Source organism: Capsicum annuum, chromosome 5 (genome assembly GCF_002878395.1).
Source record: "Capsicum annuum cultivar UCD-10X-F1 chromosome 5, UCD10Xv1.1, whole genome shotgun sequence".
NCBI classification, from domain to species: domain Eukaryota; kingdom Viridiplantae; phylum Streptophyta; class Magnoliopsida; order Solanales; family Solanaceae; genus Capsicum; species Capsicum annuum.
In genome coordinates, this window is record NC_061115.1 from 70,124,009 (window position 1) to 70,196,097 (window position 72,089).

Here is a 72,089-nt window from a genome sequence, read left to right on the forward strand (position 1 = left end):
GTGCATGAGTCATGAGCTGCATGAATTGAGTCTGGAATTTTTGATTTCGTGGAACATGATCCGCAACATTGGATGAACTTGGACTCTTAATACAATGAACTTAAAACACACACTATTCTATGAAGAATGAATGGATATAAGTTATATTCGTGGGACTAAAATGTAAAGCATGCGTAAGTATCGGGAGGGTTAAAATGAAAAACCTTTCACTGAGGTAGAAATTGGTTGGGAATCATCTTCCTTTATTGATTTTCTACACATACTAGCATTACTAAAAGAATTTAAAGGCCTGACTTTCTGAGATATCATAACCGAACAGTTACTTAATACCTATCTGGCTGTGTTAGACTGACTCACTGGGGTAGAGACTGGAAAAGGTCCTATTAATATTTGGTCTAACCTTAAAGTTTATTGTTATGAAAGGAGTTACAAAAGAACCAGGAAGATCCTGAATTTAAAGAAACGTTAATATGTAAATAAGGGACCTGTACATACCAGTGGCTGCACCAGGAGGGCTTTCCTGATCCTGTCAGGACTGAAGTACATAGAGTCTGTTTGGGCATTGCCCACTGATAGTGCTGGGACTGGCACCTTACTAATTTGGGCGATTAGACTGAGGGTTTTACTAGAGCTCATGCTCACTTGCATGACATAAATACTGAACGAAGGGAAACTGTTCCTAAAACATCTCATAGCCTCCTGCACATAAGTGTGGTGCACAACATACCTATGTACAGTACTCTACTAGATACGACTTTTCAGACTTCCTAGGACACTTTTAAACCTTAGGCTCTGATACCAAGTTTGTAATACCACGAATCTGGTGCCTGGATCGCTACACAGTGCTCATGACCTCAAAGACGACAAGCTAACCCATGAGTGATATTTGTAATAGAGCACCGAACAATATAATGTAAATATGAAGAATATAAGTTGTAAGGCTATAAGGTTCAAAACTGAACAAATACTGAATATAAAACAATGTCTGTAATGGGGTATCATAATACCCAGAACTAAAATAAACTATCTGAAACATGTTGTTGTCTTAAAGCATCTAAAACTAAACTTTATGAATAAAGAGTTGATGGAACAATCCCCCAACTAACTCCATCTATTGAAATGAGTCACTAAATTTCTGTTGACTGATGGAATACTACTTAGATCTGATAACTGACTAAGATTACTGAGATTACTGAGGGTACTGAGATTACTGAGTTCTCCTGAGTCATGTAACTAACTGAATTCTAATGATCATGGCTTGACTGAGAGTATCGTTAAAACTGACACTGGCTCTAGGCACACAGCTAAATTTTTAGGTACAAGTACCCTCAGGACTCGATAGCATGAAACTGATAAGAATTGACACTTTTTAAACACGTGACCAATATCAACAATTCATAATACAATAAGTTAGGGATTTCATGAAGCACATGATTATCATAATTTTTATATGGTTGGAATGCATATAAACATGGCATGATTTTATCATTCTAACCTTATGGACATTCCATCAAGCAATTACATGGCATAACAATAACATGAGAGTCATTTGAACATACGGGTAAAATATGTATTTATCATTTGGGTCATAATTAAGTTATAATGCATAATTTCTAATTTCTTAGGCATTTTATCAAACACCTTACATGCACCACTTAGGGCATCGGCAGAATCATCAAATTTACACATCATAACCAACTAAGTTTATAGTTTTGAACTTGCATGCTAACATAGTTTTATAAAAATAAATAAAGATTCCAACTTGGGAATCACATAATCATAATCTTATGAACATAATCAACCCACAACAAAATATTTATAATACATGATTTAAAAACTTGATTCTTGGGCTTCATGGATGAAAGGAATCCATAAATGAATACTATGCATACATTAGTTCTTGATTTTACAAAGATTGATGGAGAGATTTTTGAAATTGAATCCTCAATTGAAAACCCTAACTTGTTCTTGAGAGAAATACTATACTTTGGGTGAAATATGGCTGAATCACGTGTTATTGGGATTATATAAGGAAGGTAAATTAACCCTTTTGCCTCATAAAGATGCGGACATTTAATGACTAAAAACCTGGGTTCCGACGCTAAAAGCAACGCGGTGCATTGATGGCTGTGATGCGATACTCGACGCGTCACACCATAATCGCGTCCAGCCTCAGAATTTTTGGCTCTGGCATCCTGCATAAATGTTGACCAACACGATTGGAAACACAGCGCTCCTTGATCGCATTGGTCCACTATTTTGGGACTCTGAACATGATCTAAACGTGTTTCGAAAAATCTAAAACTTGTTCGAGAACACCTATTGAACTTTCTGATAATGAATTAATAAAAATATGGACCATTAAAGGATATTAAGGTGGGAAAATGAGATTTCCAACTTTTGAAGGCCAAAAATAAACTAAGTCTGGGAACTTAGCTAAAATTTTCTAAGTATAGGACTCCCTTAGCAAGCATAAAGGACTGAATTAAGCTTAGAAATTTTGTAGGGTCTTATAGTAGATCTCCCATTGGTTGGTTTGAAGTGGGTGAGGCTGCAGCGGTAGGGCCTAACTTGGTATTTGATTCCTTAGAAAAAGTTTAGTTAATCAGGGAAAGGCTTAAGACAGCTCAGAGCCGGCAAAAATCATACACTGATATGCGAAGGAAGGATCTTGATATTAATATTGGGGATTTTATTTATTTTAAAATATCTCCTATGAAAGGAGTGAAGAGGTTTGGCAAGAAGGGGAAGCTCAGTCCCTGGTGTGTCAATCCTTACTGAATTATCAGCTATTTTGGCAAGGTAGCTTACGAGCTTGAGTTTCCTTCATATTTAGCTTCAGTCCATCTAGTGTTTTATGTATCCTTGCTAAATAAATGCATAGGTTACGTAGCAGCCGTAGTCCCTATAGAGAGCATAGATGTTTATAACAACCTCTCTTATAAAGAGATCCTAATAGGAATCCTTGATCGGCAGATTGCAGACTGAGGAACAAAGAAGTCCCTCTAGTAAAAGTTCTTTGGCAGAATTAGTCTGTTGAGGGAGATACTTGGGAAGCAGTAGAAGTTATGCGGACCAAGAATCCTCACCTCTTCTCCGCAAACTCAGATTCAGCTTAAGGTAATAGTTTTTTTTCAATTTACTCAGTTCTATATTAAGATTTTCTATATCAGTTAGACATTAGTTAAGTTGCATAGCATTCTCATATCATGCATACCCTCACGAAATAGCTCAGTCATATATCATGTCCTCAAAATTCAGTCATGTTTCAGTCATGCATGTTTAATATGAAAATTTAGTGTATCAGTAGTTTCAGACATAAAATCATGCTTCAATTATGCATACTTAGTAAACAAGTTCAGTTTATCAGTATTCTCAGCTTAGTCAATCTCATTCGAGGATGAATGTTCCAAAGGGGGAGAATTATTTTAGTGGTCAATGTAAGACCCCGTAAAAATTCTAAGCTTAACTCAGCCCTTAGAGCTTGATAAGAGGTTCCATAATTAGAAATTTTAGCTAAGTGTTTACACTTAGAATTATTTTAGTGTCATAAGTTTGTGATAATATTTCCCGACCTTAAAGTATCAATTTTTTGGTTAATTCATGATCAAGTATGCCAGTAGGTGTTCTCGGGTAAGTTTTGTATTTTTCGAACATCATTTGAATCATGTTTGAAAGTCCAAACCAGTGGATCAAAAAGATTGCAATGAGCCATATCTCCTATCGCATTGATAAATGTTTTTCCCAGCTCCCAGTGTCAATTTCTTGTGAGCCGACGTGGACTCGATGCGGCACTTTAGCCATCACATCGACTCTGTAGATGTGGATCTTTGAGATACACATCACTGGACCCATTTTTAGTCATTAAAAATCCGTGTCCATGAGGGTATTTGGGACATTTTCCCACCCCTTATTCAGCCCAAAAATACAAAATTAATCACTCCTAGGGAAAAAACATTCTTTATTTCTCTCAAATTACTCAAGAGAAAAACCCTAGGAGATATAATTTCAATTCAAGCTTTAAGAAATTCACCATCAATCTTTATTAATTGAAGTATCAAGGTATGTGAAGTGTTTATCCAAGGGTTTCCTTCCACCGTTGGAGTTCAAGAAACTCTTTTTAATTACAAGCTAAATGATTTCATCTATTTCATGTTGTATTTGAATGTAATCTTGATTATGATGTTAAATGGGTTTTCAATTTCATGATTTATCACAAATTCCTTCAAAACTAGTAAATTGTGGATTGAATTATGTGAACTACATGTTGAACTCTTGAATACAAGTTGAATGTAGTATCCATGATAGTGTTACATGTTTATTGATATGTGAAATACCCATGCTCCCCAAGTGTTTGTCAAAATGCTTATGTGAATTGACTAGTACAAGCATGACATGTTATTATGTAATTTAATTCATGCATAAGCTGATGTATATCAAGTTTTTGACAAAAATGTCTAAATGAATGCATTATTAGTAAGCAAGTACTATTATGCTACTAAAGTCATGCAATATGTCACTTTTCATATTATTAAGTCCTGGGGGTATTCAATACTCGAAAAACTAGTTGTTTACCTAAAGCTACAGTAGTTACAAAATAGTCTCAATAGTGTCATGAATAGTAAGACTAAGTAATCAGTCCTAGTATCACTTCAATAGTTAGCTCAAACTCAGTGAACTTAGTTCAGTTCAGTATGACAGTACGATCAGTAATAGTTTATTCAAGCCTAGTACAGTTTAGAAATCATTTCAATGTCTATTCAGTTAGGAGTAGGAATCAGCACCGAGCGAACCCAAGGATGGGGGCATTCCTGCCACCATAGGGTTTGACCCTTAGTAGCAAAGGTTAAGATATCTTTCTTCCAGACTAACGTTGATACATTTGACATGAGTTTTCCTACCAGCGAGGGTTGACGATAGTGCTTCCTATCAGAAAGGGTTAACTCATACTTGTCTTTACCCGTGGCATGATATTGACACCCTTCTAACTAGGGTTACAAGTTGTACCCCAATCCATTTAGATAGGGGTATGTCGGTTAGATTACTACCTCCTACAGTTTTAGTTTCAGTCTTAGCATAAACCTCAGTTCAGTTTTACAAATTCAAAACTTTTAGACACAATCATCCAACTCAGTATAGAACTCAGTTCTATTCTACAAAATCAGGAAAATAAAAAATAGTCACTCAGTTATCAGTACTGCGGCATCAGTAAACTCAGATATCAGTTAATCAGTATTCAAAACTTAGTATTCAATGTTAACATGATCTCAGTTACAATTTATGTATTCATGCATGCACTCTCATTCAGTTATGTCCATGTTACTCAGCTAGCTTTTTTCCATGCGCTCAGTTACCATACTAGTACATTCAAAGTACTGATACATACTTTTCTTTTGCACTATGTCCTATATCATAGGTTAAGACGTATGGGCTCATGACTGTAGCAGCCCAGATTAGCAGCATCAGATTTAGTGGTGAGTCCCATAGTTCAAGAATGATGTTATCTTTCAGTTTTTAAGTAGTTCAGCATTCAGTAGATGAAGTTAGTTGGGGATTTTTCCCATCAACTTCATATTCAGACAGTTAGAGGATTTCAGAATAGAGTATTTCATACAGATATTTATTTTTCAATATTCACTTATTAGTATTAAGTATTTGTTTTCAGTTGTGAACCTTATGGTGACTTCAGCCTAATTTTAATATTTATTTTAGTATTTATATTATTACCGTATGATTATTCAATGCCCACAGCAGATATCAGTTATGGGTTAGATTGTGGTTCTTTAGGGTTGCAAGCACTGTGTAGCATTTAGGGTATAGACTCAGGGTGTTACAATTTGTTTAGACGTGGCTCAAATGACTTATTTTATAGGTTTCTCTAATTATTCTTCTCAAGGAACATTTGGCACCATTACCTCATGGAAAGTTTACTAAGTATGATACCATATCCCTTTCCAAATTTTCATTCTGATTATTTTTGGCCATGAACTCTCTTGGCAAAGTTAGAATTATCTTTAAATCCACCTTTTCTTGTAAGATACCTAATAAAATTTTGGCTCATTTTATTTATTCCTTAACCTAGGTCTGACTGTTTCACTCAACAACCTTCAAGTCTTTCTCTATCAGGTCATCTTTCAAAACCAAGACCCACTAGGAGACATGCCGCCTTCTTTGGAACTATCTTACACACCTTATTTATTGTATCTACCTCTCTTGAAAGAGGATAGTAAAATGACAAACATTAAGTTACAAGGTCTGTGACTGCTATTCACTATTTAGTCAACACCACAAAAAGGGTACCATAGTAAAGGTTAAACCATATAGAATAAAATAAAGATAAGGTAGTCTAGGAAAAAATTTTGATTCAAGTTAATATAGATTGTTGATTACAAATACAATAACCAATAAAGGAAAATAATAAGTTCCTTCAATAGCATAGTACTAGATAATCTTAAACATAAATCTGACTAACAACCCCCAAATCAATGCTATCATTCCTTTTTCGTATGAAATTTTGTTCTATTGGGAGTATATGAACATTTTACCATGATTTCCACAAATATGCATATATTTATGCTTCCTTGCCAATTAGGTTCACTCAAAATTGATAACTCTACCTAGCTTTTTCTGCATATAATTGGCTATCTTAATAAATGTTTTTCCACCAGCCTTGCAAGTTATCTCCCTTCGCAATAGTCAGTAATCAGTAAAATAGTTATCTCACTGAAGAAATATCTGATAAAAAATAACAATTTATATTACTGCTAAAATCTTTTACAATACATCAAATTATTTGTTCCTAAAAAATTTGTGCTTACTATCACATAGAATAAAAGCAATAGTAAATATTCTTAAATATAAAACTTCAGAGGTCTAGAATATTTCTTGCCTTCTAGGTTGCATAGAACATAAGGGGTTATGTCATGAAATAAAAAAGAGTGAAATTCTAACTACAAATACGTCAATCTTTTGGTTCTTTCACGATCCTAATATAGATAAGCCATTAGTTTCTTTGACACAATCTGGTGAAAAGCCTCTTCTTCTTTACCTCATCCTTCTTTTTTCATGCATCTTGATCAGCAAAGTGCAATTCTCATTCAAAATGCATACTATATAATGTAAAAAAGCATAATTAAGATAATCATATCATAGTCCCACTAGCCTAGCCCTATAACTATAGTTTCTTAAATCCAAGTTGTGTTATTTTGATTTGATACAAATGCATTGTGACTACCAAAGGTGATCAGGAAATTATGGAGCAGAGTAAACTAATTGAACAAGAAGTAAAATATCAAAATATTTTCACAGAGTAGAACTAAACTTTTGTTTCCATTTCAGGGAAAATAATAGAAAGTACAATGGTTAAATACAATAATTTAAGAACTTATTGGTACTTTCTACTTGCTAACATTAGAATCTTAAGTTCTCTGTGACATTCAACCAAGTAACAAGGTTAAAACAAACCTAGAAATCTTGTACCTAATTTGGAAATTGGGGTCCAAGATGGTTGTCATACATCCTCATCATACTTCACAATCTCAAATTCACTGTCAATATTCTCAAATTTTATCTGGTTCACCATGTGATATGGTATTTCAAAATTTTTTTGGCATACTTAATAGCTCTTCATTGATCCATGATCTTATGCCATTCTCAATGCTTTGACTACCTATACATTTTAGAGGGATTTGAGAATATTTTTCGCATTTCTAAGTTGCACTGCTAAATAGGTACCCCATTATTATGTTCTGATGTTTCGAATTTTAACGGAACATTTTTCATCTTTTTCTTGATAAAATTGCATGTTTTAAAGAAACCAAGGTTGCATTTAATACTGGTTTTAAGTGTTTCAGGGTAAGGAGCTAGCTGAAGGAAAAGACTCAAAAAATTAGCAGAAAAACACTTCTGATGGTCAAAATGGTGGACTGTCAATCTTGTGATGGACCACCAACTCAACCGTCAGGACCAAACAGAATCCATCACTTCAGATGACCCAGCGACGGCCCATGTGGTGGACCTTCAGTCTTGTGACAGACCACCACTTTGGCCGTCAGTGCTAAACAGAACAAGGCATCCTGAAATGCTCAGCGACGGCCAACATGGTAGACCATCGGTCTTGCAATGGAACACCACTTTGGCCGTCAGGACTAACCAGTACTTGACTCTCAAGGATCATTAGCGATGATTAAAATGGTGGACCGTCAGTCTTACGACAGACTACCACTTTGATCATCAGTCTTATCTGGAAAGTGACTCTCCAGTATCATTAACGACGGACCAAATGGAGGACCGTCATCCTTGTCATAGACCACCACTTTGGTCATCACTTTGGATGCAGGTTTTTTAAGTTCAAATTTTAAATCCCTTTTGGATGAAAATATATAAATACCTAGTTTTAGGTTTTATTAGGTATCTCTTATCTTTTATTGGGGTTTTCCATACTGAATATACATTGTTACATAGTTTTTCTCAAAGATTCATTGGAGATTTGTGGATATAGATTCCTTTATAATATTTTCTATTGAAGATTGAAGAACAACAATTGTGACTTTTGTAAGTAAACTTTGAATTAATTTATGAATAACACAATAGTTTCTTCTCTTTCTTGGGTGGAAATGTGTGGCTAAGCTCCCATAACTAGGGCTTTGGGATCCTTGATGTGAAAAGCTAATTTTGGGTTGTGAATATAGTAGATTCCCATGAGTAATTGATATTGCATACACTCTTCTTCACTTTAATAACTTTGCTTGATTGTAAACTTGAAAATTGAGCCCAAGAACAATACTTGTTAAAATAGAAAAGTACTTATTGGGAAATAAAAGGTTTACATAAATCTAAAGGCTTTAGCCTTTGGATAAAGGGTAGATTCCTTAACCGGATCAACCCATGTGAGATTATAATTGAATTAATACTATGTTCCTTAAGTTTGACTGAATTAAGGGATAAGGTACTCATTTAGGTTGAGAAACTAATGGGTAAACCATAGAATTCAATTACTCTTGCAATTAGAATTGTTCATTGGGAATCCAAAATAGTTCACAATCCAAGCTACTTAAGCATCTTGGTAACCATAACTCTAGTTTGACTGCTCTTACTAAATTACTATTTGTAAGACAATCGACAGTTGGATTACTTGCTGTGAAAAGCATTTGAATACAACTGATAAATCAAAACTCCTACTTTATTCTTGAACCCTTGATCAATAGTCTAATAATAACCACAATACTTAGTGAACACAACATTCCCTGTGTGATTCGACACCCAACCCAGTTTGGTTCTATATTTGACAAACCCACCTATGCAAGAGGTGGTGAAGAAAGTAATCATCAAATGGCTAGATGCAGGAGTGGTATAGCTAATTTCAGATAGTAAGTGGGTGAGTCTTGTATAGTTCTTGCCCAAGAAAAGAGGCATAACATTTGTGGCTAACGAGAAGAATGATTTGATCCCACTCAAGCCAGTTACTGGGTGAAAGGTGTGTATGGATTTCAGAAAACTCAACTCATGGACACTGAATGACCACTTCTCAATACCTTTCATGGATCAGATACTTGATCAGCTTGAGGGAAGGGATTGGTACTGTTTCTTAGATGGGTATTCTAGTTACAACCAGATTTCTATTACTCCTGAAGATCAAGAGAAGATGATATTTACGTGCCCATATGACACATTTTCTTTTGAGAGGATGCCTTTAAGGTTGTGTAATTCACCTGTAACTTTTCAGCGGTGTATGAGGTTGATATTCTCTAATATGGTTGAAGACACCTTGGACGTGTTTATGGATGATTTCTCAATTGTCAGTGATTCTTTTGAGCTCTGCTTTCTGAATCTTAGTTGGGCATTACAGTAGTGTGAAGAGTTCAACCTTGTCCTTAACTGGAAAAAATGCCACTTTATAGTGAAGGAAGGCATTGTTCTCGACCACAAAATTTTAGTGAAAGGAATTGAAGTAGATAAGGAAAAGGTCTAAGTTATTAAGAAACTACCTCCCCCTATCTTATTTAAAGGCATCCGTAACTTTCTCGGTCATGCGGGGTTTTACCGCAAATTCATAAAGGACTTCTCAAAGATTGCATACCCACTTTTCAAAATTCTAGAAAAGGAGGCTAATTTCACTTTCGGTGATGGCAGTAAAAAGGCATTTGAATGTCTAAAGTTGAAACTAGTGGAGGCTCCAGTTATTGTTGCCCCTGATTTGGCAAAACCATTCGAGATTATGTGCGATGCCAGTGGAGTGGTACTTGGTGTTGTTCTTGGCCAAAAGAAAGAGAATTTGTTCCATCCAATATATTATGCAAGCAAGTCCTTGAATGGGTCCTAAAAGAATTATACCATGACTGAGCAGGAACTTCTAGCAGTTGTGTATGCTCTTGAGAAGTTCAGAGCATATTTGTTAGGTACCAAGGTGATGGTCCACACTGACCACGCAGCCTTGATATATTTGATGGTGAAAAAGGATTCAAAACCAAGGTTAATTAGATAGGTGCTACTGCTTTAAGAATTTGACTTTGAATTCAAAGATAGTAAGGGTTGCGAAAACTAAGTTGCGGATTATCTGTCTAGGCTGGAAAGTGAAAAAGTAGTTAGAGAATAATTTAAGATCAATGATGCATTTCCAGATGAGGAAATCTTGGCTACTTTTATGGATAAAATACCTTGGTATGCAGATTTCGCAACCTATGTAGTGAGTGTGGTGATTTCAAAAAATCTTTCTTTTCATCAAAGGAAGAAATTTCTTCATGATGTGACACATTATTTCTGGGATGAGCAATAATTTTTTGGTAGTGTGCGGATGGTATTGTTAGATGGTTCATCCTATATGTAGATATGTTAAATGTACTAGACGCGAGTCATGCTTCCCTAGTTGGAGGTCACCATGCAGGTGATCAGACAGCAAGGAAAGTGCTTCAGTGGCTACTATTGGCCCTCTTGGTTCAAAGATGCCTACGAGTTTGTGAAGAGGTGTGACCAATTTCAAAGGAAAGGGTCTATCTCAAAGCACCATGAGATGCCAATATCTAAATTGTTGGAGGTAGAATTATTTAATGTTTGGAGCACTGATTTCATGGGGCCCTTTATGAGATCATTTTTGATAAAGTACATATTAGTTGCCGTTGACTACGTGTTAAAATGGGTTGAGGTAGTGGCTCTAATAGATAATGAAGGGAAGAGAGCTGTTGTATTCTTGAGGAAAAACATCTTCTCTAGCTTCAGGGTATCACATACCATCATTAACGATGGAGGATCACACTTTTGCAATAAGATGTTCGAAGCTGTCTTGGCAAAATATAGAGTTAAGCAACATAAATTGGCTACACCATACCACCTGCAAACTAGTGGGTAGGTAGAAATCTCTAATCAAGAAATCAAAGCTATCTGTGCCAAGACTATAAATGCTAGCAAGAAGGATTGGTCTAGGAAGTTAGACAATGCCTTATGGGCTTATTGAACGGCTTTTAAGACACCTATTGGCATGTTGCTATACCAATAGGTTTATGGCAAAGCATGTTATTTTTCAATTGAACTAGAGCACAAAGTGTTGTGGGCATTGAAGTGGCTTAACTTGAATTGGAATGAGGTAGTTAATATGAGACTGGGGCAACTGAATAAGATGGATGAGCTCTATCTTAGAGTTTATGATCGGGCTGATCTATACAAGGAAATAATGAAGAAGTACCATGACCAAAGGATTGAAAAGCAATATTTCCAAAAAGGTGACTTGGTGCTTCTGTTCAACTCAAGACTCAAACTGTTTCCATGTAAGCTCAAATCCAAATGGTCCATCCCATTTAAAGTGAGTCAAGTCTACTCATCTGGAGTAGTGGAACTTGAAAATGAAGACTAAAGTGTCTTCAAGGTAAATAGGCAGCGTGTGAAACTGTATATCAGTCCGATGGACTCGATAAAGAGTATTAATACTATCTATCTCGATTAAGTCTGAGTATTTGAGATAACTGAGTAATGTCATGATGATAAATTAGGTATTGGTGGGAGGAAACCCACAGTGTGTTATTGTAAAGAATTAGTTAAAATATTTTGTTTTTTTGGTGCATTTTTTATGTGTTAGTAACGTGCTCAAGATTTAAAATGCAGAAAAAACAAGGAGTATCAAAATCGGAAAAGGGGTTGAAAATATGAGCTACTGGAATAAAAATTACGGCCGAATTGGTGGACCACCAGTCACCTGATGGACCACCATTTCAACCATCGCAAAGAAGCTGAAAAAATCATTCACTGGAGAAAGTTGACAGCCAAAGTGGTGGAACATCACTAAATTGGTGGACCACCTACTGATTGTCAAAATCAAGTTGAGTTGCCTAGGTTCTAGTAAGGTGAGATGGTCAAAGTGGTGGACCATCACAAATTTGGTGCACCGCTACTTGGACCATCAAAATTAAACTGAAGTGACCATGTTCTGGTAAGAAGCAATGGCCCAAATAGTAGTCTGTCGTATTTTCGATGGACCATCATGGCAACCATCACTGTTACCCTAACACTGGGTCGGGTTGGGTTAAAATTAATATTTATTTAAGTGACCCGTATTTGGCTAATTTATTAAAGAGGTAAAAGAGTGATTACATATGTTGTACTATTTTCAACTTCTTCAATTGACCAAATTCTATTGGATTCAAAGAATCTGAGGGCATTTGATCTTCCTAGGACTCTTCATCTACTTTTTTTTCTCTATTTAAGCAAACCCTTTTCTTTTCTTTATCTTCATCTCAAACATTCTTGAAAGCAATTATGGATTTTTAAGTATTTGCAAGCAAGTAAAAGAGAAACTTCTACAAAACCAAGGTATGAGCACCTCCATGTCTTATCTTTTTGAACTACTACAATATGAAATGAATAATTGGTTAGTTGATAAAAGTTCATCTTGTTTTTATTCTTTTTCTTTAACTTATTTTGAGTTCGGAGCAATAATATACACTATGTGGGTGAAGTCTAGTAACCCGTATCCTCAAAAGTGTGAAATTATGTGAATAAATATGAAGTTGGTGTCAGTTTTTATAAAAAATTGGGATTATATGCTAAATGTTCGACAAAATGTCGAATTGAATCCTGAATCTCAAGAAGGGAGTGCGACGATTGAAATTGTGGACCATCAATTATGCAACGGACCACCAAATAGACCATCACAAGAACCCTAGAAATGACACCCACTAGTTAAGATGCAAAGACCAAAGTGGTGGACCGTCAACTTTGCGACGGACCACCATATGGACCAATGCATCTCTCTAAAATTTCAGGTATTCTGGAAAGGACCTGATGGCCCACCTGGTGGACCACCAATTACTGGACAGACCACCAGTATGGTCGTCAAGTCTACGTTTTCACTGTTAGGATGTTTTTATGTTGTGAACTAATTCCTTACTTCCTTATCAGGCGTTAAGGCTCGTAAACTTCCACCAAATATAAGAGGAAGATCCTAAGCGGTAGAGACAAATTTGCACTCGCGCAGAGCACCAGGAAACGTGAAAGGGAAAATCCCACACTCTTCCAGTCTAAAGTGGAGAGCAATAGTACTACAAGCAATACCAGCTCAAGCCCAGATGAGGCAATGGTTGCTACAAATCAACCCAAGCCTGTTGAGGGTGGAACTGAGGCTGCTAGCGTGGGAGAACAAATGGAAGCAACTGACGTGGATACTAAAATTGAGGATGCTAATGTTATCAAGCGTAAGGATCCTCAAGTTTGATAGGTGATTAGATTAAAAATAGAGAGAGAAAGAGAGAAATCCTATGACGGATTGACACCTACAGTAAGAGGGATAAAAAGGCCATTTACAGAGAAACATCAGATTGGTTACATAAATATCTTGAGTTGGAATGTCATTTTAACGAGTATGTACTATCATGGATGAGTAGTCCACCAGGATCGTATCAAACAAATTTGGTAAGAGAATTCTTTGAGAATTATATAGCATTAGTAGAGAAGGACTATCCAAAGGGGACATCAGTTGCAAGCCTGCCAAATAGAGAGTCAGTACCTATCCAAGGGACCATTATCGATATTTTAGCCCTAACAATTAATAGGATATTATTTTGGCCTGAGTAGGAAGCTCCGCCTGCTATACCTGATCTTGAGTATAGGCTGAGAACTGCATCTAATCAGAGGCCTTGGGTGGCTTCATTATTGACTAATGATGTTAACTTCTCTTGGTTGACCAATCCTTGGGAGCGTCTTGCAAAATTTTTCGTTAGCTTTAAGGCTAAGTTCTGGTGGGCCGTTGTTCGCTTAAGGCTAATGCCAACAAAAAGTGATGGAAACCTAGATAAACACAGAGTTGTATAGGTGGCAAGCTTGGTTTCAGACCTGCAGATTGACTTCGGCCAGATTATTACAGATGAGATGTTCGTAAAGGCATATAAAATCGCTAATGCATTTCCGTTCCCATGCTTGATCACAGAGTTGTGTAGGCAAGCAGGTCTACCTCTGATTCATGGAGTTGACAACGTAGTTTAGGCTACATATAGACAAGATATTTAGAACTTGAAAGATGACTTAAAATTCAAGATGTGGGTCACCAAGTCTCCTACTTACCAAACTCAATCTGTACCAACTCTCGATGCTACCAAAATTCCTGTAGGTATGCCTTTTCCCATCACCACTTATGTGACACCTAAATATATACCTCTAAGTATATCTAGAGGGTTAGGTTCTTCACCATCTATGTGTGGATCAGACTATTCTAAATATAGGTTAATGCAGGAAAATTTTGCAAAATCAGTGAAGCTGCAAAAGAGGTTTCAGAAACACTTAGATAAATAGGCATCATAATTCAAGCCATTTGTTGACGGAATTATTGCTAAGGCATTCCTTCCATTCTAAAATATTCAAGCTAGGATGGACAACATGGAACACCGCATCAATAAAAGTCTAGATGCACTGTCTCTTCCTGATCTTACCAACCTCATGGTAGAATTTGAGCAGGCAAAGGCTAATATAGCAGAGTTAAAGAGAAAGCAGCCATAGTAGACTATTTTTTACCCAGCCTTAGTGGTAAGTGACGATGATGAAGGCATTATGGACCTAATAGAAAGACTTGTGAAAGACAAAAGAAAGTAACACATGGATTAATGAGCTGCAATGAAAGCTAAAAAGAGGAAAAAAAGAGTAGAAATGATACCAGAGCAACATAAATATCATGATCTAAAGATAGCTTAAAAGAAATCAAAGAAAATTTAAGAAAAAGGATAGAAGAAAAAGAAAGATGAAGCAGCAGAAGTATCTAGTAGTGCTACCCCAACAAGGGGCAAAGTTCAGCATCAGTCTGAGAGATGATTCCTCCGATCTAGGAGGGTGAGGTATTGAGTGCCCCTACCATCATAGGGGCAAACATTACACCAAGTGAGGACATAGGAGCCTCACCACACTTCACATATGCCTCGGATGAATAAGAGGCAAAACAAGTATAGCCATTCCTTTATACTTCAATTTAATACTTTGAGGATAATGCATATATTTTTATGTGGGGGTGGTGTACTTGTATCATGGGGGGTTGTTTCCAATATTCTGAACCCTACCATGCGCTATCTAGGAGAATTGGTATGTCTAGGATCATGTTAAGTTTGCATTTTTCTTTTCTAGGTTTAACTTTAGATTAACATTTTTCTTCTTTTTAAGTCTTATTACGTTGTCAATGTAGGTCCATGGAATAAAAGTGTTGTTTGTGTTAGTATCTTGTTGTAAATATGGATAATGAATGATTTTGGCACAAAGCTAGGACTATTTCCATATGACTGTTTATTTATCCCCTAGGATATATGCTCAATTATTCGTGAATCTGTAGTTGGCATTAACCTATAAATATACATGACATGTGATGCAAATCTTAAGAACAGCAAAATGAGTGTAACTCAGTTACCACTGTGTGTGCGAGTATTTGTATTAGTTCTTACATAGTATAGTACCTAGAACTTGCCTGGTTTACTTAATGTTGTTTTGTAGTTGATGAGATGAGAAGGGATGGCAGGACACCTTGTGCTTTTAGTACACTTATCCAAAGTAATTAACCCTACCAAAAATAATTTTCCATTTTCGAACCCTTATTTGAGCCTTTGTTAATTTTTCTCCATCACCAAGCATTCTAGTTTACTTTTTTTAGCTTTTGCGCTAGCCTAATAATGGGCAATGTGTACCTAAACTTAGGCAAAACACCTAAGTTGAGGGTGGTTATCGTAAGACTATTTATTGCCTAAGGGAAAGTTGGTCTAGAATTTGAATTTGAGCATTTGGCCCTGGTCTAGTTAAGACAATGTGCACCTTGACTTATGGCATCAGCCTAAGTTGAGGGTGGATGATGCTTGTGTGTATATATATATATATATATATATATATATATATAAGGTTTATTGTGGTAAAGTATGAATTAATGAGAAAAGGGTAAGTGAGCTAGCAAAGCAATGGCCTTGGTAAGAAGAATTTGAAGGCAAAGAGAGTTAACGCCTAGTTCTTAGTCACTTGTTCCCTAAATTTTTTCCTAACCTAGCCTGATACCTCATTACTAACCTATAAAAGACTTGCTTGATCTTGGAACTCAGCTATAAGGGGGATGTTGTATGATAAAAGCAAGATTATGGGTGCATGTTGTATGTTAGTTACTTCTTTGAAGAGTGAGAGGTTTTTGATTTGTATCCATAAAATATACTAAGTGGTGGGTCTCCTTGTCTATGAGGGCAACCTGAGTCATACATAATTTGACTGATCTCTATAGATTCTTGTATCCATGTTGTGTAGATGAATTGAATTTAAAACAATGTTGGGTATAGACTCTGACGTGTTAAACCATATGATTTGGATGCCAAGTGAATGGTTATGTGAGAATTAGTTCAGTAGTAAATGCCCGTCATTGTATTATCCATATTTGTAATTCGGTGCTGAGTTTCTTAAGGATAAGCAATTATCTTAAGTTGAGGGTGTTGATGTTCGGGCTTTTGATGGAACATTTTTTAATTTTTTCTTGGAAAAATTGCATGTTTTCAAGCAACTAAGGATGCATTTAATACTGGTTTTAAGTATTTTAGTGTAAGGATCTAGCTGAAGGAAAAGACTTAGAAACTTAGCAGAAAACACTTTTGACGGTCAAAATGGCGGACCATCAGTCTTACGATGGACCACCAACTCAACCGTCAGGTCCAAACAGAATCCATGACTTCAGAAGACCCAGCGACGGCCCATGTGGTGGACCATCAGTCTCGCGACAGACCACAACTTTGGCCGTCGGTGCTAAATAGAACCAGGCATCTTAAAATCCTCAGTGACGACCAACATGGTGGACCACTGGTCTTGCAACGGACCATCACTTTGGCCATCAGGACTATCCAGAACTTGACTCTCAAGGATTATCAGCTATGGTAAAAATGGTAGACCATCAGTCTTACGACGGACCACCACTTGTACCGTCAATCTTATCCAGAAAGTGACTCTCCAAGATCAGCAGTGACGGACCAAATAGAGGACCATCAACCTTGTGATGGACCACCACTTTGGCCGTCACTTTGGATGTGGGAATTTTAAGTTCAAATTTTAAATCCTTTTTGGCTGGGAACATATAAATACCCAGTTTTAGGTTTTATTAGATATCTCTTATCATTTATTGGGGTTTTCCATACTGAATATAGATTGTCACATAGTTTTTCTCTAAGATTCATTGGAGATTTATGGATCTAGATTCCTTTATCATATTTTCTATTGAAGATTGAAGAAAAACAATTGTGACTTTTGTAAGTAAACTGTGAATTAATTTATGAATAACACAATGGTTTCTTCTCTTTCTTGGGTGGAAATATGTGGTTATGTTCCCATAACTAGGGTTATGGGAGCCTTGATGTGATAATATGATTTTGGATTGTGAATCTAATAGATTCCCAAAAGCAATTTATATTGCATAAACTCTTATTCACTTTAATGACTTTTCTTGATTTCAAACTTGAAAAGTGAGCCCAAGAACAACACTTGTTCAAATAGAAAAGTGCTTGTTGGGAAAAGAAAAGGTTTACATAAATCTAAAGGCGTTAACCTTTGGATAGAGGGTAGATACCTTAACCGGATCAACCCATGTGAGATTATAGTCGAATTAATACTATGTTCCTCAAGTTTTAAAGAATTAAGGGATAAGTTACTCATTTAGGTTGATAAAATAATGGGTAAACCATATAATTCAATTACTCTTGAAATTAGAATTGTTCATTGGGAATTCAAAATAGTTCACAACCCTAGATGCTTAAGCATCTTGGTGACCATAACTCTAGTTTGACTACTCTTACTGAATTACTATTTGCAATACAATTGACAGTTGAATTACTTTTTGTGACAAGCATTTGAATACAATTGATAAATCAAAACCCCCACTTTACTCTAGAACCCTTGATCAACAGTCTAATAACAACCACAATACTTAGTGAACACATTATTCCCTGTGGTATTTGACACCCAACGTTGGGTTCTATATTTGACAGCGACCAATTACACTTTCTAATGAGAGTTGTAATTTAGACATATCATGTTCTACATGAACTGTATTGTTCCTAAAGTTCAAGAGAGTAGCATTAACTCATTTCTATTTATCTTGACATGTTAGATCATAAATTTTTGTATGTGGCACCAAGTAATATTATTTACGTCTTTATTAAGCTGAATATACATAAAACAGAAGAAAACAAAGTGACCTCTACACTTTTTGATTTTTCTCTGAACAAATGCATGCTTTTTAAGAAATATAATAACTCCTTTATCAAAGGTTTTGAGAGAATTAGGTCAAGATTATTACAAATATAAACATGAAGTAAACATATATGATATACCAAAAATATTAGGACTTTGTAACTTATATTTTGCATTCGTGCATGACAAAATCCCAACATATGTATCGTCACATAAACTCCAACTAAAGATTTATATTTGTGCATCATGTACATGACAAAAACAATAATAATACGTTTACTCAAAAAAAAGTCATTTCTCAAATCCACATCAAAATTCAAGAAATATTGGAACAAATAATAAATACAATGTGATTGTAATTCCACAAGATGTGTGATTAACTTCTAAAATAATATGCCTGTCAAAATAGATCTTAAACCACCACTTTCATCAACCATTGCTCAAGTGCACCACGAAAGATCATTTTTTCTTCCTTGTAATTAAACAGAATTGAAATTTTTAGGGCTAGACTTTCTTAATTAAGGCATTAAGTGAATGGCATAAGATATTAATACGACATCTACAAACTTCACAATGTTAACTTCAACTAAAATATAAATAAGTCACATCCCCAACTTTTTACACAACAGGATAAGTCAAAATAGTAATAGTAAATACACATGTACATATCATAAACATTAATTTTTATCTATTAAGACAAACACACATGTCCACGATACATTCTTTATCCATATGCATAGTTGAACTACTTATGCTAGCTAATAGAGCCGATTGTTGAATTTTATTGCTATAGTTCAATGGTTCTTTTAAGATTGTCATTCTCTTACCTACATACTATAAGACAAAATCATCTTTTCATAAACACTTTCATAAAGCATGAATAACATCTTTCTAAAGGAAATTTTCCTTAATTGGTACACGCGGATTAGTTCCTACCATCATCTAGTACTAAATATTTAATATTTCAAAATTGAAAGTGGAAAAACTACAGCTTTTAAAAACATTCTAAAACTTAAAATATGCACAAAATTGGTTGCAAAATATATCAGAACGGCTGAAAATTTACGAAAAAATAACAAAATATTATTAGTGGTATTAGGGATATCATCAAATAACTGAAGTGTGCAGTACCAGAAGTACTGAGAATCATTACGTTGGCACTTTCTATCTATGGTAATATTGTCCACTCTATATATTCTCCCCTTTACTTTTCTCTTTTATTTTCTTAAATAATTTTGCTACATGAAAAGGAAGATCAAGAAATGGCAAGTCACTTAACACTAAATAGGGGGTCAATAAATTAAAAATCAAATGAAAGGAAAAATAGTAACCAAACCGATTAATAAGAAATAAAAACTTCACTAAATTTGATCAATCATCAAAAGAATTATCAACATGCAATAATTGAGAAATCGAAAAGAAATCTTAAATGACTAAAGAGTATATTAACATGTTTTAGAACAAAATAAGGAAGAAGAAGCACTGAAAATTAGGAGAAAGTGGGAGTGGGAAGCAATTTTGGGAAGAGAACACATGTTAATTATCAATGAGATGGGTCTTAAAATAACTTACAACTTACATTATATTTTGCACGACTGAGGATTGTAATGTTAGTACACTTTAAATACAACTTATATTGTATTTTTGTACAACTCAGCATTGTAGTGTTAGTACATTCAAACTCCCACTTCTAATTTAGGAAAAATAAAGAGTTGAAGTAGCTTAATCAGGCAGGAGATCAACATGTCTGGCTGGCATAAATAAGGGAAAAATCATCTTTTTAGTTTCAAAATAAATACTAAGAGATATAAGACTTTTCAATGTGTGTTTCTCCATTCATTTCATCTCTCTTGATTATTCCACTTTTGCACACTTTCATTGGCTTTCTTACTCATCCATTACTTCCATATCTCTACTTCATCGACTAATTTTAGGTAATGTTTCCTCATTTCAACCATCTTTCTGAGTTAATTTAACTCTAAAAGTTAAGTGTCTATTAAGATACCTAGGCATATGAGAAAATTCCTCAAATAGATAGTCTTTCCATTAATCACTTTGTTGTGGTTTTAATTCATGGTTTTTTTTTCATATTTCCCTTTTTCCCATTCTTTATTGTCTTTGATTTTTGCTATTCCTAATTTTTATCATTAATAATTTGTTCTTGCTATTTCCGACTAAAATTATTTGCTCTTACGACAATCTGAGTTTTCTGAGTTTTGTTAGTTTAGTGCCCTTTTATTCATTAAGTAATTTTAGCAGAAAGTATTGAAGATAGCTTTGTTCCTTTTTAAATTTCCATTATGAAATTGAACTGTAAATACCTACACGTAAAAAAGGAATGAAACTTTAACTTCCATAGATAATGAATTTAAATGAACTAAAAAAATGTTCGTACATTGTAAAATAAAGGTTATGGCACAACTCAAGCATTGTGATACATATAGCCGCATATCTACTGATAGAAGAGAAGAGTTGTTGCTAGCTCGACATATGAAAAAACAATATTATTCTAGGCATACCCTTCTTTAAAATCCACCCATCATTGCTCCTTAGCTATCAGCATCATCTTGGTACAAAACTGTCCTTACCATATGAGAATCATCTCGCCTTCTGAAAAAGGTTATATTATGATGGCCAAATTTATTGTGTTTTCTTGTGTCTTTCTCTCACCTACTAACACATAATTTGTACCTCTAAATACCACATATATTCTTTGTTACATCTGTATAGCCTTAATCATGTGTAACTACATTGCATAATAATCTAGAGAAAGAAAAGCATAAATGTGATCCCTTTGTAATTCATCAAAATAGGTAACTCCACCTTTACATTACATTCCTCAATTCACATATTATGTAGACTTTATTGTGATGGATGACTATTTACACATAGGTAGTACATCGAGCCAACAAAATCATCTTGGTACAAGCCAATGCTTAGGAAATAAACTGCTCATACCATACGAGAACCATCTCCACTTCATAAAAGAGATGATATTATTATATCTGCATTTATATACCATACATTTTTAATGTGACATATTATTAATTTGTATATTACTTTAGTTTTGTAATCATAGCAAAACTGACGTCTGTTATATACATCTTGGCTATTCTTTCTACCTACTTTCTGCCCTCAACCATTTTTTAATACACAGCATGCTAATCTAGAAAAAGGAAAATATATATGCAACCCCTTTGTGATTCACAAAATAGGTAAGTTTGCCTTTACACTATATTCCCTTATGAAATATTTTCTGTGCTTAATTATTTTCGATGTATGCTTGTTGATGTTCCGGTAGATTACGGAACAATTAGCATAATTTTCTTAGGGAAAGTGTATATTTTCAGGCAACCAAAGTGTTACTTAATAAAGTTTTTAGTGTTTTCAGTGAAAGGAGATAACCATAGAAGAAAAGTGGAAAAAGTAGCAGAAAAGTGAGTTTGATGGTCAAAATAGTAGACCGTCAGTCTTTCGACGGACCACCAAGGTGACCGTCAAGGCGATACAGAACCTACCATACAAATGCCTTGAGTGACAGAAAACATGGCGGGCAATCAGACATGTGATGGACCACCATATGGACCATCAACTCTTATCTAGAAATCACCTTTCAGAGGAACTCAATGATGATTAACAAAGTGGACCGTCATTCATGAGACGGACCACCAGATGGACCATCAACCCTTATCCAGAAATCACCTTTCAGAGGAACTCAGTGACGATCAACATGGTGGACCATAAGTCATGCAACGGACCACCAGATGGACCGTCAATGCTTATCCAGAAACCACCTTCCAGAGAAACTCAGTGACGATTAATGTGGTAGATCCCCAGTCATGCGACAGACCACCAGGTGGACCATTAGGTCTTATCCAGAAACTACTATTTGGAAGAAACGAGTGACGAACAAGATAGTGGACCGTCAACTTTTTGATAGGTCCACCATATGGACCGTCAACTGGGACACAACTTTTCTGTTTTTAAATTTTAAATTCTTTTTTTAGCTGGGAATATATAAATACAAAATTTTAGGGTTAAGAAGGCATCTTTTTTTCTTTCTTTTACAATTTTTATCATCTATTAAAACTCTTCGTAACCCAGTACTTGGGGATTCTTTAGATCTGGGAGTACTTTAGCATCGAACAATTGATTATTGAAGATTGAAGAATTGATTATTAGGATTCTTTTTAAGTAAACTCTTAATCTATTTATGAATAATACAAGAATGACTTCTTCTTTTATAGAGTATTGTGGCTAAGATCTCATAACTAGGGTTATGGGATCGTTAATGTGAATCATATCTACGGGTTGGGAATCAATTTGAGTTTCATAATTCAATGACATTGCATAAATCTTTCTTCAATTTCATGACTTTTCTTGGTTGCAACTTGAAGAGTGAGCCCTTGAACAACACTTGTCTGAAAGGAAAGTGTTTGTTGGGAAAAGAAAGTGTTTACATAAATTCTAAGGGCTTTAACCTTTAGTGTAATAGCAAATGCCCTAACAGGATTGGCTTACATAAGAAATGGGTTGAAAGAACAATGCATCCTTCGAGTTTGAGAGAATTAGAGGATAATCTATCCACTTAGGTTGAGAAAATAAGGGATAAAGAATAGGACTTAACCTTTCTTCCAATTGAATTTGCTAACCGAAACTCATAAACGATTCATAACCCAAATGGTGCTAGCATTTTGGTGAAAATAACCCTAGTTTGTTTAATCTCATAAAGTTACGAAATACAAAGAGAATCATTAGTTGGAATACTCTTGTTACAAGTAATTATTTTACAAATTATAACCCCAAAACCCCCTTTTTTGGTTAGGAACCTCTGATCAACAGTCTAATAAGGATTACAACACTTAGTGAGCATAGTATTCCTTGTGGAATTCAACAACCAACCTAGTTGGATTCTATATTTGACAGCAACCGCTTATACTTTCTACCGAGAGTCGTAATTTGGGCGTATTAAATTTTGGCATTGTTGCCGAGGAATACGATTGTCAACTAAGTTTGTGATATTTAATAGACCCTTTGATCAAAGATTCTCAAAATTTACTTTTGGTTTGTTGTTTTTGTTTTGAATAGGTTGACTATTATGCATGCTAAGTACACAAAGATTGGGTTAGCCATTATTACCTATAAATCCTGAACCACATCTCATTGGCCGAATGGATGCGCAATGAGACCCTTAAAGGATAGCTGCTCAACAGGAGCAAGATAGATTAGTTGCATTGACAGCAGCATAAGTAAATTAGTAGAATGCTGATAACCCAGGTCGGGTTCCAAATCCTGATAATGAGGACCTGGGTGATGATGAGCTATTAAATCCAAGGCGTTCAGATGATATGGCTACACCAGTAAATAGAAATGTCAATAGAGATCATCAGGCTACAATAAGACCCGAACGCAAAGCTGTGCAAGTTTCTTTTAATAATGATGATGACGAATTAGATGGGGCTGGTGCCACAGGGGCTATTATTCCTCCGTCTTTAGCACCCAGAGCTAAGTTCAATATTACTAGCACAATGATCAAGCTATTGCAACTCAAAAGGTTATTTGGTCGACTTACAGGCGACGATCCGAATATGCATTTGATTAATTTTATCTCAACATGCAAGTCATTTGACAATCCAGGGGTTGGACAAAATATGACCCAACTATGCTTATTCCCATTATCTCTATCTAGAGAGGCAACTCTATGGTTAAATGGGCTAACTCCTGACTCTATTACCAATTAGAGGCAACTGAAAGACGCTTTCCTAGAAAGATTCTTTCCTCCATCTAAGAGAGCACAATTGAGATATGAGATAAGCAATTTCAGACAGCTTCCAACTGAAGCTCTCTACGATACTTGGGAGAGGTTCAACAAGAAGCTTATGCAGTGCCCAAATCATCAGATGACCAATTTCCACTTGATGGAGATATTATATAGGGCCTTAAATTCAGTGACTAAGCTAGTGGTAAATAATGCTGCGGGTGGGTCATTCATAGACCTCACTTTTCTTGAGGTATCTAAAATTCTTGATCGTATGACAAATCAGAGTAGAGCTTGTCATACCAGGGATTCTGAGGTAGCGAGATCTACTGTATCTATCGGCATAACTGTAGAATAGAGGCGAAGGGAAGAGAAATGTGACCAAGATATGGCTCACATGAAAATTCAAATGGACCTTCTTACTAAGAATTTATTATCAAGAAAGATTGAGAAGGTTAAAGTTGTTGTATCACAGGGAAAAGCTAACTTCGATTCTGGGAAGGAAGTAAATTACTTGAATAATCAGGTGGGTTTTTGAGGCAGTGTCCAACGAGACCAAGGTCCGAAATACTATGAAAAATCTAGGTACAAGGACCGAGACCAAGGGAATTAGAAGAATAAGAATGACAGAAGTGGTTTGTATATCCCTCCTAGAAATCGTAAAGCTGTTGTATCTAACTCTGGGAAGATATCCATGGAGGACATGATGGCTAAGATATTGAAAGGAGTTGAGGCAACCAACACGGGAGTAGCTGAGATAAAAAATGATTTGTCTTTAATAAATCAATTGGTTGACTCGCATTCCACTTTAATAAAATAGTTGGAGCAGCAAATGAGTCAATTGTCAGTGGCATTTAATCAAAGGAAGGATGGCACTCTACCAAGTGACATAGTGCAAAACCTAAGAAAAAATGGGTCATGTTTGGCAATTACTACTAGGAGTGGTAAGGTGTTGGAAAACCCATCCGTGGGTAAGCCTGTGGTTGACAGTACGGAGGAGAGTATTCTTGAAGTAGATTGTGATCATCCTGTAGAATTTAAAAACCAGGTTGAGATCATTCATAATACTACACCTAGCTATTAGCAGTCTGAAAAGATTAAAGATAAGAAGAACAAAGAAAAGGAAGTGGTGGAGAAAACTCTCCCAAAACCACCACCCCCTCTTTCTCAGACTGAAGAAGAAGGTTGATGATAACAAGTTTAGTAAATTCATGACCATACTGAAGCAGTTGACTATAAATGTCCCTTTGGTAGAGGCACTGAAGCAGATGCCATGGTATGCCAAATTCATGAAGGACCTTTTGACAAAGAAAAGGGCATAAAGCTATGAACCGGCAGATAATTTCCATCATTGTAGTGTGATTTCCACAAGGTCCATAGTATAGAATAAGGCAGATTCGGGAGCTTTCACTATTCCTTACACAGTCGGATCTTTGGATTTTGCTAAGGCTTTGTGTGATTTGGGGGCTAGCATTAATTTGATGCTGCTAGCCATTTATAAAAAGTTGGGGTTGGGAGATCCAAATCCAACCAATATCCGACTTGTGATAGCAGATAGGTCGGTAAAAAGGCCTGTCGGTATTCTGTATGATATATTAGTGAAGGTGGCTACCTTCATTTTCCCTGTGGATTTTGTTATTTTGGATTATGAGGTAGAATTCGAGTTGCCCATAATCTTTGGTCGACTTTCCTTACAATCGAAAGTGTGCTGATTGATATGCGAGTGAATGAACTTTTATTTTGAATGAATGACAAAGTGGTATGTTTCGATGTATACAAATCAATGAAGCAGCACAAAAAATGAATGTGTTCTCTATAGTTGGTGTTTATTATGTGGATGAGTAGAGATTATCTTTGGAGGAGCAGCTTACTGTTGGGCCATTGGCTGTTGTGCTTATAAACTTTGATCGTGAGGATATTGAGAAGTACGAAGAAACTATCTATTCTTTGATAGGAATGGGTTTGTATTCTTATGCCCCCAAGAAGCTTGATCTTGACCTTAAGAATCGACCTTCACCACCGGCGAAGCCATCCATTGAAGAGCCACCAGTGTTAGACTTGAAAGATCTACCTAGTCATCTAAGGTATGTATTCTTGGGTAGTGGAAATACACTGCCGGTTATTATTGTTTCTAATTTAGAAAAACAATAGGTGGAAGCTCTCATCTCTATTCTTAAGAGATAAAAGAGAGTTATTGGTTGGACTATTGTAGATATCATTGGTATCCCTCCTGGTATATGTACGCACAAAATTCAGCTAGAGGAAGATTGTGTACCCACTATTGAGCATCAGCATTTCCTGAATCCACCTATACAAGAGGTGGTGAAGAAAGAAATCATCAAGTGGATAGATGCAGGGGTGGTGTACCCAATTTGAGACAGTAAATGGGTGAGTCCTGTACAGTGTGTGCCCAAGAAAGAGGGCATGACGGTAGTGGCCAACGATAAGAATGAGTTAATTCCACTCAGGTCTGTCACAGGGTGGAGGGTATGTATGTACTACTAAAAGCTCAACTCGTGGACACTAAAAGATCACTTTTCAATGCCATTCAGGGATCAGATGCTCGATCGATTGGCAGGTAGAGTTTGGTACTATTTCTTGGATGGTTATTCCGGGTATAACTAGATCTCCATTGCTCCTGAAGATTAGGAGAAGACGATGTTCACGTGCTCATATAGCACATTTTCTTTTAAAAGGATGCCCTTTGGTTTATGTAATGCATAGGCCACATTTTTAGGTGCATGATGTCAATCTTCTCTGATATGGTTGAAGACACCTTGGAGGTGTTTATGGATTATTTTTCTATTGTTGGAGATTCTTTTGACTTGTGTTTGCTGAACTTAAGTCAAGCATTACAACGGTGTGAAGAGTTTAACCTGGTACTTAACAAGGAAAAATGTTGCTTCATGGTGAAGGAAGGCATTATTCTCGGTCATAAAATTTCTATGAAAGGTATTGAGATAGATAGGGCCAAGGTTGATGTTATCGAGAAAATACCTCCCCCCATCTCTGTAAAAGGGGTGCATAACTTTCTTGGTTATGCAGGATTTTATCGTAGATTTATAAAAGATTTCTCAAAGGTTGCAAACCCATTATGCAAACTTCTTGAAAAAGAGGCCAAGTTCTCTTTTAATGATGACTGCAGGCAGGCGTTCGAATGCATTAAGCTGAAATTAGTAAAGGCTCTAGTTATTATTACTTCGAACTGGACAAAGTCGTTTGAACTAATGTGTGATGCTAGAGGGGTGGCGCTTGGAGCTATGTTGGGCCAGAAAAAGGATAAGTTGTTTCATCCAATCTACTATGCCAGCAAATCCCTGAATGGGGCTCAAAAGAACTACACTGTCACTGAACAAGAGCTCCTGGCTGTAGCTTATGCCTTTGAGAAATTCAGAGCATATTTCCTAGGGACCAAGGTGATGGTCCACACAGATCATGCAGCTCTGAGGTAATTAATGGCTAAGAAAGATGTGAATCCAAGATTGATCCGGTGGGTATTGTTGCTTCAATAATTAAACTTTGAGATAAAGGATCGTAAGGGATGTGAAAACTAGGTGGCTGATCACTTATCCAAACTTGAATGTGAACAAGCAATCAAAGACAAGTTAGATATTAATGATTCTTTTCTGAATGAGAAGATACTAGCTACGAAGCTCCAGCAGATTCTGTGGTATGCTGATTTTGCTAACTACGTGGTAAGTGAGGTGATGCCAAATAAACTTTCCTTTCACTAAAGGCAAAAGTTCCTTCATGATGTGACCCAGTATTTCTGGAATGAGCCCTATTTTTTTCGACGATGTACAGATGGTGTTATTAGGCACTATGTCCTAGATGTGGAGATGCTGAGTATTTTGGAAGCATTCCATGCTTCACCTATTAGTGGTCACCATGCAGGTGACCTTATGCTCAGAAAGTATTACAAAGTAGCTACTATTGGCTCATGCTATTCATAGATGTATATGAGGTTGTTCGTTGATGTGATCAATGTCAGAGACAAGGATCAATCTCTAAACGCCATGAGATGCGAATGTCCAAAATGATGGAAGTAGAGTTGTTTGATGTATGGGGCATTGACTTCATGGGCCCATTTGTAAGATCATCCGGGTTAAAATACATCCTAGTAGTTGTAGACTATGTATCAAAATAGGTAGAAGCTGTGGCGTTGGCTGACAATGAAGGAAAAAGAGTTGTAGCATTTTTGAAGAAGAACATATTCTCCCATTTTGGAGTAACAAGAACAATCATAAGTGATGGGGGATCCCATTTCTGCAATAAACTTTTTAGGGCTGTTTTGGCAAAGTATGGAGTAAAAGAACACCGAGTAGCAACTCCATATCACCCACAAACTAGTGGGCAAGTAGATGTGTTGAATCGTGAGATTAAGGCCATTCTCGCCAAAACTATGAACGCTAATAGGAAAGATTGATCTTAGAATCTAGATGACGCCTTGTGGGCATACCAAACTACTTTCAAGACACCAATTGGTATGTCTCTATATCAGCTGGTCTATGGGAAGGCATGTCATTTTCCAATCGAGATTTAGCATAAGGCCTTATGGGCTCTAAAAAAGTTGAATATGCACTGGAAGGAAGCAGCTAATCTAAGATTAGAGCAAATAAATAAGATGGATGAATTTCGTCTCAGGGCTTATGAAAGAGCTGACTTGTATTAAGAGAAGATGAAGAAATACCATGATCAAAGGATTGCACAGAGAGAATTCAGAAAAAGTGATTTGGTACTTCTTTTCAACTCTAGACTGAAGCTATTTCCAGGTAAGTTGAAGTTTAAATGGTCAGGTCCATTAAAAATTAGCCAAGTCTACTCATCTGGAGTAGTTGAGCTTGAAAATGAAGATGGTAGTGTCCTCAAAGTGAATGGGCAAAGAATCAAACTTTATATTGGTCCAAAAGACTTAATAAAAAGTGTTGATGTCGTTTATCTTGATGAAGTCTGAGTACTCGAGATACTTGAGTCGTACCGCGATGTTAAATCAGGCGCTAGTGGGAGGCAACCCACAATATGTTGTTGTAACCATAGTTAGAGTCTATTTTATGTTTTTGTGCAATTTTAATACGTTAATGAAGTGTACAGGGTCAGAAATACGGTAAAAAGGGAAATAGGCATACATCTAAGCAACTGGATCATTGTGATAGACGACTTGACGGACCACCACTCCTCTAACAGACCAACGCTTTCAACAGTCAGAATTGACAAGAAAATGCATACACTGGATAGGATCTGACAGATTAACTGGCAGACCGTCACATACCTGATGGGCCGTTAAAACAGCCGTCAGTAAGACTAGTGACCCACATTTTGCTAAGCAGTGATAGCCAATCTGATGGACCATCACAGATTTGGTAAACTATCCCACTTACCGTCATACTGAAACAGAAATACATCAACTCAGGTAAGGGATGACATTCAGAGTAGTGATCCGTCACATTCGTGAAGTGCCGTTAATTTGATCGTCACTTTAACCCTAACTCTAAATTGGGTTGGGTTAAATCGGTACTCTTTAGAAGTACTTCTTATTTGACCCGAAGTAAAATTTTGAGAATAAAATTGAGTGGGTACACTCATTGTAACCGTTTCATGACCTTTGACTTTTCCACTTCTTTAAGATTCAAAGAACCTAAAGAGAGTTATTCTATTTGAGGCCCCTTATCTCCTTTATTTGTGCCTTACGTAAATTAACTCAACTCTCCTGTGTCTCCATCACAAACCAAAAAGTAACACAGGTGCTAGGATTTGTAAGTTAGCTTTGTCTCTAAAGATTCAAGCACGTAGTGTAATCGAGAATCGAGGTAAGTGAAAACCGTTCTCTTCTGGTAGTCCATATTAAGTGTAAAAGAATGATTTATTAGTTCATTCTTAGCGTACTGAGTATGAATGTCTTGAGTTGAAATTCAAAGTACAAACTGGTGTGAAATCTGGGTGATATAAAGTGTAAAATGAGACCAATGTGCTTAAAATATGAGTTTAGAGCTGTGATGGTAGTTGAAAATATGACCTGATGTGCTATTTCTCGATAAAATAGTGGAACCCAGACTTTTTGGCTGAAGATGAACGTGCAACGGTCAAACTGGTGGATCATCAACTTTTTGACGGACCACCAAGATGACCGTCATAATACTCAATAAAATGCATTTTCTGTATAAGCCATGACGATCGAAGTGGTGGACCGTCAACTTTGTGACAGACCACCATATTGACCGTCAGAAGGATCAAGATTTTATAAGTCACTACTTAACAGTTGACGGCAGAGTTGGTGGACTGTCCAACCTCTGGTGGACCATCAGATCTACCGTCAGACTACATTTACAGCAATTTTGATTGTGTTTGAATTTTGAACTGATTTCTTAAACTAGTTTTCAAGTGATATGGCCCCTAAACTTCTACAATCCAAAGGAGAAAGATCTCAACAAGGTAGAAATGAGTCTGCACCAGCCTATAATACTAGGCGAACTAAAAAGAAAGCTATCACAATCCCCTAGTCTGAGGAGGGGAGTGAGAATAGCATCAGTTTCACTAATTCAAGTCTGGATAAAGCAACAATTGCTTCAACCCAACCATACCCATTGAAGTTGAAGCTAAAATGGCTAATATGGGGGATCAAATAGAAGCTACTGGTACAGAAAATAATAGGAGGGTAGTAACATTATCAAGAGGAAAGATCCCCAGATTTGAGACGCTATCACGTGGAAAATAGAGGGATCACACAAAGAGTTCTATGACGGTTTGACACCCACAACTCAAGGGATCCAAAGGTTATTTCTAGAAGAACATCAGATTATGACAATAGAGCTTCATGAATATCCCAAGTTAGGCCTCCGGTTCAACGAATATGGACTAGTATGGATGAATAGGCCACCAGGAAACTACCAACCAAATTGGGTAAGAGAATCTTTGCAAATTACCTATGTTTGGTGAAAGTAGAATGTCCAAAGAGAACTCCAATCTCACATAAACCAAATAGGAGTTTGTCCCAGTAAGAGGGGTAACCATTGATATCTCAGCCTGAATAATTAATAGGATGCTATTCGGGCTAGGATATGAGGCTCCACCTACGGTCCCAGATTTTGAGTATAGAATGAGAAATGCTTTGGGTCAGAGACATTGGGCGGCCTCGTTATTGATTGATGATGGAAATCCTTCCTGGTTTACTAATTCCAAAGAGTGCATCGTAAAGTTCACTCTTAGCTTTAAAGCTAAGTTCTGGTGGGCTACTGTCTGGTTGAGGTTAATGCCAACAAAAGGAGATGGGAACCTGGATCATCATAGAGCAGTAGTAGAGTCCAGTTTGATTTTAGGGCTACCAATTGATTTTGGTCAGTTAATTATAGATGAGATGTTTGTGCGAGCACATAAAGTGACCACCTTTGTACCCTTCCCATGTTTGATCACTGAATTATGCAAACAAGCTGGGTTGCCACTGATCAGTGGGGTTGATAATGAGGTACAAGATACACATAAGATGGACATTGAGAATTCGAAAGACAAATCAAAGTTTGAAATTCATGTGACCAAACCTCCAGCATATCAGTCTCAGCCTGTACCAGTTCCTGAAGCCACAAAAATCTCCAAAGGTATACCTTTACCCATTACCACATATGTGCCACCTGATTATGTGCCCCAGGGTACATCTATAGGGTCAGATTCTACATAATTTTTTGGTGGAGCAAATTTTGCGGAATACAGATTCAACTCGGTGAATTTTGTCAAGGTGGAAAAGAATCAAAAGTAATTTCAGAAGCAATTAGAAAAGTGGGCTAGAGATTTCAAATCTTTTGTGGATGAAATTATGGCTAAATTAGTCAGGCCATTTTAAACTATTCAAGTTAGGATGGATAACATGGAAGCTCGCATCAACAAAAGGCTAGATTCACTATCTTTCCCTGATCTTGCCAAGCTCATGGCTGAATTTGAGCAGGCAAAGCCTGACATAGTAGAGTTAAAGAAGAAACAATGATAAATGCCTGCATTTGACCTGACTTTGGCTGTAAGTGATAATAATAAAGGAATTCTAGATCTGGTGGGTAGACCCGTGAAGGATAAAGGCAAGCAACAAATGGATGAAAAAGTAGCAAGGAAAGAAGAAAAAAGAAGAAAGAGAGAAGCAATGTCACCTAAGGAGTTAGACTAGCATAACCTGAAGAGAGCTATAAAGAAGTCAAAGAAAGAAGCTAAAAAAAGCAAAGAGAAGAAGAAAATGAAGTGGCAGGAGTCCCTACTAGTGCTGGCCCAGCAAGGAGGTGAAGTGCAAGTTCAATTCATGAGACTATCCCTCAAAATATAGAGGGTGAAGTTGTGAGTGCTCCTACCACCATAGGGGACAATATTGAACAGGGTGAGGACACAAGGACCTCACTACACCTAACAGATACCTTAGAGGAATAGGAGGCAAAGTAGATAACCCAATCCTCAGTTACGGTAATTTATTGCTTTGAGGACAATGCATATCTTTTTATGTGGGGGTGGGGTATATTTACACCATGGTTGGATGTGTTGCCGATATTCTAAATCAAATTATGTACTATCTAGTAGAAGTGGCATACTTAGGGTATTTTTATTATCGCATTTCAAATTCTGTAGCCTGTGATGTAAATATATATGTTTAATGAGTATCTATAAACTGTTTCTATTTCAGTACTTTGTTGTAAATATGGGCTATGAATGATGCGGCATAAGACTATGAGCATGTGTATGTAATTACCTTATTTATGTAAACATGTGTATATAACTCTCAGTAATTCTGCATTTAGCATTAGTCTAGAAGAGATGCATGCAACATACAATGAACATTCCAAGAAAGACAAAGGAAGTTTAATTTCGTTGCCTGTGGGTGTGAGGTTTTATTTGCAGTTCTTTCATAGGTTAAGACCTAGAACTTGCCTGAGTCATAGATACAGTCTTCTAGGGGAGTCATTATGATAGGATAATAGTCCTCCTTGTACTTTAAGCCCTTCTAACCTAAATAAACAACACCCACCAGAAAGATTATCTTTTTTGAACCCATCTTTTGTCTTTAAAACTCGCTCTAAAATCCTATTACTGTTAATTACTCTCCATAGGTTTTTAACATTCATCTCCAGCCTTAGCAAATTAATTAACATTGTACATTTCAACTTAGATAAAGAATATAAGTTGAGGGTGGCTAATGTCAAAAGATTGGCCACTGACTGCATTATCCTGAGTCAAAAGGTAGCTGTTATCAAGAAAAAATTATATATATATATATATAGCAACTTACAGTTGAAAAGATTCTAGGGCAAGGAGGTTAAGTTTCAATGAGTTACTTTACCCAAAAACATACCCTTCCTGACCCGAAACCTCATTACAAGCCTCGAAAAGACCTATTTGATCCTAGTACGTCAATCTTGAGGTAGTGTCATATGGCTAAGGCAAACCTATGGGTACTTGGACTATGGATATAACTTCTTTGTAAGTATGAGAGTTATACTTTGTCCACATCAAATAATGAGTGGTGGATTTCATTGTTGTGAGGGTAATCAAATGTAATATTCATTCTTGTGAACTGAACTATGATAAATTCTGTGTGTGGAGCCTGATGTGTTAAATACATGTGATTGAACTGATGAGTGAATAGTTGCATCAAAATGTTTCAAGGGTTGGTTGCTTGTCATTTACTATTCATGTGTGTAATTAGGTGCTGAGTTTCTTGAGGACAAGCAATTACCTTAAATTGAGGGTGTTGATGTTCTGGTATATTATGGAACAGTTAGCATCATTTTCTTACGGAAATGATATGTTTTCGGGCAACCAAAGTATTATTTTATAAAATTTTTAGTGTTTTCAGTGAAAGGAAATAACCACAGAATAAAATTGGAAAAAGTAGCAGAAAAGTGAGTTTGACGATCAAAATGGTGGACCGTCAGTTTTTCAACGGACCACCAGGTCGACTATTAAGGCGATCCAGAACCTACCATACATGTAAAGGGGCACATGATTTGCTATGGTTTTCTAGCACTTTCGATGTGTAAAATGATGAAAATATGCAAGTTACATAGATTGTTTTGATAGATATGAAGTATTTTTGTTATATTTTTGTAGGAAACCAGATTTTGGTTGTTAGATTAAAGAAAATGATAAAAATTGAAGTTTTGGGTTACTTAACTGGGCACCTGCGACCCATAGGTGCTACCTACTAGGCGTAGGTGCCAATGTAGGTGTCAGAAATTGGAAGTCCAAAGGCTCAGAAGTGCAGGAAAAAAGACTTTATCACTTACGGAGGGGCAACTGCAGTCTGTTTGTGTCACCTATGGCTTGTAGTTGATAGAGTAGGTTCAAGAGAGGCAAAGTAAAGAGAGTTCAGAAGCTGCTGAAGGATAGGGGTTCACCTACATGGACCACCTATGGCTCGTAAGTGGACACCGACCTTAGTTTTATTTTTCACTTAGTATTTAATTTTAGGTTTTCATTTACCCTATATATACCCTTTTGACGTGTTTAGTTAGTTTACGCACTCCATATACTTACAAATATATATTTGACTCCAAGATTCAAGTTTGATCTTGGGATTACTTTGTTCTTAATTTTGGTTGGTAATTTAGTTATAGACTTTGGGTTTTATTCATTGATTATTGTGATATTATTTGAATGTCTTCAATTATGAATTCCTTTGTTTGTTTCAAAATAATGAGAAACTAAAGCCCTTAATTAGGGTAATGGGAACCCTACCAGACTAACGTAGTAGGGAAAGTTCTTAGTTGTTCTGAATTGAGATTCTTACAAGTACTGTGGTTATCTTTAGTTTAATAGATTTCTTAGCAGTTGCAAATATTAAGATCCAGACTAGTATATCACTACTTACTTCATAAGAGCAGTAGGGATTAGGAAAAGATAATTACAATAGTAATTTGAAGATTAATTATCATTCAAGCCTAATCAGAATAATATATGTAAGATAATATATATCATCTAATAACTTAAGATTCAAAAGGTAATAGTTAACTGGGATCAAGGATAACGGTTAGTAATGCAACATCATGAGACTCAGAAGGTAAAGGGTGAAACCTATCAATAATTTCACAAGCCAGTTAATTGTACATAACTTATTAGATTCTACATGCAAGATATTAGGTTGATAAATCTATTGAGTTGAAAATCTAGGGGGAACACAGTCCTAGTGTTCATCTTCGATTGATTATAACCAAAGATAAGTTCAGTTACTTATTTGAAATTACTACTACAAACCCCCTATTTTCCTTGTCACTGCCCGGTAGTTCGAACAAATGAGAGAAATAATTCCACGTATTCCCTTGGGTTTAACCCCAAATTGAGTTGGATTAATTTAATTGATAGTTACTGCTTTATCTAAATTGGAAGTATAGTTTAGGAATTGATCAAAATTTTAGCATCGTTGCCAAGAATACAGTGCTGAGTTTTTGCTTGAACTTGCTCATTGTTTTGGATTTTCATTTCTCTTCTTAGTTGGGTGTACGCTGGTGTATGCCTAATACTACGAGTCAAGGTAATCTCTTACTCCCACTAAATTTGAAACCAGAGTAGATATTATAGCCTAATTGCACTATGATAGAACCAGTACATGTAGTCCATCTTAATGGGGTTTGGGATGATCCTAATGTAGTACATTTACCTGCTCTAGGTGATCCACAGAACATTGTTGATCAACAAACAAAGCAATTGTTGTTCAATGTTACTACTGACCAGAAGAGATGAAAAGGCCCGGTTAGCTCAGTAGGCAGAGCTAGCCAGGCCAAGACTAGTAGTTGATCATTAAACAAAACTTAATAGTAATTTAGATATAGCTCGAGGTGGCTAAGATTAAGTGATCCCAGCATACTAGTGTTTCAACCATATGATGATGAAGAGGATATAGGATACATTGAGCTGGTAGAAATAGGAGCTATCATTATTCCTACACTACCCTTAATGTGAAATTTGACATAACCAATGCGATGAACCATCTTTTGAATTTAAAAAGTGTGTTTTCAGGCTCGTCTATAAATGATAAAAATATTTATCTTGCTAATTTTTTTGGGATCTTTACTTATTATACTGTTATGGGGGTATACTAGAGGAACTCAAATTAAGTTTGTTCCCTTTTTTGTTGATTTGACAAGATTTTATATGGTTGAGGGAACTTCCTGGAGGTTCCATAACCCTTTGGAAAGAGTTGTGTAGGAGATTCCTAACCATTTATTTCCTCCTACCAGAATGTTGTAGTTAAAAGATGATATATACAACTTCAGGAAGCTATATTTAGAGTCGATGAATGAGTCTTGGTTCTAATTTACAAAGAATTTGAGCATGGTGCCCAAGCATCATATTTTAGGGATGAGTTTGTTGGAGATATTATATAGAGCCTTGAATATCATTTCTCGAGCTATGGCAAAAACAATCACTTGAGGAGTGTTCATGAGATTATATTGGGAAGAATCTTCTAAGGTTCAAGATTAGATCTTTCTACTAATCGAGGGTGGCATACTCATAAAGTAGAGAGTGGTATTGGCACTTATTCCATTAAAACTTTAAGAGAGTATAGATGAATGGATGATTCTGTGGCATAAAAGATTGTGTAGATTAAGAATGATATTAGGTTGCTTACTAAGTAGGTCGTAACAGTGAATGCTAAGAAAGTAAATGTAGTAGGTCCATAGAGTACAGCTTGTAGAGAATATGAGTCTATTTTAAAGGAGGAGGCTTCATATTTTAATTGATAATTAGCAAGTTTTTGAGACAAAGGGCAAGAAAACCAAGGTTGGAACTATTATGGAGATAGATTTAAAGATTATAGTAGGGAAAGTGATGGCGACTAAAGAAGAAAGAACCACTACAAAGAGAAGGGTGAAAGGTATGTTCTATCGAGAAACTGTGATACTAAATCAAGAGTGGAGGCATTTTTGTCCAAACTGGTGAAAGGTCAAGAAATAGGAAACATACCTTAAGGAGATTAAAACAGATATCTTAGGTCTAGCTTAGAAGTTTGATTCTCATGCGACTATAATCAAGAAGTTAGAGATGTAGTTTGGAAAGATGTCTGCTGTATTGACGCAGTCGAGAACCCTTCTGAGCAGCACAATCCAAAATCTAAAGAATGATAGTCATTATCTTGCTATTTCTACTCAGAGTAAGTCTACTGTTAATCCCCTATTACTTGCTATGGATGTGCCAAAGAATAATAGTATTATAGTTGATGAGATATCTGTTTTAGAGTTAGACAAGGAGACAATTGTTGGTGTTAGTATTGATATGGATAAAGGTAAGTGCAAGGTCGATGAACCCATAATGAAGCAAATTCCATGAATGCCCCCACCTTTTCCTCAAAGATTGAAAAACAAAAAAGAGGAAAGGAAGTTCAAAAGATATATTGAGATGCTTACAAATCTGAGTTTGAACATCCTTCTACTTGAGGCTTTCGAGAATATTCCTGGGCATGCTAGGTTTATGAAATAGTTGGTAACAAAGAAGTGAGCATCTATATTTGAGAATGCTAGTGGATTCCACCACTGCAATGCAGTCACTTCTAAGTCTCTGGCCCAGAAAAAGGGTAATCTCGATGTGTTCACAATCCCATATACTATAGGGACATTCAGATTTTTTAGAGTGTTATGTGACTTAGAAGCCAACATTAATTCAATTTCACTGGATATATTCAAGAAATTGTGCTTGATCCCCCTAGAGCCCACTTCTATGCAGTTATTGATGGCAGACTATAAATTAAAGAAACCCATGGGTATTTCATTTGATGTGTTGGTGAAAGTTAATAACTTTATTTTTCTTGTTGACTTTGTCATTTTGGATTGTGAGGCTGACTTTGAGATGCCCAACATATAGGAAAGACCATTCATGGACATGGGTAGAGCGATGGTTGATTTTGATAAGGGGGAACTAACCTTCAGACACAATAATAAAGAATTCACATTCAATGTCTAACATACTATGAATCAGCCTATCAACACAAGAATGGTGTCGGTTCTGCATTGTGTCGATGATGTTGGAGGTTAATTCTTTGGGTACTTTGATGAATTTTGAGTAGTCAAGACACCCACATCATGTAGCGACATTAAATTAAGTGTTGTATTAGAGGTAACCCATGGGCATATTGGTGAAGTCTAAGTAACAAACTTAGCCACATTATGCCGCAATGTTAAATCAAGCACTAGGTGGGAGGAAACCAACTATTTTAGTTTTCACATTTATTTTTTTTGTAGGTACAATGACCAACTCACAAAGGTCATAAGTCCTACGTAGGCTAAATAATTTGTGTTTTAAATGTTAACAGAAAATTTTAAGGATTTTTGGGGATTTTTCTGGAGTTGAACTTTTGAACATACTTATGAGGTCATAAATACAACTTATGGATTCATAAGTAGAACAGTAAGTGTTAGAATGCAAAGTCCAAAGAGCAGGAAATAAGGTTAAAAAATTAGGCCGGCCTAACACCTATAGTCCATAGGTGGTGCCATAACTGACTGGTGTTTTTCCTAGTTTTGTTTAAAAATTTGGGCCTACCCATCCCTATATACACCTAAACTAAAACCTCCCCCTCCCAGTTGATTCTTAAATAGTTTTCCTATGATTTATTATTCATTAGTTATACTTTAATAATGGTTTTGAACTAGGGGAGTTCTTGGAAATAGGGAATAAACTAAGGGGCCATGAGATTCCATAAATTGATGTTTTGAGATTAGAATTTATTTTGAATAATTGTAAACAACCCACTTGTGTAACAAGCTTTTAACTATGAAATTATACCTTAGTTTGACCCACCCACCTATGTTATTGCATTACATAAATGATTAAACACTAAACATAAATTTTGAAAGTCTTGTTAGCTATGATTTGATTTACTGAATAAAGAGGATCGACGAATTCCCCCATGTTAATATGGTTGTTATGGCGTACAGACAAATTTTCAATTGCGAGGGTATGATGATACCCATGGTGTGCCTCAATAGTTGGTCCATTGGTTAATAAATGGATAATGTGAAACTTTCTTTAAATTGGGCTTAATGGGGGTTATGTAGTGAATTCATGAAGGTGTGGATCTTGGATGACTTGTACTGGAAACTTATGTTTTCCTACATGAGGTTTGGTCTTGATGACCTATTTGCCTAGTTCACACTATTCATCCATTATATCTTGGATTAACGTGATGTTGGGGCATTCCCTGGTCATCCTTGACCTTTGATTCGTGTGGCTAACACCTATTAGGGCCCTTTAAAATAAGGAAGCTTAACCTATATAGCCCGTGTGTGCCTATTTTATGATGGTTGAGCTCCATAGTCTTGAATAAAGTTTACTTCTTTCTAAGCCTTGTTCCCTATCCCAACATGACATGTTTGTACATATATATGATTATGTGCATTGGCTTTGAATGAATTGAAATGTGGATCATGGAGTTATTTTATTCGCTATCCCTGAGTTAAATGCTAGTGCTTCTCCCACTAACCATGTCCAAATACTATATTCCCATGTGATGCAGGCACCAGATATACTTCTACTTTTCCTTCATAGTGTTAGGTGGATCGGTTCAAGGTCGTTGATGGTGAATTGGTGAGCTTTCACTCTCTGGAAGATATGGTTATTTCATTAGTTTCCTTTTATTAGACTAAAGCTAAAGAGTTTGTATTAACATTATTATTGTCATTGTCAGCATCGGGGACATGTCCCGACTTAGATTTGCTTTTGATATTATTTAGAGGCTTTGTGGATATTGTCTTAGACTTGGGTGGTTTTGGTTATTGGTTGTTAAATATTTAGTTATCTTGAATTACTTTGAGCTTTTATATCTTATTTTGTTACATGTTTGGAATTCTGCCTCTGTGAGGAATTGTGTTTGATTTAACTAGGCAACAGGGGTGGTCTCCGATTCTTAGTGGACTTGAGATACCCATCACGACCAGGCCTTGGCTTGAGTTATGAAAAAGTTTGTATCAAAGACTAGGTTTGGTGTCATTGGGTGTCTATAAAGTCATGTCAAGTAGAGTCTCTTTTATGGGTGAGTAATGTGCCACACTTATAAGGGAGAGGCTACGGGGAATTTAGGAATTATTCCCTTTCTTGTGATCTACTATCGGGCTATAGAGTATAAGGTCTTAAAATCTCCTCTAATTTTCAATTTTTTTCTTTTTAGAACTAGTCTAGGGTCACTACTTCTTATTGCCCTAGTGGAGTTCCACTGGTCCCTACTGATCTATCTTCTAATGGTAACACTCCTGCCCAGTCACCTCTAGGAGATATTACCAATGTTGAGTTTTTTGTTCCATTCATCTGTTGACCTAGTTGGTGAAAACTCAGTCACATTGTTTGTTGGTGCTGTTGGAGTTATTTTAAGGCCACTAGGATTGGCCAGTTTATGCGGTAGAATCCTTCGGCCTTAATTAGTTCTAGGGTTGAGGAGGATCCTCAAGGGTTTATAGATGAGATGGAGAAGATTCTCTATGTGATGCATGCTTCTGACTCTAAGGGTGTATAATTTTCTATATAGCAGCTGAAGGATATGGCATATTAGTGGTATGAGGGGTGGAATCAGTATAGGGGAGATGATACAGAGTAGGCATTATGAGAGGATTTTTCAAGAATATTTCTTGACCACTTCTTTCCTTAGGAGTTGAGAGAGGCAAAGGCTGAGGTGTTTGTGAATTTAAATCATGGCAAGATGACTATGAAGGAGTATGCCTTGAAGTTTCACCAATTATCCCATTATGCTCCTAATCTAGCATCTAGTATGAGGGTTGTGATGAGGAAGTTTGCTTTAGGTTTGTCTCGAGAGTTGGTATTGGAGTGTAATGCCTCCTTAATGAACAATGGCATGGGTATCTCTAAGGTTGTGGTATATATGCATCAAGTGGAAGATGAAAAGAAAATACAAGCTAAAATAGGAGAAAGGCAAAGTAAGAGATCCTAGTTTGCTGAGCAGGGTGGTGGCCAGCAAAATAGTGGAAAGAATGGTAGGAAGTGGTTTAAAAAGAATTGGGGGATGGCTAGTTCTCCATATCCCAAGCCTTCTAGTTATCACCATTTCAATGGAAATAGTGGATTTAAGGCATTGGGTGCCCAATTTTAGTCTAGTGGTGCTCAGTCGGCTCTATCTTATCCCTCTTGTTATTTCTGTGGCCAGGTGCAACATGGATTTTATTAAAAGGTAAGTAATAAATGTTTTAAAAATTGTCTGCCTGGCCATATTCAGAGAAACTATCCTTCAGGCAATGTTGCAATAAGGTTTAATAAGGTCCCGATTGTTGCTTCTTCTACTTTTGCACCAAAGGGTGTTATTTCTGTCTTCGACACTGTTTGGAATAGTTTGTATACTTTTGCCACTCATCAAGACTCTAAGTCATCTCCTAATATTGTTACTTATATGCTAAAACTCTTCTCTTATAATGTATATTGTCTACTTGACCCCAGGTCTACACTCTCTTAAATGACCCCTTATGAGGCTATTCATTTTGGTTTTGATCTTGAGTGTATTCTTGATCCTTTTTTGTTTCTACCCCTATAGGTGACTCTATTGTGGTTAAAGTGTCTATAGGGGTTGTGTGGTATCCATTTTTGGTAGGGATACATTAGTGGACCTAATTTAATTAGACATGTTAGACTTTGATGTGATTTTAGGGATGGATTGGTAGCATCATGCTATGAATCGCTTGACTGTCGGACCCGAAAGGTCAGTTTTTATTCCTGAATGAGCCAGTGGTTGAGTGGGAAGGTAGTTCCCTAGTGATGAAGAAAAGGTTTATTTCTTAACTGAGAGACTAGAAATTGGTTTCCAAAGGGTGTCTCTACCATTTAGTGTATGTTTATGATTCTAGATCCAAAGCCCCTTCTTTACAATCAGTCCCTGTGGTTTGAGTTTCCTGAGGTGTTTCTTGATGATCTTTTCGGTGTTTCTCCTGATAAGAAAATTGATTTTAGGATTGATCTTCTTCTAGAAAATCATACTATCTCCATCCATCCTCACAGAATGGCTCCGACTAAGTTGAAGGAATTTAAGAAGCAATTGAAAGATCTTCTAGATAAGGGTTTTATCCACCCTAGTATTTCTCTATGAGGTGCTTCGATGCTATTCATGCGTAAGAAGGATGGGTCCCTCAGAATATGTATAGATTACCGCCAGTTGAATAAGGTGACTATGAAGAATAAGTATCCTCTTCCTAGGATTAATGACCTATTTAATAAGCTTCAGGGAGGTAAGTACTTCTCTAAGATCAATCTTCGATGAGGCTAACATCAGTTGAAGATTAGGGAGGTAGATATCTCTAAGACTGTTTTCCAAACTCGATATGGTCATTTTGGAGTTCTAGTAATGTCCTTTGGTTTGACTAATGCCCAAAGGACATTCATGGATCTTATGAACTGGGTATTCTAACAGTTCTTGGATTTGTTCATTATTGTATTTATTGATGATATTTTGATGTACTCTAAGAGTGAGGTGGATCATGTAAATCACCTCAGCCTTATGTTTTAAACCTTAAAAGATCAGTGGTTGTATGCAAATTTCTCAAAGTGTGAGTTCAAATTTAATTTTATGACCTATCTGGTCATGTTGTTTCTAGTGAAGAGATCACAGTGGATCCATAGAAAGTTGCGGTGGTTAAGAAGTGGCCCAGAACCATGACTTTAATCAATATTCAGAGCTTCTCGGGTTTATCCAGATATTATATAAGGTTTATGAAGAGTTTTTATTCCATTGCAACCCCATTGATATGTTGACTGTAAGAAAGGTAAAGTTTATATAGGTTAATGCTTATGAGGATAGTTTAGAGAAGTTGAAGGATAAATTAACTTCATCTCCAATTTGCACTCTACCTGAAGGTACCGATGGCTTTGTTGTTTATTGTGATGTGTTTCATGTGGGACTAGGTTGTATGTTGATGCAGCATGGCAAGGTGTTTTTGAATTTTCTTCTAGGTTGTTGAAGGTACACAAGAAGAATTATTCTATGCATGATTTTGAATTGTTGGTTGTGGTCTTTGCTTTGAAGATTTGTCGTCACTATATGTTTGGGGTCCATGTTGATATATTCTCATACCATAAGAGTTTGCATTACGTGTTCTCCCAAAAATAGCTAAATCTCAGGCAGAAAAGATGGCTTGAGTTGATCAAGGTGTACGATATGAGTCTTCATTGTCATCTAGGTAAGGCTAATGTTGTAGCTGATGCTCTTAATAGGTTATCTATGGGAAGCTTATCTCATGTAGAGAAGGAAAAGTGAGAATTCGTGAAGGATATTCACCGGTTGGATAATCTTAGAGTTTGTCTCTTTTATTCTAAAAATGGTGGTGTAATGGTACAAGAGGTGGTGAACTCATTTCTTTGTGACTAGGTAAAAGAGAAAGAGGTTGTGGATCTTATCTTGATACAAATCAAGAAAGATGTGGGTCACAAAAGTTAATGGCTTTTGAGATTGGCGGTGATGGTATCTTAAGGTACCAAGGTAGATTATGTGTTCCTGATATGGATGGACTGCGAAGGATAATCTTGGCTGAGGCTCACGAGTCGAGGTATACAGTTTATCCTAGTGCAACAAAGATGTACCATGACTTGACAGAAATCTATTGGTAGAATAACATAAAGAGGGATGTGGACAATTTTATTGCTAAGTACATGGTATGTCAGAAAGTAAAGGCTGATCACTTGAGGCCAGGTGGGTAATCTCAAGAGATTGAATTGCCTATGCAGAAATAAGAAGTAATTAACATGGATTTCATTACTGGACTTCCACAGTATCACAATCAGTTTGATTCTATTTGGGTCATTATGGATAGGATAACTAAGTCTGCTTACTTCTTGCCAATGAGGACTAACTATTTGGCAGAGGATTACACTAAGCTCTTTATTGAGTATACTGTGAAGTTGCATGGTGCTCTCATTTCCATCATATCTGATCTTGGAGCTCAGTTCTCATCTCACTTTTTCCATTCCTTTCAAAGAGGTATGGGAACAAAGGTGAACCTTAGCACCACTTTCCACCCTCAAATAAATGGGCCAATGGAGGGGACGATACAGAATTTTAAGGATATGCTAAGATCTTGTGTGATAAATTTTGATGGAAGTGGGGTTGATTATTTACCTCTCATTGATTTTATATATAACTATAGCTATTATTCTAGTTTTAGGGTGGCTCTATTTGGAACTTTGTATGGAAGGAGATGTAGATCTCCTATTGGGTAGTTTGTGGTGGCTGAAAATAGGTTGTATGGTCCCGACTTGGTTCACCAAGCTATAGAGAAGGTGATCGTAATTTGAGATAGACTTAAGACTACCCAAAGTCACCAAAAGTCCTATGCGAACGTAAGTCAAAAGGACTTGGAGTTTAATGAGGGTGATTTGGTATTCTTGAAGGTGTCTCCTATGGAGTGATGTAGTTTTGAAATAAGGGGGAGCTCGATCCTCGTTATGTAGCTCCAGATAATTTTACTTAAGGTATGTGTATTCCTTAACATCTTTGTTTTCTAACTTTGTTAAAGGAAATTGTGATTTCCTTGATATCTTTGTTTTCTGTCTTTGTTAAGGGCAATTATGAATATACTCTGTGTCAAATCGTGCTAACAAAATCCTTGTCCCATCATTCAAGGACGAATGATCCTAAGGGGGGAGAATACAATACCCTTGATTTTTGGTCCTTGAAAATTTATGAAATTTTATCCTCTCTGCCCAGACTACGACTCTCCATACGAGTCGTAGGGAGTCTTAGAGGGTCTTAAGGACCTAATCATAGCCTGGCGAGTATGTTGGCCTAGAGATTCTTCTATGGCTACGACTAGGGGAATCGAGTTATAAACACTCAAAATAAGTCATATGGTGTCTTCAGTAGCCTAACCAGTATGAAGACTAATTCTTTCTACTTTGACATAAACTAGACCATGCGAGTCATAATGATTGAGTATGAGTTGTATGGTACGACTCATAGCCAAGTTAGTGTTGGTGATGATATTGTCCAAACTATGAGTGGGGCCTTGCGAGTCATAAGGTGACACTATGAGTAGCAAGGTCACTCATAGAAATTGGGCGATCAATTTTCAATATTTTCATTAAGGGCATTCTGGTTAATTTCCCTTTTCATTAATTAACTCACGCCCATAAAGCACTCAAGGGGGTTATTCTCGTTCATAACACAATCAAAACACACTCTCTTCTTACAAAACTCTCCAAGGTCAAGATACTTAGAATTTTTAAGAAGTTGGTCATCTAAGGGCTCAAGGGTTGAATCTGCCCATAAATTTTAGTATTTCAGGCATGTTACTCTTCCCTAATTCTTAATTTACAAAAAGCATGTATTTTACATGGTTTAAATTGGATGGAATTGAATGTAGTTTTTGATGTGGTTTAGGGTTTTACATAGTTGATTCTTAAATAGTTTTCCCATTATTGATTATGCATTATTTGTGCTTTAATAAGGGATTTGAACTTATGGGGTACATGTGAGTGATGAATAAACTAAGGGCCCATGATTTTCTCTAAATTGATGTTTTGAGATTAGAATTGGTTTTGAATAATTGTGTTTCCTCAACCCAATTATGTAATTGGCTTTGAATTATGATATATTCACTTGGTTTGACTTACCCACCTACGGTATTTCATTGAATAAATTATTAAACAATGAACATGGATGTTGAAAGTCTTGCTACCTATGATTTTATTTATTGAGCAAATGGGGTCGAGGTATTCCCCCAAGTTAATATGATTTTTATGGAATATAGACAAATTGCAAGTGCAAGGGTATGACGATACCTATGGTGTGCCTTAACAGATAGTTCAGTGGTTAATAAATGTGTTATGTGAAACTTGCTTTAAATTAGGCTTAATGGGGTTATGTAGCTTAGTCGTGAAGGTATGAGTCTTGGATGACTTGTACTGGAAACTTATGTTTGCTGACATGAGGTTTGATCTTAATGACCTGTGTGCCTAATTCATACTATTGATACATTGTATCATAGATTGATGTGGAGTCGGGGTATTTTTTGTCTTCCTTGATACCTCCATTCATGCGGCAAACACACATACTAGGGCCCTTTTATCAGGGGGATCTGAACCCATAGCCAGTGGGTGCCTATTTATGATGCTTGAGCTACATAGTCCAAGATAAAGTTTACTTCATGCGAATTCTTATTCCATGTCCCCGATATGACATGCTTATACATATATATGATTGTGTTCATTGGTTTTGAATGAATTGAAATGTGGATCATGGCATTATTTTATCCTCTATCCCTGAGTTACATGCTAGTGCTCAACCACAAAGTCTTTGTTGTATATTTAGTTATCTTGGATTCCTTTGAGCTTTCATATCTTATCTTATTAGATGTTTAGAATTCAGCCTCTACTGGGCATGTTTGGTTTGACTAGGCAATGGGGGTGCTCTCCGATCCTCAGTGGACTTAAGATACCCATCACGGTAAGGCGCTGGTTTGGGTCGTGACAGGGTAGCATCTACTATAGCCGCCGTGGGTTTTTATTATCGTCCTTCTTTTCCTGCCATCCATAGCATAGTTGTAGAACTAGTTTGTCTAGGTTAAATTTTGTGTCGTGATGTGTTTTGTTTGGTACTATGTTGTGTTTTTGTGTAATTAGGAGATTTTTAAGTATTCAGGTTAGTTGACATGTTCTTTTTTATTTTGAGAATAATGATACCCCTCCAAAATTAGTTATTAGAACTATGTGAATTTATATATGTGTGACCATTGTTGATCTTGTTATGGCATTAGGATTAGGGACATGATAATCATAGCTAACTTATGCATGAACTGGATAGGTAGTACCTTGTGAAATGACTCTGTTCCATGTGTGTGTAGGATTCGACTTAGTTCCCATTGTGTGTTAAATACAGAACTTTCCTGATTAGTCTTGCCTAAATTATAGGATAGTCGGTTAGGAAAAGGTCATAGGATATTTTTCAAATTAATCCACTTTTAGCCTAAATGACCTTCCATGCGTGAATAAGTATTCCTTGATCCCCATTTTTAATCCTCATGGACTATTTTTTCTTGTTATGCCTTTTCACCTTCACATTTGTGTTACAATGAACCTATTCTAGCCCTGGTTCTCCTTGGACATTGTGCACCTCAACTCTAGCATATCGCCTAAGTTGAGGGTGGCTATCAAATAGGTGTGTAATGTAAAGTGGGTATGAAGAAGGGTAAAATAAGAGAAAAATGATAGTTGGGCTGGGTGTGTTAGAAAAAGAAAAAGGAAATAAAAGAAAAATTGAGGAAAAAAAGAAAAAAATTAAAGATATGAAGTGTTTTTGTTATGTTTTTGCAGGAAATCAGGTTTTGGATGCTAAACTGAAGAAAAGGATGAAAATTAATGTTTTGGGCTACCTACCTGGGCACCTATGGCCCATAGGCACCACCTATTAGGCGTAGGTGCCAGCGTAGGTGTCAGAAACATGAAGTATAGAGGCTCAGAAGTGCAAAAAAAAGACTTTATCACTTACGGCGGGGCAGCTACTGTCAGTAGATGCCACCTATAGTATGTAGGTGCAAGAGAGGCAAAGTCCAGAGAGTTCAGAAGTTGCTTGAGGAGATTAGGTCACCTACGTGGACCAACTACGGTACGTAGGTTGCACCTACGTCCCATAGGTGGCTTAGTAGGTGGCCATCAACCTTAGTTTTCCTTTTTCGTTCGAAAATTGATTTTTACGATTTCCTTGTAACCTATATATACCCTTTTGACCTTTTTTTAGTTAGTTCATGCACTCCATATACTTAAAAACATATATTTGATTTCAATATTCAAATTTGATCTTGGGATTACTTTGTTCTTGATTTTGATTGATAATTCAGTTACAGACTTTGGGTTTTATTCATTGATTATTGTGATTATTCTTGAAAGTCTTCAGTTATGAATTCCTTTGTTTGTTTCATAACAATGAGTGGTTAAGCCTTTAGCTAGGATTGTGGGAACCCTGGCAGATTGACGAAGTAGAGAAAATGCTAAGTTGTTCTAAACCGATATTCTTGCATGTATTATGGTTGCCTTCGGTCTAATAAATTTTTTAGCAGTTGCAAACCTTAAGATCCCGCCTAGTGTATCACTACTTACTTCACAAGAGGAGTAAGGATTAGGAAAATATAATCATAATAGTAATTTGAAGATTAAATGTCGATCTAGGCTAATCAATACAATCTATGTAAGATGGTTATCTACCATCTAATACCTTGAGACTTAATAATTAACTAGGATCTAGGATAAAGATTAATAATGCAACATCCTGAGACTCAAAAGGTAAAGGGTGAAATTTGTCAATGAGTTCAGAAGACAGTAGATGGTACATAACTTATCAGATTCTATATTATCGGGTTGGTTCAACAAAGCACGATAAACCTACTGAGTTAAGAAGTCAGGGGAACACAGTCCTAGTGTTAGTCTCCGACTCATTACAACCAAAGTTGATTTTTGTTACTTCTTCAAAATTACTACTACAAACCCCCCATTTACTTTGTACACTACCCGTTAGTTCTAGCAAACAAGAGAAATAATTCCACATTCTCCCTTGGGTTTGACCCAACCTGAGTTGGGTTACTTTACTTGACAAAAACCGCTTTATCTTCAATTGAAAGTGTAGTTTGGGCGTTGATCAGCACATCGAACACGTCTAACTAATTTATTCGGAGCCTAAATAAGGTTTCCACTAAAGGTTTGTACAAATCATGTACTGCAATAATATCCATATTTCCCCAGCATCAGTACTCTTCTTTCTCTAATGATACTTCCCCAAAATTCAGATAATAGACAAATAAAAAGGTTGTATCTCACTACAATCGAGCAACGAAGCCAATACGCTCCTTTAAAAAAGATTTCAAACTACCAATATCGTGGTTCAAAATGGTTTGAATACGAGCCTCCCAAATTTTGTTGTAGTAGTGGTTCAATAAGGTCAACATCGCATAAAATGTCAGATGAATTATCAAAGCTATACAAAAATTCAGTTATAGTCAACAGTTTTCCACTAAAATATGACAATCAAAATATGGGTACCAATCCCATGACTTGGTAATATCAGTACAAGAGCATCTAAGTATGATAATAGAAAATACGACCCAAAAGTCTAAAATAGTCAACAATTCTATCTCGAATACCAAAAACTCAACAAGGATAGAGGCAAACGAGCGACTCAAAACTCCAAGAGCGCACCCTGTCTCCGGAAGATCAACACTGCATGAACTCAAATCACAGCCGACTGAGATAAATTATGATATAAAGATGATATAAAGCAAGATAATATCTCTAAGTCAAGGTATAGAATTGATCCTAAATCATCTTCATCGTCACGATATAAAATTAATAATCAACTAGATCAATAATGCGACATCTCATATCAATAGATGTCAATACCATCACATATATTATGTAATCGGTCCAAAATCATAAAGCGACACTAATACAATTACAACCGCATAAATACCAAGTTAACACACATACATCCATTAGAGGATAAAGTAAAAGAACTCAACATGGAGTACGATACCACCAGGGAGTACACCCACAAGAACATAAAGTAAAGAACTCATCATGGTATCCTATACCACTGGAGAGTGCATCAAAGGATTAAATCATCAATGTTAATAGATATATAACCAACTTCTCAGTTTCCATAGTTTTCCACATTTCCCATCAACGGCCATTTGCCAACCATTACAACTATCAACCATTACAGCAATTAAATAACCACACCAAGGTACTAATATCCATAATTATATCACTGTATAGAAATTTCATCTCATCGAAAACTCAATCAATGTATTTCTATTAACTAACTTACACTCATTATTAAACTACTAATTATCTAGTCATCAAAAGACCTCTAGTTATTAGCCTAACCGATTCTTCACTAAATCCTTATTCATGGGATAGTAACTAACCATTATTCCTTAATTAACCAACATCCAACATATATTCAAGGTTCACTATTAGACCATAGGTGCATTTAAATAATATCCATTTTTATTATCTTACTAACACTAATCACCGTCTAGAAAAGGCCACTAATCTTTATTGTACTCTTATATATCTAACCTTTAACATCTTTAAGTTTCTAGCATCATTAATATAGAAATCCTCAATCAATGGCTAATCAACATCATAACTTAGTCATCAATATCATTATTGATCACCCATACTAACCTATTATCGTCATTATCCATGTAACAACCACAATTGCTAGTTACCATATTTCAACCAAACAAGGTTTACTAACTAGAATTCTAGACTTCAAGCCATCAAGTAAGATAGTCACTTAGTAGTCAACTAGTCACCACATAACTCACTTTAATAAGCAATATACCTTACTTAATCCATTTATCTAATGCTATCTAAACTCACTAGGTGAATCCTCAAATGTCACACAATATCCCGTTTACCAACTTGTCCTAATTCATTTTTTGGCATATACTACTTCTACACACTATTCAACACTAGAAATAACTACACCACATAATAAGTGATTAGTATCAAAGAATTATAGCCAGCATCTCAAGAATAACACAATATCTTCAAGCACACATGAATGTAATGATATAAAGATATAATCACGCATAAACATACATACATATGCTTACCATGCATAAAATCAATATATCCTCCGAACTTACCAGGCATCATTATATCATCAATATATCCTCCAAACTTATCGGGCATCATCATATCATTAATATATCCTTCAAACTTACCGGTCATCATCATAACATAAATATATCCTCTAGACTTACCGGGCATCATCATATCATCAATATATCCTCCGAACTTACCGGGAATCATCATAATATCAATTTATCCTTCAGACATACCGGGCATCATCATAACATCAATATATCCTCTAGATTTACTGAGCATCATCACATATATATACGCAATCCAAAAAATAATAAATGCAAGCCCCACTAGGGATGGAGTGAAAAAAAAGTAATTAAAGACATTGTTGTACCTCATCATTCATTTTCACCACAATATATTAATAGGTGCATGAACAATTATATCCATATGGTATGGACACTCACTACGTAACCATTCTTAATATAATCATTAGCATTTTCAAGTACAGATCCTTAATTATATCTTCTAGGTCCCCTCTTTATTAGCATTATACACATTATTAGCACAAGAGGATTTTTAGCACAAACATTAGTGTAATCTCTAAACTTGAACATAATATGAGTAATAACATACTCCAAGGCTCACATGGTAATTTAGTCAATGATTTAAGTGATAACATAGTCATGGGTTCAATTCTTAAGACAATTCATTGCCATCCAAGCATTATCAATAATCTAGCAACCAATCATGCACATCATTTCCAATACCAACATCGTGAATAAATCATTTACTGGGGTTAGTCATCATATTACCAAAACCATATTCTATGTGTTTAATGAGTATCTAGGTCGCTAATAAAACTACATAGTCCAATCTTAAGGCGGGTCAAGTTCTACTTCTAATAATCCAATTTCCTCAAATAGTATAACTTCTACCTAGGACTAAGCTAAGTAATCTAAGTCATGTCATAAAGGTTTATCAATCCACACAAGTTCTATGGTACAATTCTTCCTCAAGTATTACTCCTAAGGCATCCCAAGCCGCTATGGCAATTTCCACAATTATATACAACTAAGGTCAACTAACTATTTAATATGAGTGACAAGGTCATTTTCATCTAATTAAAGAAACTAGAGTATTATCATACTATTCATGAGATAACAAGTCCAACTAACCAAGGTTCTAGACTATAAGTCAAGTATCATACTTTATGAAGTCAATGGCCTAAATGGTTAAACTAATCCCTAACACTTAATCTATCACTTCAACACCTAAGCCCCTCCCAACCTTATCAAGATATCAAAGTCATACTATAGCAAAGCTCAATCTAACAAGAAGTAAGCCTAACCTACCTCGAATTAAAATATAGCTCACAAACCTGTAACCTTTGCTTTTCCTTTCTTCGAAGCTTCTTCAAGGATCCAAGCTATAAAAAAACACAATAAATGCATTATTATTAAAACATCAATATCCATATTACACCATTGTACTTCAGATAAAAAATGACACCAAAACCCCCAAGTGGGTCCCACTTATGGAAAATGAGTTTCTGAGATCAACCCATTGTTTAAATACTACTAGAAAGTTATATCCCTCAAAAAATTGGTGCAAATCAAGCATGTTTGAGCTTAAAATCAAGCCTCAGGCCATTTGGGGTTTTGGGTCAAATAATCAAGAATTCAGCACTAAAAATAAAGGATTCATACCTTAGATTCGATGTTAATCATGAAAATGCATGTTATTCAAGTTTCTAATCAACACACAAGACTCAATTTGAGATCTATACACTCTATTAGGGATTTTGGGACTCAAGACAATGGATAAAGGGTCAATTCTTGACTAAAAGGGGAATTTAAATATCCCTCCCCATTCCCTTGGTTAAGGCAATCCCAAACAAGTGGGTCGCGATCACAGCATTATGATTGCAAGATAGCCTCCACGATCTCAGTACTTTTCAATAGCAGTTGACAACTGAAACTTGGAATTAATTCCATGTTTCATCTAAAGACTCGAGATTCATTCAAAATTTAATATGAGAAAATGAAATATGCAACTACACTAATTTCGGCATTTTGGATGCATTGGCGAAGTTGGATTTTCCATCCAATGTCGTTTTGACCAAATATATACCCCACACCTGAATTTCCAATTTATCAACTTTTCGACCAATAGGTTAAAATGAGTTCGGGTCCAGCGAGACCCAAACCAAAAGTCTACCCAACCTAACATCGATATTTCAAAGTTATTGGCGTAGTCAAAATTTGCATCCAATGTCGTTTTACTAAGGTTTCTACTTGATGGGCATTTGGAACTAGCAATGACTTCTACATAAGAAAATGGTTCTAAAAACTAAATGGACTACTCGGTAATCGAACTATCAGTTCTAATAAGTCATAAATGACTTAGAAAAGCTGTGGAAAAGCTATAACAGAAAAACTAAGAAGAATAATGAGTAATGACCTAAAGGGTCACTACAACATCCACTACTAAGGAACTTTTTACCCTAAACGTTAAAGATGGATAAAATACACGACGTCTCGAACAGGTGAGGATACTGGCCCATATCTCACTCTTGATCTCCCAAGTGGCCTCCTCCACTGGGTGATGCCTCTGCTGAACCTTAACTACATGAATCTCTCTAGTAAGCAACTATTTCACACACTAGACAAAATAAGCATGGGCTCCTCCACAAAGGTCAAGTACTTATCCAACTAGACTGAGTCCCACCTAAGAACATGAGATGAATCAGGAATATACTTTTGCAATAGAGAGACATGGAAAATCAGATATACAGTAGCAAAATGTGGAGGCAAGGCTAACTCATTAGCCACTTCTCCAACTTTGCAGAGAATCTTAAAAGGACTATTTTATTGAGGGTTGATCTTACCCTTCTTTCTAAACCTCATCAAACCCCTCATGGGTGAAAAATGAAGAAACACATGGTCACCAACTCTGAATCTCAAGGCACAAAGCCTACGGACAGCATAGGCCTTCTATCTACTCTAGGCTACTCTCAGCCTATCCTGAATCACCATGACTCTATCCAATGAGTCTTGAAGCAAATCCATACCATGAGGTCTCACCTTAGAAGTTTCAAACCATCCTATCAGAGAATGATATCTCCTTCCATATGAAACCTTATAAGACGCCATCTCAATACTCGAATGGTAGTTGTTGTTGTATGCGAACTCTGCCAATGCTAAGTTTTTATCCTACTATCCTCCGAAATCCATAACACAAGCTCGAAGTATATACTCAAGTACCTGAATAGTCCACGTGAACTGACCATCTACCTACAGATGAAAAGTTGTACATAAATCCAACGAGTACCCAACTCCTCTAGAATGCTATCTAAAATTCATAAAGTAAATAAAAAAATCTGATATGATAGAAATGGGCACACTATGCAAATGATCTACCTCCTAAACATAAATATGGCTAATTTTTCGGCACTGAAGGTCATATGAATAGGAATGAAATGTGTCGACTTGGTCAAACGATCCTTAATAACCCAAATACCATTAAGACCATGGGAAGTACGAGGAAAACCACTAACTACGTCTATAGTAACTAAGTGCTAATGAATGGAAGAATATTGTAAATAACCTTCCAATTAGGTTAGAAGTCATGGAACCTTATTAGGATAAGTGGGTAAATATCCAGAATACCCCCACTTAAGTTGCACAAAATCCTGTCACAGGGATACGACTGACACTCACGAGTTGTACCATTCCAATACTAGTGATACCCTTCACTTGTACCCTTGACTCAACCTTTAGATCCAAAACTATCCAACATACAACTAATCCAACCAAATTGAATCCAAAGCATACAATCCATACCTTTTTCCCTTACCCCTAGCAGATTTCAACCCAAAAGAAGATTTAGAAACTGTCTAACATACGAGTCCTGGGCATGACTCGTACCCTAGATTATGGATCATGGTAAGCCACTCATACTCAAATCCAACCTAAGTAACCGAGTCTAAGATTAAGTTAAGGAACTAAATAATTTGTAACCACCAATATGACTCGTACCCCTAAGTCATATCCATTCCAGTAACCAAAATCTATCCCACCTACTGACATATGTCAGCATACAACTGGACCATACCATTCGTACCCTAATATACGGCTCGTACCCATGAGTCATATTGGGTCCATAGATCAAAATTCCAGTAAAGTTTCTAAGGTCCAGAAACTAGGGTGTTTTAGTCTCCCCCACTAGGAACATTCATCCCCGAATGACGGACAAGGTAGAGGTAACTACACGCACGAGTCATTTGCATTATTAAATATATTTCCAATTTTTAACAAAGTTTAAAAACAAAGAGGCAAAGATATTAATCTTTCCTTTAACAAACTCTGAAAATAAAGATGTGTAGAAGACACATACCTTCCGTATAAATCCCAAGAGCAGAAAATAAATGCAGATATTTGGACTTTATGTCCTCCTTCACTTCCTCTATAGCTTCTTCCACCTTATGGTTCTGCCAAAGAACCTTAACTGAAGCTATATCCTTGCTCTTCAACTAACGAACCTACCTATCTAAGATTTCAATCGGGACATTTTCATAAGATGAAGAATCTAAGATAACCAATCCTTCCAAAGAAACAACTGAAGAAAGATCACCAATGCACTTTCTTATCGGATAAACCAAGCTCAAGATATAAATCAACTCCAGCTCATAAGCAACATTACCAATTCTCTATAAAATTTCATAAGGACCAATATAATGGGGACTGAGCTTCCCCTTCATACCAAACTGCGCTACCCCCTTCATGGGAGATACATTAAGGAAAACCTTATCCCTAACCTCAAACTCTAAGTCTTTATTCCTAACATCCACAAAGGACTTTTGATGACTTTGGGTAGCCTTAAGCGTCTCTCGAATCACCTTAAACTTATTCATAAACTGGTAAAACAAGTTAGTATCAAACATATCTGCCTCACCAAGCTCAAACCAACCAATAGGAGACCTACAAGTCCTACCATACAATGACTCAAAACGGGCCATACCAACACTAGAATGATAGCTATTGTTGTAAGTAAATTCCAACAAATGTAGATGCTCAACCAAATTGCCACCATAATCAATCACACAAGCCCGAAGCATATCCTCCATTGTCTAAATAGTTCTCTCTACTTTTCTATCCGTCTATAGATGGAAAGTAGTACTCAGACTAACCTTAGCCCCTAACCCATTATGAAAAGATCGCCAGAAGTGAGATGTAAACTATGTTCCACGATAAAAAATAATCAAAATAGGCACCAATGAGCTTCACAATCTCTTGAAGATATAGCTTTGCATAATCTTCTTTTGGGAAGGTAGTCCACACCAACAGAAAGTGTCCAGATATAGTCATCCTATCCATGATGACCCAAATCAAATCATATTGATTCTGAGATAGAAAAAGACCAGTAACATAGTCCATATTGATCATTTCCCACTTCCACTCAGGCAAATCAATTGATTTTTTGATACATTCCTCTTAGACTCATATGCTCAACCTTAACATGTTGACACACCATGTACTTGGCCACAAAATTAGCCACATCCCTCTTAATGCCATTCCACCTATAGATCTCCTTGAGATTATAATACATCTTAGTCGAGCTAGGATGAACAACATATCATGACTCATGCACCTCAACCAAAATCCTTTGCTGTAAATCATCGACATCAGGAACACACAACCTTACTTGGTATCATAAAGTACCATCACAATTGATCTCAAATACGACTACCTTTTTCATACCAACTTCACTTTTGATTTTCATCAAGCTAGGGTCTAGCACTTGCTTCTCCATAATTTCTACACTAAGAAATGATCGAACCACTTTTTGCACTACTACACCACTATCTATGGAGTCCAAGAGGCAAACTCAAAGATTAGTTAAGCGGTGAATATACTTCACCAATTCAAGCTTTCCTTCCTCCACATGAACCAAACTCCCCATGGATAACCTGCTAAGAGCATCAACAACCATGTAAACCTTACTTGGGTGGAAGTAAAGACTCATATTATAGTCCTTCATAAGCTCAAGCTATCTTCTCTCCATGAGATTAAGCTCCCTCTAAGTGAACACATACTGTAAACTCTTATGATAAAAAAAGATATCCATGTGCACACCATACAAATAATTTCATCATATTTTTTACGCAAAAACAACCGCTAATAGCTCCAAATTATGAGTAGGATAATTCCTCTCAAGCACTTTTAACTTCCTGGAAGCATAGGCAATCACCTTCCTATGTTGCATCAAAACACAACTAAGCCCTACCCAAGATGCATCAAAAAAAAACCACAAACCCATTATTTCCTTTCGACAAAGTCAGATTTGGAGGTGAAATTAACTTATCCTTCAACTTCTTGAATCTTCTTTCATAAGAATCTGATAAAAAAACATGACATTTTTTAGTTAACTTAGCCAAAGGAGCAGTTATCGATGAAAAGCTTTCCACAAACTGCCTATAATACCCAGCTAAACCAAAGAAGCTCTAAATATTAAATAGAGTCATAGGTCTAGGCCACCTTTTCACCACAACAACCTTTTTTGGATCTACCATAATCCCTTTACTAGAAATAATATGACCCAAGAAAGTTACAGGTTCAACTAAAACTCACACTCAGAGAACTTGGCATACAACTGATGTTCCTTTAAGGTCTGCAACACCACACAGAGGTGATTAGCATGATCTACCTCACTTTTCGAATAGACCAAAATGTCATCAATAAACACAGCAAAAAAAGATCCAAATACTAATAAAAAACCTTATTTATTAGATCCATAAATATTGTCAGAGCATTAGTCAACCCAAATGCATAACCAAAAACTCAAAGTGCCTATACCGAGTATGAAAAGTTGTTTTAGGGATATCTACCTCCATAATCTTTAGCTAATAGTACCCAAATAAAAGATCTATCTTAGAAAAGAATTTGGCACCTCACAACTGATCAAACAGATTATCTATCCTTGGAAGAGCATACTTGTTCTTAACCATTACCTTTTTCAACTGCGTATAGTCAATGCACATCTGAAGGGAACTATCCTTCTTATGCACAATCAACACTGGTGCACCCCAAGGATACATACTGATAATACTCAACTCACTCCCATGATTGAGAGGTAAGGCGGTCATTGTCAATAACCCAACTAGAGTTGCAATCGAATCCACAACAAGGGAATTATAAATTTCAAGTCCTATGGGTGCTCTAATTACTAAAAGGTTACACAAAATGATAATAAATAAGACATGCTAAAAAATTAGGGGATTGGTTTGTAATAATTTGGACAATCAATGCACGAATATGACACTTTTGATATAAAATCAAAATTAGAGAGGTTCTTGGGACTATGTCTACCTAAAGGCAAAGCAAATGGGTTAATGATGTTTAACATGAAGATTAGTTGTTGATCAAAGGATAGTCTAGGTTAAAAGTCATTGTAGTCAATCTTTCAATAAAACTACAACGATTTTACCCATTAGCTCTTTCGAGCATCTAACTAGTGTACGATTTGTAATCACCCAAAAACCTCAATCAAGCAAACCTATTTCTAGGATGGTGCTCTTAACATGGTTGAAACTCCAACTACACTTATTTCCAAGATTGCAAAAGGTAGTAAACTATAGGCTCAATTTTCCACCATTACTTTGTCCTTCTCTAACCCTCTTTTAAGGATGTTATGGGTTACCTCAAGTTTTCCTCCATCACTCTTTCAAGGATACCAAAGGGTTTTTAGAGTTTGGGGTTTTCACCCATCTAACCCATTAGGAGATTTGGGGTTTTCACCCATCAAATTCTAACTCATTAACCTAAGAAATGGTGAAATCCAACTCAACAACTAAAAATCATGCAAACACAACAACACCCATATACAATTACACTTTAGTTCAATATAATCCTAAGACTAAATTACTTAGCTATTCATGAAGAAATTAAAATGATATATACCATGGGTATTATCCAAAACTTTCAGTTTTCACAAAATTACAAAGAAATTAAGCCTCTAAGAATAGTTGCACACTTGCCCAATTAGGGTTTCTTGCTTTCAAATCAAACATAGCTATGAGGTAAGCAATACCCTAAGAAGAAAGGGTTTTTCCCTATACATGATTTAGGATTCATCCAAATAGTTTTACAAAATTGCCCTAGGGCATAATCCCGTTGAACTACTACCGCACAAGTTTGACCACGACCGCAGCTATGCGACTATGGTTGTGTTCCCTGATCGTGTTGTGCTAACCATCTTAACTGACCGCAACCATAGACTATGGACTACACTCATGGTAACTGAGGCTAGTATGGTCCAGGTCTTCAGCTGCACTCTTCCTTGCTCCTTTTTTATCATTTTAATCTCCATTCCACATCTTTTGGTCTCTTTAACTCTAATCCTATAATAAGTGGGTATTAATGCATTTACTCACAAATATGTCTTAGTTATTTATTCAAAACAAGGTAGTGTGCACAAATATTTAGTGAGAATAGGTGGTAAAATCACTACTTATCAACACCCCTAATTTAATACGTTGTTTGTCCTGAAGCAACACCAACCCTTTTTATCAGACAATTTCGTATATATTCCCTCGTTCTATTACCCAATGATCATTTTTACTTAAACTTGATTGCTACAACTAAAAGCTTTTCACAGATGGGCAAATAGGCTTTTAACGACTCCCTTCATCATAAAATAGAATAGTGAAGGATGCAATAGACTTCGAGGAGAAACCATGTAACAACTACTAATACTCTAGAAATGAATTACATGTTGACTACAATAAAGCTATACTCATGTTTATCTCATTGTGTGGAAGATGAAAAAATCACCCACCTCAACTAGTTCACATGTCTCCTCACAAGAAAGGAAAAATTCATAGACCTAGTTATCAATCATGCAACAAGGAATTTTAAGTGCAAAAACTCACTCTCTCAAAAAATTCTCCATGTTAACAAGTACCATGCCATAGGCTTCCACCTATTTTAAATCACCACTACAATGACCACACTTGGTTGGTAATCACAAAAGGACTTTTTGAGCTTATAATGTAGGTTTAGGGTAGGGTAGGATATTAACTTAGGATGATAAGGTTAAACCCTCCTTGAGCTCCTACATCATAATCCTTTTATGCATTGCTACTTGGGCCACTTCTTTTTCCTTTACTAATTTGCCTACTTTTCCCCTTTTTGTTTACTCACATGCTCTTCGACTCTTTTTCTTCACTCTTTTTGCATGCATTTAAAATTTATGCATTTTATTCTTTTAATGGATTTTTGTTTTCTTCAAAGCAAAATGCTAACTTTCTTAACCTTGTAGGAACTTTCTTACGACATTGTGGCTCAACTACACTTTTTTCTCTTTCCTTCACCCCCAATATAGGTTTTTAGCCTGAATTAGTATTCTTAAGTTCAAGGAGGATAGGGTTCAAGAGAGGATGAATAAAAAGGTCATGGCATGTAATGCGCTTGCCAAATAAAAGTCCAAAGGCTCAAACAGGGTGACTAGAGGAAACTCCTATGTATTAGGAAGCTTTTTAGGCTAAAGTGGGCTTCCAAAATCACAAGATGGCCTGTGATAATTTTACCAACCAAGAACAATCAAAATTTAGCTTTAAAAGACTAATCGGGCTAGTTCTAGATGGTACAAGTATATATGAGATGAAGACAACTAAACTTATACACATAGCATGCGAATGTTGTTAAGGGGGTTCAATTGTTCTGCCCACTCGAGACAAAGATAGAGTATTCACTATTTTTTTAGAAGACAACTTTTGGAGTCATAGAAAGAGGGAAAGTTTCATCAAGAGTTTGCTCATATCAATGCCTTTGAATTCTGAAAAATTTTCGGACGGAGGAGGTTTTTTTGTTTTGTATTCGCACCACACATAATTTGCTAATCATGGCAATAATCCAATCCATAGTCTCATATTGCAAATTATAGTATTGGTGAACCCTCCATATGGTTACTCAAACTTCACCAATGGATATGAATGTAATCCCAGATTATCAATATTATAGGCACTCAGACTTTCCTTGCACTTTGTGGCCTCGATGACACGATTACTCAAACTTCCCCTGCACCTATAGTTAGAAACATAATCAAGATAGAAAGGCTCGTCTATTAAAACATAAACTAAAGTAGAAAACTAAGAACAAAGTAACTAATCCATGAAAATATGGACACCATCAGAGTGCCCAAATATTACAACCCAAATAAAACTAAGTCAATAATACAGACCCAAATTAAATAAATAAGGAGACACCCCCAACTGAATGGATAGCAGTGTCCCCACTGCATAAATAATCAAGGATAAAAGATATAAGTGTGCTCCCTACAACCACATCAAGGGTTGCTTTCACTGTCGTATTTTGCATCATCACTATTTTCCCCAAGATCAGTCCACTCTGTTGAGGCCTTATTATCACTCTCCACCCAAAAGGAAGGAAGTCGATCTTGAGGTTTTAGCACCTTCCATAGACCCTTCACCCCCTTTCATATCTTCATAAAGAACTCATTCCTCTTTTTCTCTCTTGTAACCACTTTTTTATGTTCAATCTGAAGGTCTCGGTGTGACTCCACCAAAGAGGAGTAGGCTTTCTAAAGCTTAGAAATGGTAGCGTCTTGCTTCTTTTGATCCTCTCTATACTTCTTATAATCAGTATGTGACACATATGAATGATAGGTGGTGGAATGTTCTCCCGATCCTTGGGGCAAATGAGACATAATCTATTTTATGGTTGCAATATTTACACCTATCACCTCAAGAGGTCTCATGGTGATTGGCCTATGAGACTCAGGCTTACTGTGTGTTGTCTTTTCCAAGTTGATCTTTCTTTTCTTGTTTTGGCTAGGTGCGCCCTCTCCTTAAATCCTGAAGGGGTAGATAGGGGCACAAGGATGCACCAATCTATCACTAGCATACTCATCCACCCTTGCTTTCTTGTAAAGCTCAGTAATCAAAGAGGGGAAGAAGAGATGTGTACCACCTTGGTTCTTGAAATGATCTTTTTCATTTACCATGAGTTGACCAACATCCAATGGGATACCATCTAGAATAAAAGAAACCATCCGAGCAAGCAATTTTGAGATTGTTATCATGTGGGTGCAAGGACAAACTCAATTACAAATGATGTGTAACCATATCCGCGCCTCAGAAGTGAAGTCATTCATGGAGATGTTATTTTTTGTCTTGGTCCAAGAGACTTCCTTTCTGGGGCATAGCCGTTGCACCAATTAATTCATTAGTTTACACCCCTTTGATTTGAATTCACCCATTTCTGCATGTTTGAGCCCACAAACATCATTGATTTGTTTATCCCCAACTTTAATTAATTTGCCCTGAATCTTGACAATCACATTGAATGGGTCCAAAAAAGACACTTCACTAATATTAGCATAAAATTTGTGGACCCACTTTTCATTTGCAATGCATAGATCTGGAGCAAAACATTGCCACCCTATGGCTTCAGGTATGACATAAAATTATAGTAGTTTCTATGTCATGTTCTCCAAGCAAATTTTTCTTCCCAAGAGAATCTTTGTCCTTAGAAGATCACTGTAGTAGTGAGTGTGGCACTCGGGTGCTATGAATCAAATGTGATCATACTTATCCATGAGGTTTTCCTAAAAGCACTAGGCACACATTATATTAGTCAATGATATTTTAACATGCAAAATATACCACATTCTTCATTAATGCTTATTGGAATGGGTGTTCACTAGCTCTAGGTTAAAAATTGGAAGTGCAGGATTTTTGGCATGGCAGGAAATTGGCCTTAGATACCACGATTGGGAACCATGACCATATTTGCATTGTTGCGATCGTTGTCATTTGATTACGATCACGATACCTGAGGATTGTTTCATGCCATCTTCTTATGTTTAGATTGCTTCCAAGTTTGTTTGTGTTACTAGCATGCTCTACATTATGGATGTACATGTAAAACAAATGACCAATGCTAAAAAGTGTTTCAATATGCCCTTTAAAAAGAAGTTACCCCTAGTGAAAGTTCATTTAGGAAAAGTGTAAAACACTTGGTGTGCATATCATGTTTATCTATATTTCTCACATATTATTCGGTATTCAAGATGTCCCACTTGTGTGCACACCTTATCTAAGCAGCTAACATCACACCTCACTAAGTATGATAACATGGAAGTCATAACAATCCAAACTTTAGGCCCTCTTTTAATCATGATTTCTAGGCTAATTTTCAAAGATAAAAATGAGGATTCATGGCACTTACCAAAGTTGTGATACAAGAGGGATGAAAGGATATTATTTGAGAGCTCTCAAACTTTGCCAGAAATCAGTCCAAATTAGAGAGTACCATCTTAAAGGGAGTGTGAGGGAAAGGAAAGGAAATAAGAGGTTAAATGACTAAAGTAGTGGCGATCATGGACACCCAGGTTACCGCGATCGCACTTGGGGACCGTGATTGTGGTAACTGAGAGCAGTTCTGCTCCCCTATTTTCCCCTATTCAATTTCCAATGTAGAATTATACACTTTCCCTTTTAAATCTCATCGAATAAACTCTATAGTGCCATAAATGCATGGGTTATTCATATGTAGAAGATAACATCTATCTTACAAAAACATAGCGAAAAGGATACGAGACACTCTTGTGGAATTTGTGGGTTGCCTCCCACCTAGTGCCTTAGTTATCCTCATGGCATGACATCTTTCTTTCTTCATTCTCAAGGTGGGTCTTCAAACCCCTCCTCATTCACCTTCTCATTCTCAGTATCCCCTACGGATACTACTTGAAGCACCATGGTTTGTTTCTTTGACTTGAAAATTTTGAAAAAGACTTCATCCTCTTGCAACCTAAATTTTATCTCCCTCATTTATAGATCAACAATGGATCTTTCGGTGGCTAAGAAAGGACAACTAAGGATGACAGGTACCTATTGGTCCATTTCACAATCTAACACCACAAAATCCATTAGAAGTATGATCTTTTCCATTTTAACAAGGACATGAAACAAAATTCCCATCAGTCTTTTGATGGACCGGTCCACCATGAGAAGTTGCATAGAGGTTGGTGTAGGGGTAGATGACAAAATACATTAAGTTGATTCTTGCACCAAGGTCACATAGAGATTTTGAAAACTCATGCATCTCGATTGTGAAAGGGATGGTAAACGATTCGGGGTCATCTTTCTTTTTCGTAACTATACTATCCATGATAGCACTACACCCATGAGTCACCTCAATGGTGTCACCTTCAACGATTTTCTTCTTTGATATCAACTTTTTCATTAGCTTATTGTATCTTGGGATCTCTTGGATCGGCTTGAGCAAAGGGATGTTTATCAATAGATTGCTAAGTTTTGCCACAAACTTCCTCAATTTGTCACCTTGCTCTTTTTTATGCAATCATTGGGGGAATGGGGGAAGAACTTGTATTGTGGGCCTTGATTCACTTTGTGGCTTTTTAATCCCAACCACTTCTTTGTCACTTTCATCGGTTTCCTTCTCATCATCTCCTTCCTAACATTGAGGTAACACCTTCTTTGCTTTCTCTTTGGGCATTTTCTCTATCATATCTCCTTTAGAGGGTTCATTAATGTTCTTTCCACTCCTTGTAACAATTTTTAGATCTCGGGCATCATTGTTTGGATTAGCAATTGTGTCAATAGGGAGTCCACCTCTAGGCCTAGCATTTAGTTATGTGGAGATTTACCCAACTTGGGTCTCCAATTGCTTAATAGAGGTAGAGTGAGACACCACAATTTGGGAAAATTGAGAAAAATCACCTTTCAACTCACAGACCATTTTGTTCGTACCTTCCACTCTATTCAAGATCCTTGTCAATATATCCCCGTTCTTAATTTTTTTAAGGTTGATGATATTTGATACTTTGGCTTTGACCCAATCATGAGGAGGAACATAACGGTTATAATTTTGATCCCTATCTCTCCAATCTCTGTCTTTGTCACTATCCATCCAACCTTGGTTCCCACCTTGCCTTTGATAGGCAGGGCGGGAACCCCCCGAGTAGTTAGCCAAATACCAGAGTTTGTAATCAAACTTCTTTGCTTCTTTATCATCTTCATAAGACTTTGATGCTATGGAGTTTACCACTTTCGCGGGTGCATGCATAACATGCTTTGTCAAAAGTTCAAGTTGGGTCATTATTTTTGGCATGTTCTCCTCATTTTCTTCATTCCTCCTTCGTTGTTCATTATTGAACATGGAAGTAGTAGAAGGGATCTTGGGAGCTTCGGTTTGTTAGGTATGCCGACCCTAATTTTCTTTGACACTTTTCCAATTAAAATAAAGGTTTCCTGGTTGTAAAACTTCCCTAGGGAACCCCCCTCCACATTATCCACCACCATTTTGTTAGTAGACGATCTCAAAAATCATATTCTCTGGGATTTTATGATTTGGACATTGAGCTATATTACCATTAAACCTATCCTAAGCTTCAAACAATGGCTCTTTATTCATTTGTTAAGCTTCAAACAATGGCTCTTTATTCATTTGTCAAAAATTCACAATCTCGTCCCGCTTTTGAAGCATTTTTATGCTGTGAAATATCTATCAAGAAACACCATACTAAGATCATCCTAAGATGTAATTGAGCCAGGTAGAAGTGAGCGGAGCCATAAAAATGCCTCGCCCATTGGTGAGAACGGGAAGACACGAAGCTGAATGGATTCTTGAGTAATGTGTGCTATATTGAATGATGCACACACTTCTATAAAATTCTTCAAATGGATATTTGGGTCCTCAAAGGATTGACCCTTGTACAATCCTTTAATTTGTAACATATAAAGCATGACTCTAATCACATGGAAGACTACGTTCCCGTAAGTTGGTGGGATATGGATCGCACTTGTTTGTCCCACTTCATTTAGTGGATCCTCATCATCTAGAGGGGCATCAAAGGGTCCCATTTCTTGTGCTATCACTCATTGTTCCGTTAACACTTCGATTGTCTACAAAAGATCAAAAATAACAAATAAAGTAAATTACACCACCCCGAGTATTCCCAAGTAAAGCTTACACCGCACAAGTGCAATCTATATTCTACTTCCCAGCAATGGCTCTATTTTGATTACGCTCAACTCAATCCCATGATTGATGGATGAGGCAGTCGTTGTCAATAACCCAACTAAAGTTGGGGTCGAATGCAGAAGGAGAGATTTACAAAATTTCTGGTCCTATGGGTTCTATAATTACAAAAGGGTTACCCAAAAAGATAATAAACAAGACATGCAAAATAAAATCAGGGGATTGGTTTGTAATGATTTTCGACTATCAATGCACGAATATGACACTATAGATTTAAAATCAAGAATAGAGAGGGTCTTGGGATTATGTCTACCTAAAGGTAAAGCATGTGGGTTGATGATGGTTTAACATGAAGCTTAGTTGTTGACCAAAGGATAGGCTAGGTCGAAAGTGATTGTAGTCAATCTTTCAGTAAAACTACAACGATTTCACCCACTGGCTCTTTCGAGCTCCTAACAAGTTTACGAGTCGTAATCACCCAAAAACTCAATCAAGCATTCCTATTTCTTGGATGATGCTTTTGACATGATTTACATTCCAACTACACTTGTTTCTAAGATTGTAAGGGTAGAAAACCATAGGCTAAATTTTCCACCATTACTTTGTCCCCCTATAACCCTCTTTCAAGGATGTTATGGTTACCTCAAGTTCACCTTCATCCCTCTTTCAAGGATGACAAAGGGTTTTTAGAGTTTGAGGTTTTCACCTATCAAACCCATTTGGAGATTTGCGGTTTTCACCCATCAAATTCCATATCATTAACCCAAGCAATGGTTGACTCCATACTCAATACCTAAATATCATGCAAACACAACAACACCCACACACAATTACACTTTAGTTCAACATAATCCCAAGACTAAACTACTTAGTTGCTCATGAAGAAAGTAAAAAGTGATATACCATAGGGATTATCCAAAGAATCATTCTTCACAAAATTACTAAGAAATAAAGCCTCCAATAATAGTTACACACTTCCCCAATTAAGGTTTCTTGCTTTCAAATCAAAAATAGCTATGAGGTAAGAAATACCCCAGGAACAAAGGATTTTTGCCTATATATGATTTGAGATTCATCTATGTAGGTTTACAAAACTGCCCTAGGGAATAATCCTGCTGAATCGCGATCGCACAAGTTTGACCGCTACTGCAGCTACGTAATAGTGGTTGTGTTCCGTGACCATGTTCTGCTGACCATCTTGAATAACCACAGTTACGGTAACTGACGATAATATGGTCCAGGTCTTCAGCTGCATTATTCCTTGCTCCTTTTTTATCATTTTAAGCTCCATTCCACATATTTTGATCTCTTCAACCCTATACTTGCAATGTGTGGATATTAGTGCATTTACTCACAAATATCTCATTTATGCATTCAAAATAAGGTAGTATGCACGAATGTTTAGTGAGAATAGGTGGTAAAATCACCATTCATCACACACTAGGATGAATAAACCCCTTATCCAGAAGATTCTTAAGTTTCTTCTTGAGTTCCCTCAATTCTGTCAGAGCCATTATACACAGAGGAATAGAAATTGGACGAGTGTCTATAACTAGATCAATACCAAACTCTATTCACCTAACCAGAGGAACTCCAGGAAGATAATCCAAAAAGACCTCCAGAAACTCATTAACCACTGGAACTGACTTGAAAGAAGAGCCTTCCAAGATAGAATCTTTAACCCAGACCAAGTGATAAAGACAACCTATAGAAATTAACCTCCAAGCTCTAAGATAAGAAATAAATCACCCCTTAGGGACTAAAGAACCACCCTCCTATTCTATGACCGGCTCACAGGGAACCTAAAGACAACCTTACGGGTCTGATAATCCAACGATGTGTAACAAGAGTGCAACCAATACATACCTAGAATGGCATCAATATCCATCAAACCCAACTTAAACAGATCCACCAAAGTTTGCTTGCCACCAACAAATACCACACACCCCCTTTAGACATTCTTAGCAATAATTAAGTCACCTACTAGGGTAGTAACAGAAAAACGGTCCAAAATAACTTTTGGATCAAAACTAAAAGATACAACCACATAAAAAGTCATATAGGAGAGATTGACCCAAGATCAAGCAAAAAATATATGTCACGAGAGAAAGGCTGAAATGTACCAGTTACGATATCAGGTGATGCCTCGGATTCCTATCGAGATGCCAAAGCATACAACCTATTCCAACAAGTAATAGAACTAGGAGCAGTAACCAAAGTAGATGCAACACCACCAGGTTTAGGATCAGAAGATGAAGCAACAGAAATCTTATTCGCCCCCACAGCAACCTTATTAACTGGACATTCCCTGAGCCGATGGCCTACCTGGCCACACTTTAAAAACTTGTTCCTTCCTTCATCTTAATAACCCCGATTAGGATAACCACATAACTGACAAGGAGGGTATGAAGAAACTGACTGACCTCCACTTGCCTAAGATTAGGCACCTTGTTCCCTGAAATTGTCACCACCATGATAACTCATATCGCCCATCTAGTAAGGATTACTAGAAAAAGAATAGAAACTAAAAATCCCACACTTCTTTTTATGCTATTTGCCACCATCCCAACCACCCTGAGACTGAACACATCCCTGGTCAGAAAACTTGTTCCTCTTACTCTGTCTATACCAAAAGTCCTTATGCTTCCTCTTTTCATCCTCCACTTGTTGCATATGAATAGTCAACCTAGATATGTTCATATCTTTAATCATCTAGGCAGTCTTACCCTACAAAATCAAATCACGATCAACCCATAGGCGAACTTCCTCATTCTTGTCCGCATGAAAACAACTAAATCAAAAGCATACCTTTACAATTGATGAAACTTCAAGGCATATTCCTTGACAAACATCCTCCCCTGCTTGAGGTTCACAAACTCCTCCATCTTTTCTTCCCCCATCTCTTAGGGAAAGAAACAATCTAAGAAGGCCTTAAAAAAAGTATCCTACAAGATTGATTCTTCCACTTCACCCCTATACCTGTCCCCCTCTTCATACCACTGATATGCAATATCTTTGAGCTAATCAGCTACAAAGTATACACCTTCCATATTAGTAGCCTGCATCACCTAAAATATCCTTTCCATTTCATCCAAAAATCCCTATGGATCGTTCTCTTCCATCACTCCAGCAAAAGTAGGAGCACCCATCTTTATAAATTGGCCAACCCTTATGGCCTCAGTAGACAACCCATCAAACGCATCCCACTCAGCCTAAGCAGCAACCAATTTAGCAATAGCATGAATAGACTGACAGAATTCCGCATTAGTTACCTCGCCTTGAGAAGAACTAGTAGAAACTGTTGGAACTCTAAAACTATTAAAGTTAGGACTGTGAGATCAAAGAAGAACCCTAGAAGTAGGATTCTCCCATTCAGCATTACCCCTAGATGGGATAAAAGAATTCCCTTGTGTTCCAAATCTACGAGACATGATCTAAAAGACGAACAAACAAGGATTAGAGAAGATTCTAGGACTGAGACTCCAATCTTAGAAATAGAATACCAAGAAAGTGAAACATTCCTTAACGCCTTGTAGCCTCTCCCTTATGAGTGTGGCATGCTACACACCCCTAAAAGGGACTCTACTCAACACGTCTTTGTGGACTCCCAATTGACCATGAACCTAGACTCTGATACAGCTTGATGCGGCCCGATCAAGGGAGTTATCGTAATGGCCGTCCTAAGTCCAATTGGGATTGGAGACCACCCTATTACCCAATATAACCTCCAGTTGCATGCCCTGAGTTGGTTGAATTTTGAGCATACAACAAAATAGTATAACAGATCACATGAAGACTTTGGATAAGATCATAATTTTGACCGACCTAATCGAGTCCAACCATCTTATACAACAATCCAACCATACCAAACCAATAATGAAACAAAGGCCATAAACCAGGCCATAACCAAAGATGTTCCAAAACATATTATAATTAATTCCAAAATAAAATATGATGGAACAGTAAGAAATTATGTCTGATGGTGCTAGCTTTCCAGCTAATTCCAATGCCAAGGCTAGCACTAATATCGATCCCGCCCATTCTAACCTATAGAAATACCACAAAGCCTCTAACCAAAAAAGTGATAAAATTTGGTTGGGATATGCCCCCAACCATAGATGAAAACAATATCCAGTAATAAACCAAAATGTCTAAAATTGTCCATAACATTAAATTTATTCTTCTGAAAGGATGAAAGTTCACCACATCAGTCCAAGTATTGTCCCCAAGTCAATCACTATGTAGGAGGAGTAGAATGACCGATTCCTTTATAGCATGGTTATATAATCGCCAGTAGACGGGTTAGCAGGTGAACGCTATCATGATCTAAGGATACAGATAAAATAATGTAATTTATAAAACCAAGTAAAACAATTAATATGCACACAACCATACATATAAATATATAACCATGCCAAAAAAAAGGATCGAGTTTAGCATGCCTTTAAAATCTTTACCTGGATTGTGTAGCTTTGTTGTCCTAAACTACCCACAGGCTATATGGGTTCAGCTCCCCATTCTGAAAGGGCCCCAGTGCGTGTAGCTGCAACACCAGGAAACAAAACCTTTGGATGACTTGTACATCCCCCAAAATAGAGTGTTACATCATGCACACGATCACCAAGACCAACCTCACATCGGTAACTATGAGTTTCTAGTTTCGGTTCCCCCGGAACCTCCACCTTCTATGGCTTTGCTACACCTCCCACCTTTAATACCCAATTAAAAACATTTTTCTAAGGCCAAACCCACCGACAGCCCCCTAAATTTGGCATGATATTTCACTTTGGCACCTCAACTGGACCATGTTTATTTTTGACACCTCAACCAGCTATTAACTGTGTCATTTTGACACTTTTTTTACAATCAACTGATTTTACAAAGTATGTGTAATACACATATTTGCTGACATGGAATACGACCAATTAAAAAAAGGATGCCGCATTATTGTTTAAAATAAAAATTTTAAATAAATTATAATTTAAAAAAATTATTTTTAAATAATTAACTTTAATTTTAAATAAAAAAATCAATAAATAAATGACTCCCCCTCACCTAAACATCATCGTCTCTAAGTTCCCCCACCCCACCACCACCCCAAGATTACTGCCACCCCATTACTACCCCAGATTATTATAGCAAACCCCTCCCTCCTCATAAACTAATGCTGCAGCAATCCAGCCCCCCTCTCCCTCCTCAATCATCTTCTCTAATTTTTATCTCTAAAAATTATCTTCAAAATTTCTTTAGATTTTTTTAATAACAATGGTCTTAAGTGACTGCAATAGCAAAATCCCATCACTTTTCCTCTTTTGCTTTGTTCAAAATATAACAAATCTAAGCCCTGAATAATCCATCACTACAATAACCAACATACCCATAAATGGAATCTGTGATTGGGATTTTTTGCAACAGTAAATCATCATGGAGGCATTGGAGAAATTGGAATTTTCTGTAAAGGATGATTCCAATATCTGCCTTGTCAATGAATTCGCCATTGATGACCAACAAAAATAATTTTCAAGATGATTTTTGAGTCTATAATTTTTTTTCTTTTATGATGAAAATATGATTTTTTAATAAAAAAAATAAGAAATAATAGTGTTGGGAAAGAGGGACTAAACCTATTGAGAGATTTTAAGGACATATTTGAGTTTAAGATTGATGCAAAGGTGGAAAAATGATGAAAAGAATGGGAAATGGCTGGAGTATTTGAGAAGAAGAAGAAGAAGAGGAAAAAAAATTAAAAAATGACTAAATTCATCATTCACGCACCTTTAGAGAGTATAATGCACTCTCTTTGCCATGTCAGTGAAAAGTATCAAAATGACACACTTATATCTACTTGAGGTGACAAAAATTAACATGGTCTAGTTGAGGTTCCAAAGTGAAAGATCGTGCCAAGTTTTGGGGGTCGCCGATGGATTTGGCCTTTTTTTCAAATAACCAAACCATTATCCAATTATTAACCAAGGCCAATAATATTGGTATCATCATACCAATCCTTACTTGAAAGTTTTATCCATAGCCAACCATATATAGGTTTAAGGGGACTTTCAAGTGCCCTTCAATTTACCATATTAAACCACTTATGGAATTCCATGTGGCCCTCAAGC